Here is a 59,118-nt window from a genome sequence, read left to right on the forward strand (position 1 = left end):
CCTGGCTGAAGAGCAATCAGCCAGCCTGTGGTGAAAAGCATCTAAGTTTGTAAGGGCACTGCTAGTGTTAAGATCCATTTAGAATGCGTTTTTCTTTCATTTCATTTGACCAGATCTGACTTTTTATGCTTTGACTTATAATCACTTAAAATCTATCTTTATAGTTAATAAATCTGTTTGTTTGTTTATTCAACCTGAAGCAGTGTGTTTGGTTTGCAGTGTGTCAGAGACTCCCCTTGGGAAAAAAAGCCTGGTACATATCAATTTCTTTGTTAAATTGACAAACTTATATAAGCTTGGAGAGTCCAGCGGGCATAATGGACACTGCAAGATGGCGGTTCCCAGGATTGTGTCTGGGAATGGGGGTATTGGTTAGTGTCATTCAGTTGCAAGTAGCGGGGAGCAGCTTACATGGCAAAAAGAAAAGGAGGACTTGTGGCACCTTAGACACTAACAAATTTATTTGAGCATAAGCTTTCGTGAGTTACAGCTCACTTCATCGGATGCATTCAGTGGAAAATACAGTGGGGAGATTTATATACACAGAGAACATGAAACAATGGGTATTACCATACACCCTGTAACCAGAATGATCACTTAAGGTGAGCTATTACCAGCAGGAGAGCGGGGGGGAAAAAACCTTTTGTAGTGATAATCAAGATGGGCCATTTCCAGCAGTTGACAAGAACGTCTGAGGAACCGGGTGGGGGGAGAGAGATAAACATGGGGAAATAGTTTTACTTTGTGTAATGACCCATCCACTTCCAGTCTCTATTCAAGCCTAAGTTAATTGTATCCAGTTTGCAAATTAATTCCAGTTCAGCAGTCTCTCGTTGGAGTCTGTTTTTGAAGTTTTTTTGTTGAAGTATTGCCACTTTTAGGTCTGTAATCAAGTGACCAGAGAGATTGAAGTGTTCTCCAACTGCTTTTTGAATGTTATAATTCTTGACATCTGATTTGTGTCCATTTATTCTTTTACGTAGAGACTGTCCAGTTTGGCCAATGTACATGACAGAGGGGCATTGCTGGCACATGATGACATATATCACATGGGTAGATGCACAGGTGAACGAGCCTCTGATAGTGTGGCTGATGAGATTAGGCCCTATGATGGTGTCCCCTGAATAGATATGTGGACAGAGCTGGCAATGGGCTTTGTTGCAAGGATAGGTTCCTGGGTTAGTGGTTCTGTTGTGTGGTGTGTGGTTGCTGGTGAGTATTTGCTTCAGGTTGGGGAGCTGTCTGTAAGCAAAGACTGGCCTATCTCCCAAGATCTGTGAGAGTGATGGGTCGTCCTTCAGGATAGGTTGTAGATCCTTGATGATGCGTTGGAGAGGTTTTAGTTGGGGACTGAAGGTGATGGCTAGTGGCGTTCTGTTATTTTCTTTGTTGGGCCTGTCTTGTAGTAGGTGACTTCTGGTACTCTTCTGGCTGTGTCAATCTGTTTCTTCACTTCAGCAGGTGGGTATTGTAATTGTAAGAATGCATGATAGAGATCTTGTAGGTGTTTGTCTCTGTCTGAGGGGTTGGAGCAAATGCGGTTATATCGTAGAGCTTGGCTGTAGACAATGGATCGTGTGGTGTGATCTGGATGAAAGCTGGAAGCATGTAGGTAGGAATAGCGGTCAGTAGGTTTCCGATATAGGGTGGTGTTTATGTGACCATCGCTTATTAGCACCGTAGTGTCCAGGAAGTGGATCTCTTGTGTGGACTGGTCCAGGCTGAGGTTGATGGTGGGATGGAAATTGTTGAAATCCTGGTGGAATTCCTCAAGGGCTTCTTTTCCATGGGTCCAGATGATGAAGATGTCATCAATGTAGTGCAAATAGAGTAGGGGCATTAGGGGACGAGAGCTGAAGAAGCGTTGTTCTAAGTCAGCCATAAAAATGTTGGCATACTGTGGGGCCATGCGGGTACCCATGGCAGTGCCGCTGATTTGAAGGTATACATTGTCCCCAAATGTGAAATAGTTATGGTGAGGACAAAGTCACAAAATTCAGCCACCAGGGTTGCTGTGACATTATCGAGGATACTGTTCCTGACGGCTTGTAGTCCATCTTTGTGTGGAATACTGGTGTAGAGGGCTTCTACATCCATAGTGGCCAGGATGGTGTTTTTAGGAAGATCACCGATGGATTGTAGTTTCCTCAGGAAGTCAGTAGTGTCTCGAAGATAGCTGGGAATGCTGGTAGCGTAGGGCCTGAGGAGGGAGTCTACATAGCCAGACAATCCTGCTGTCAGGGTGCCAATGCCTGAGATGATGGGGCGTCCAGGATTTCCAGGTTTATGGATCTTGGGTAGCAGATAGAATACCCCAGGTCGGGGTTCTAGGGGTGTTTCTGTGCAAATTTGTTCTTGTGCTTTTTCAGGGAGTTTCTTGAGCAAATGCTGTAGTTTCTTTTGGTAACCCTCAGTGGGATCAGAGGATAATGGCTTGTAGAAAGTGGTGTTGGAGAGCTTCCTAGCAGCCTCTTGTTCATATTCCAACCTGTTCATAATGATGACAGCACCTCCTTTGTCAGCCTTTTTGATTATGATGTCAGAGTTGTTTCTGAGGCTGTGGATGGCATTGTGCTCTGCACGGCTGAGGTTATGGGGCAAGTGATGCTGCTTTTCCACAATTTCAGCCCATGCACGTCGGCGGAAGCACTCTATGTAGAAGTCCAGTCTGTTGTTTCGACCTTCAGTAGGAGTCCACCCAGAATCTTTCTTGCTTACATGGCAGAGGTTGTGTGTGAACAGCCCAGGAGTGGGGGTTCTCACAGCGGAGCAGGGTAAGGCTGGCTCCCAGAGTCAAGGATTGGGGGCCTAGCAGATCAACAGTCTGGATAACACCAGAGAGGAACGTCACAGTGGGGCAGCGAGCAGGGTGTATGTATGACTTGTTATTCCAAGTGGAGTTCACACTTTAAGCACTGATATTTGTGATTTTAAGTGAGTCTGAAGTGCAGTGGCTAAGAACAGTCAGGAGGAGGTCACAATTCTCTTATTTTCTGTTTGTTTATTTCGGGTGAGGGAAATAAGCACAAGCAAGCAGGAAAATGACTACCAGTGAGGCAGTTACAAAACTAGAGCTGGCCAGACTGGAAGCTGCAGAGAAGGCAAAGGACCACAAGTTTCACATATGGCAGGCAGAAATAAGGCTCAAAGAACCAGCTGCAGCCAGGGAAACTATGGAGGCAGAGGCAGTGAGGGAGGTAGCCAGGGAGGAGGCTGCCCACAGAAAGGCCATGGAAGAAAAAGAGCGGGAAGAAAGAGAAAGAGAGAGAGAGTGAAAACACCAGCTGGACCTGCTAGAGAAGCAGAACCAGACCCCCCCAACCTCAATGACTCCCATCACTCCAAAAATCCACAAGTGGGAACACTTATGTCCTGCATAAAGTGAGGACGATGATATTACTGAATATCTGACTACTTTCAAAGGCTGTGTGTACTACATGAAATCCCTGATGATAAGAAAGTTCCTTCCCTGATTGCAAAATTAACTGGTAAAGCTCGAAATGTATTCAGTAGAATGCCTATTGAAGATGCTTTAGACTATTGTACATTTAAAGATACTGTTTTGCAAAGTTTTCAGATTACCCCTGAAACATAGAGTTAAATTTAGGAATCTTAAGGGGGATATTGGTATGAGTAATGGGGAACATGTAAACAATATGAAAGATTTTCTTGGGAAAAGGGATGAGGGGTAAAGAGGTGGCAAGTTTTGAGGGAATGTTGGATCTTGGGCTGTTCACGCACAGCCTCTTCCATGTAAGGGGCTCCCGGGTACTTGCAACTGAATGACACTAACCAATACCCCAAGTCCCAGACACAATCCTGGGAACTGCTGTCTTGCAGTGTCCACTTATGCCTGCTGTACGCTCCAAGCTTATATGAGTTTATCAATTTAACAAAGAAATTGATATGTACCAGGCTTGTTATCCCAAGGGGAGTCTCTGACACGCTTCAAACCAAATGTGCTGCTTCAGGTTGCATAAACAAATAGATGTATTAACTATAAAGATAAATTTTAAGTGATTATAAGGCAAAGCATAAGAAGTCAGATTTGGTCAAATGAAATGAAAGCAAAATGCATTCTAAATGGATCTTAACACTTTCAATGCCCTTATAAACTTAAGTATCAGAGTGGTATCCATGTTAGCCTGTATCCACAAAAACAATGAGGAGCCTGGTGGCACCTTAAAGACAAACAGATTTATTTGGTCATAAGCTTTCATGGGTAAAAAACCCAGAGACAAACACCTATAAGATCTTTATCAAGCATTCTTAAAACTAAAATACTCACCTCAGGAAGTGAGGAAACAGATTGACAGAGTGAGACTAGTACCCAGAAGTCACCTACTACAGGACAGGCCCAATACGGAAAATAACAGAACACCACTGGCCATCACGTACAGCCCCCAGCTAAAAGCTCTCCAGCACATCATCAACGATCTACAACTTATCCTGGAAAATGATCCCTCACTCTCACAGACCTTGGGAGGCAGGCCAGTCCTCTCTTACAGACAGCCTCCCAACCTGAAGCAAATACTCACCAGCAGCTATACACCATAGAAACACTAACCCAGGAACCAATCCCTGTAACAAACCCCTTTGCCTTCTCTGTCCCCATATCGACTCTAGCGACACCATCAGAGGACCCAACCAACCAGCCATACCATCAGAGGCTCATTCACCTGCACATCTATCAATGTGATATCTGCCATCATGTGCCAGCAATGCTCCTCTGCCATGTACATTGGCCAAACTGGACAGTCTCTATGTAAAAGAATAAATGGACACAAATGCAGAAAAGGACCTATGGGTTACAGTGGACAAGAAGCTGAATATGAGTCAACAGTGTGCCCTTGTTGCCAAGAAGGCTAACTGCATTTTGGGCTGTATAAGTAGGAACATTGTCAGCAGATTGAGGGTCGTGAACATTTCCCTCTATTTGACATTGGTGAGGCCTCATCTGGAGTATTGTGTCTAGTTTTTGGCCCCACATTATAAGAAGGATGTGGAAAAATTGGAAAGTTTCCAGTGGAGGGCAACAAAAATGATTAGGGGGCTGGAACACATGACTTATGAGGAAAGGCTGAGGGAATCGGGATTGTTTAGTCTGCAGAAGAAAAGAATGAGGGGGGATTTGATAGCTGCTTTCAACTGCCTGAAAGGGGGTTCCAAAGAGGATGGATCTAGACTGTTCTCAGTGGTAGCAGATGACAGAACAAGGAGTAATGGTCTCAAGTTGCAGTGGGGGAGGTTTAAGTTGGATATTAGGGAAAACTTTTTCATTAGGAGGGTGGTGAAGCACTGGAATGGGTTATCTAGGGAGGTGGTAGAATCCTCTTCCTTAGAGGTTTCTAAGGTCAGGCTTGACAAAGCCCTGGCTGGGTTAATTTAGTTGGGGATTGGTCGTGCTTTGAACAGGGAATTGGACTAGATGACCTCCTGAGGTCCCTTCCAAGCCTGATATTCTATGATTCTATGAAATCAGACATAAGGAATGGTAACATACAAAAGCCAGTAGAACACTTCAATCTCCCTGGACATTCAATAACAGATTTTAAAATAGCCATCCTTCAACAAAAAAACTTCAAAAACAGACTTCAAAGAGAAACTGCAGAATTACAATTCCTTTTGCAAATTTTAGCACCTTGGGCTTGAATAGGGACTGGGATTGGCTGGCTCACTACAAAAGCAATTTTCCCTCTCTTGGTATTGGTACCTCCTCATCCGTTATTGGGAGTGGACCACATCCACCCTGACTGAATTGGCCTTGTCAGCATTGGTTCTCCACTTGTAAGGTAACTCCCCTCTCTTCATGTGCCAGTATAACTATGCCTGTATCTGTAATTTTCACTCCATGCATCTGAAGAAGTGGGGTTTTTACCCACAAAAGATAATGCCCAAATAAATCTGTTAGTCTTTAAGGTGCCACTGGACTCCTCATTGTTCTTGCAAATGTAGGGCTTGGCTACACTTGCAAGTTAGAGTGCATTAAATCAGCCCCAGGCACCCTAACTCCTGAGGTGTCCACACTGGCAAGGCACATAGAGCGCCTGGACTCTGCAGCTGGAGCACCCTTGGTAATCCACCTCCACAAGAAGCATAGAGCTTGCTGCACCCAGGCTGGAGTTCCAGGGTCTCAGTGTGGACGATGTGTTGCATTACTGTGCTGTGATTGGCCTCCGGAAACGTCCCATAATCCCCTGAAGTCAAGTGGCTGCTCTAGTCATTGTTTTGAACTGGCTGCAGGAATGCAGATATCCCCTTTCAAAGCTCCGTTTCTGACAGCGGGCTGCTTATCTGCTCCAGGACAAAGCAACCATCACTGTGGAATGCTGCTGCTGCTGAGGGAGGCATGTGTGTATGTGAGAGAGAGAGAGAGAGAGAGAGAGAGGCAGGGGGGATCTGCTGCTGTCTGAACTTACAAAACAGCATGCTGACACACTCTCTGTCCTCCAAAACACACTGACTCTCCCCCCACATACACACAACACCCTCCCTGTCACACTCCACCTCCACATTTGAAAAGCATGCTGCAGCCACTTGCACACTGGGATAGCTACCACAATGCACTGCGCTCCATGGCATTGCAAGAGCTGCTAATGTGGGCACACCACTGCACTTGCAGTTGACAGTGTAAACACACAGCGGCGCTTTCCCTGCTGCTGTCTCCGAGGGCGAGTTTAACTCCTGGCACTCTACATCTGCAAGTGTAGCCATAGCCTTAGAAGAGGGGTTCTCAAACTCAGGGTCAGGACTCCTCAGGGGGTCATGAGGTTATTACATGGGGGGGTCACAAGCTGTCAGCTTTCACCTCAAGCCCTGCTTTGCCTCCAGCATTTATAATGGTGTTAAATATATAAAAAACTGTTTTTAATTTATGGGGGGGGGCGGGTTGCACTCAGAGGCTAGCTATGTGAAAGGGGTCACCAGTACAAAAGTTTGAGAACCACTGCCTTAGATGCTTCTCACCACAGGCTGGCTGGTTGCTCTTCAGCCAGGCTCTCCCCTTTGATCAGTGCTTCAGTCGCTTGGTGGAGGTGGTCTCTGTAGATGTAGGTGGGAGAGAGAGAGAGAGCATGGCAAACATCTCTCCCTTTTATCATGTTCTTTTTTCCCTCTTGGCTTCCCCCCCAAACCTTTCAGAGTCAGGTGAGCATTACCTCATCGCAGTCCCAGACTGACCAAAGGAAGGGGGTGACTCACTCGAACAGATCCTTTTGTTGCTGTCTAGGCCAGCATCCTTTGTTCCTGTGAGGCTGGGATGGATTTGTGTCATATCTGCCCTGATGAGGTGTGAACTGCCTTTCTGCTCTAGGAGAGTTTTTGCCTCGTCTTATTTTAAGCCAGGAAGATACATTTTCAGTCTCATAACTATATATATGAAATTATATAACATTAGTGTAATACTTACTACAACATCACTATAACATCAATGCTCAGTGCATCATGAGCCTTCTGAAGACACCCATCATGACAATTTTGCATTGGATACCACACAATCATTTTAGAAGGATGAACATGGGGATGCTGGGTGTTCCCCCAAGGTACAGAGTATCACACCAACCCCCTTAGTTCACTTCAAGAGGGTTAGTCACTGACTAGCTTCATCCCTCCAGCCATTCCCAGACATTCCATCCATCCATCTCCAGACAAAACCTCCATCCATCCATCCATCCATCCATCCATCCATCCATCCATCCATCCATCCATCCATCCATCCACAGACACTCCTTCTATCCATCCATTCCCAGACACAACCTCACTCCCTCCCTCCCTCCCTCCCTAGATGCTCCTTCTTTCCATCCATCCATCTAGACACTCCTTCTATCCATCCATCCATCCCAGACATTCCTTCCATCCATCTATCCATCCATCCCCAGACACTTCTTCCATCCATCCATCCATCCATCCATCCATCCATCCATCCGTCCCCAGACACTCCATCCATCCATCCATCCATCCATCCATCCATCCATCCATCCATCCATCCATCCATCCATCCATCCCCAGACACTCCTTCTATTCATCCATCCATCCCCAGACACTTCTTCTATCCATCTGTGATGAAGTGGGGGATTTTCTTGGCTTTTTGAATGGTTTGCATGCTGAGGGGGTGGGACTCAGTTTCCCTGAGTGTTACAGGTTTAACGAGGGGATGGGAGAGGGGGTTTGTGATGACACAGGACCAGCAATGGAACCTGGGACCCCGGCCAATGGCCTGTAGAATGGAGACCCCACTGACTGGTGACCTGGTGACCAGGAGGCCCAGCTCAGGAGTTGCAGCCGGTTCTGGCCAGTGGGAGGACAATGGGCTGCAGAGAGAGGACCCCGGTGACCTGACTAGCTGCTCAACCAGAGGGGCCAGAGGACAGAAGAGGGGAGAGGGGGCCCAGGCGACCCTGTTTACCTGGAGAGAAGACAATGGACAGAGGGGGGACTTGGAGGAGGTGAGATCAGATGCCCAGCAGAGAAGCAGGGGGGGCTATGGGCTGGAGAGAGAGAGCAGGCAGAGCCCACCGGGAGGGATATGCTGTACTGAGGGAGGCCAGGCCTGAGGGTTCTGAGAGTTTCCTGTGCTGTGCTCAAACACTCAATAAACCCTTCTGGTTTATGCTGGCTGAGGGTCGCTCTGCTCTAGAGAACAGGGTTGCATTATTCCCTCTGGGAATGGAGGCCCCAGGGGTCCATAGCGAGTGGATTCCCTGAGGGGGCTCAAGGCGAGAGACAGGCATGCTAAAGCTCAGAGAGGTGCAGTTCCAGGAGGTGGAGGGGCTTAACCCCCAAGAGAGAATGGACTCCCAAGAAGGCCTGTCACACTGAAGGGGTTCCCCCCAGGGTCCGTACGGGCCAAGAGTGGACATGACCTGTGAGTCTGTGACACCATCCATTCATCCATCTGTCCATCCGTCCCCAGACACTCCTTCTGTCCATCCATCCATCCATCCATCCCCAGACACAACCTTCCTTCCTCCATCCATCCCGACACTCCTTCTATCCAGCCCCAAACAGCCCCTTTATCTCTCTATCCATCCCCATAACCCCACTCTCTCTATCCAACCCCATACAAACCTCTCTGTCTATCCTTCCCTCCCCATACACACACCTCTATCCATCCATCCTCATACTCCCAGTCTGTCTAACCCTGTATACAGCCCCTCTATCTATCTCTCCATCCCCATACTCCCAGTCTGTCTATCTAACCCTGTATACAGTCCCTCTATCTTCCTTTCCATTCCCACCCACCTGCCTGTATCTAACCATCTAGTTATCTGGCCCCCATCACCGCGATGTCTGGGCACCTCTTGGTTATTAGTAGTGTTAGCCTCACGCGCTCTATGCAGCAGGGCAGTGCTATTTCCCCCATTGTACAGATGGTAATGAAGCCCCGGGTAAATTAAGTGACTTGTCCAGGGGAGTTGGGGGCAGAGCTGGAACTGAACCCAGGTCTCCTGAGTCCTGGGCCAATGCCCACTTTGTGATGTCGGGGATATCCTGGTGGGCCCCCGAGCACATGGCCAGACATGCCATGGGACACAGCACAACACTTACCAGGGTTCCCAGCACCACCCGCAGCTCAGACACCCAACCCCAGCTGTGATGGGCCATGGACCCAGCCCACTGGCAGCATGTGGCTGGTCATGCAGCACAGGGTACATGCTCTGCAGTGCCCCATGGTGTGCCCTGCATGTGGCCCTGCCTCATGCCAGTGCTGGACTCCAGCTGGCCCTCCGGCATCCAGCGTGGCAGGCAGCCAGCTGAGGGCCAGGACATGCCCTGGGATGGTGCCAGCAGAGCCCCCCAGAATGCAGCTATTCCCCATCCTGCACCGGCACATGCTGCTCTCTCCCCCCACCCCAGCTATTTTGGAAGGGACAGTAACACCAGCGCCTTGCAATGACACCAAAGGGCAGGTGTGATGCCTGTAAGACCCTACAAGCCCTTGGCCTGGTCCTGCCCCATTCACTACCCAGTCTCTACCTCTCTCCCCTGAGACCAAGGAAAGTATCACACTTATCCCTATGCCGAGTGCTCTGTCCATCCTGCCCCCCGCTTCCCAGGGTGCCAGACTTTTCTGTCAGGGCCTTAGTTCCCCTGTATCTCATCAGTTTCCAGGACAGATTGCAAGGCACTTGGGGCAGGGACTTTGGCTTGTCTATGGCTCTGACCTTGGGCCTGAGTGGACAGCCTATTATAGTCAATGCAGGGCCACGCTCCACAGAACAATAAAGGAGGGCTTTGTCATTATCCCCATTCCACAGATGGGGAAACTGAGGCACAGGGCAGTGACTTGCCTCAGGTCACCCAGGAGGCCAGTGGCATAGCTGGGCCTAGCACCTGTGCTGTTCTCCAAGAGTGAGGGACAGCACAAGGCAGGACCCCCGCCCCTCTCTGCATTGTGTTCAGAAAGCGCCTAGGAACACGGAGCCCCTATCTAGAGCTGGGGGTCCCACAGCTACCCAAATTGCTATGATGTATACTGACGGGCCTGGCCCTGCTGAACCAGGGGAATGTTAACATCCTGGGGAATGTTATGGCAGCCATCAAGGGGAGCAGAACTAGCCCACACCAGTGGCAGTGGAGAATCTCACCCAGAACAGCTAATGTTGTATAAACAACCAGACAAAAGCCAGGAGGAAAACTGAACCATGTCTCTGACTGGAGGCAGCATGTCCTAGTGGGCAGAGTGCCAGGGTGGGAATTGGAACTGTTGAGTTCTGTACCCAGCTGTGGCCCTGGCTGGCTGGGTGACTTTGGGCATGTCCCTTCCCTGCTCTGTGAGCATCAACTTCCCAGCAACTGAGACTCAGTGTAGGTGTATTGAAAACAGTATTAATGTTGTGATGTCTCACTTTAAATTCTCAGGTGTTTTCCTGGTCCTTCTTGCAGGTAGGGGGATCTGCAGGGCAAGGTAAGATCAGAGTCAATCTGCAGAGAGCCAGCTTGCTACAGCAAGGTGGGGTGGATTGTGTTTCACTGCCTTCGGGAGCAGCCTGTTTTGTCTCTCTCTTTTTTCTGGTTCTTGTGTGTGCTTGATTGTAAGCGATAAAGTGGTGTGACATTGAGAAGATTTATATTTTACAAAGCTGCTTTCTGGGGTGTGTGCCAGGAACATAACACAGAGGAGACACAGGCAGGGCAAGGAGCATGTGGAAAGAGTGGTGAAATGTTATAAGTAATGACACTGTGCCATTTTCTAGATCATCATCTCCACCCACCCAACCCTCACCATACGTGTGAGAGTGCCCACACACTCATCATACATGTGCATGCACACACACTCATACATATGCACACTCACACACTCACCATACATGTGCATGCACCCACACACTCATCGTACATATGCATGAACATACACTCATCATATATGTGTGCTCGTGCACACATACACACACTCACAGATGTCTCAGGGTAAGTGATGCAGGGTGGAGCAGTTTGATACTGATTCCTCACCTCCTGATCAGGCAAAGCTGCCAGTTTGGAAAGCAGCCTGCGTCACCTGGGGGCTGTCGCTTTCCTGCCATCGCTGCCTGGCACCTGAGTACTGCTGGCATGACAGAAGGGCCCAATCCCACACACACCTGCTCACCCAGGGCTGGTCTTGGCCTTTGCTCCCCGGGCCGGGCCTGCCAGCTGGTTGCACCTCCTGTGGTCTCTCCTCGGGCCCCAACTGCAGGGACAGGCCCCTGGCGCCAGTGGAAGTGACTCTGGACCTTTGCCCAGACAGGAGCCTGCAAGGGGAACAGGCCCCTGGGCTTGAGGGAAGGATGTGTTTGCACCAGACAACCTGGAGCTAACCACTCCAGATCTGCCCAGAGCCCTGGGGAGCCCTCGCCCAGGCGAGGGGAGACAGTGTGAGGGGCTCCCCACTCTCCTCCCTAGTCTACAAACCCCAGCTCCTGTGTCTTTCTTTTTAACTCTTCAAGCCACTCAGCCATGACCCCCCTCCCCCTCCAAAACCCCAGCCAGCCAATCCCGCGCCTCTCCGCTCTGCCGGGCCGCTCTCGGGGGGACCCCGTGGGATAAAACCGGCTGGAAATGACTCTGATTGGAAAAAACTTCCCAAGCAATCAAAAGTCAAACGGAGATTTCTGGTGGTGCGTCCCCCGCCCCTCCCCCCGCCGACTCGGAGACAGGCAGCTGGAGGCGGGTGCTGCAGCCGACCAGGTAACAGCAATGCCCCCCCCCCCATTGATGAGTGCTCGGATCTCTGCTCCCCAGGGGCGGGGGGCGGGGGGAGCCCAGATTTCGGGGTGTGTGTGTGAAATCTCTCTTCCAAGTGGAGGGGGGGACCCTTAGCGGAGGGGCGTTGGGGTGTGACCCCCCCATCTCCCAGAACTGGGTGTATTTTCACCCCTAAGCATTTTCCCTTCTCCCCCTTCCAGGCCTGCAAGACTTTCCTTGGCGGGGGAGCTGGGGCTTGAGATCCAAAGGTGGCCCCCCACCCCTGCTCCTCTGCAGCGCCCAGCTCCTGCTTGGGAAGAAGAGATCTACCGCCGGGAGCACCTGCCCGCCTTCCTCTCGAGGGGCGATCTCCCCTGCCCCGACCGGCCATGCCCCATAACACCATCCGATCAGGTAAGATCTGCCCAGCCTGGGCCCTCCTCCGTCCTCCCGCCGGTCCCTGCGCTGGGTTGGATCGGAGCCTCCCGCTTCTTGGCGATGGACAGACCGGGGGCTGCGGGGTGTGAAATGCGGGCTCCATTGGGGCAGCGGGGGGAGAAGAGAGGAATCCCGCCCGACATGAGCCCCTACACCAGCTCACCTCCCGTCTCCTGTTGATGGGCCATTTCTTCCCCTTTCCTAGCCCCGGGCCAGCCGGACACGGTGTGTGTCTGTGGGCTCGCTGCGCAGGGGTTTCTCCCCACTGGTGCCTTTGCTTTGCGGGGACACTACTTTGGTACCTTGTATTGCTGATTGATCGCTTGCCCCTCGCATTGGGAAAGCCGGCAAAAGGGGGAGAGACCCCGGAGAAGAAAAAAATCTCCCCTTCGGGCGGCCAGATTGAAACAGGGACATTTTAAGTTTAAAGTCAAATTGCAATAAAGTTTAAAGTCAAATTTGCTCGTCCTCTGCTCCCTTCTGGCTGCTGAGTTTCCATTCACTTCACATGGGTCTGGATTAAACCTAGCGCCCATTTCCAAGCGAACCTCCTAAGCAGAAGGGAGGGCTTCTTTGGCGGGGCCTAGTACAGTTTATTAATGTTTAATTCTTTTTAAAAGGGAGAGAATTGTGGGTTGTTTTTTTGTCTTAAAGAAGGAGAAAAAACTCGCCCAGATCTAAATATCCCGCAGTTAATCCCGGGGTAATTATGTGATTAAAATCTGGAAATCAACCCCGCCGGTCTCCCCTAAAGCAGGGGAAACACGGGCAGTAGATCCTGCGATGTGCAAGTTTCCCTTGATTTGTGCAGAGCTGCAGGCGGCGACCCGGGATGAATATTGGCTGGGCAGTTGGCTGGGCTTGTTTTAATACCCCAAATCCGGGCGAATACATGGGGCTTGGGGCAGCGGGGATCTGAGCGTGCCGGGAAATAACCTCTCCCTCGCTAGGTGTGGGAATAAACACGAGCCACCTGCGGGAAGCCGGGTCTCTGGGCGGGGGTGGCAGAGATGGAGAAAAGCCCTTGGCAAACAAAACCAACCCCCGCGTGGGCTGCTAAAAGCCACGCCGGGCTCGGGTGGCCGGGAAGGGGACAAGGCAGGTGGGTGGACATGTGGACCTGAACTGTGGAAGGGGCGAGTTTGCAGAACTTTTCCCGTTGCTTCGGCCGGCTCCGCTTCGGGTCCTGCTGGCCCACGGAGGTCACGGTGGGAACGGGATGGAAGCCGACTGCGCATTATTATTGCGGTGGCTTGGCTCAGGCTGGGACGGGACTGCTTTGGGGACAGGCGGCGGGGGAAGGGGGTTCGGCTTTTCCGGGGGCGTGGGGGGATTCCAAGGAAGATCCACGTGGTTATTTGCCCAACATGATCCTGTGTCTGTCCGAAGCTACTAGCCTGGGATGATGTGCGGGGCTGGGAGGGAGAGAAACGGGGATTTACAGAGAGCGCTTCGCTTGTATTGATCCTGGGGAGACACAATCAATAGTTCCGATTAATTCCGAGCAAATATAAAGTCCAGCTCCGTAAAGGACGCATGAGTTATAATAACACAGGCTCGGAGCGGGGTACGGAGGTATCTATTTATCTCTCTGTTAAGCTTGTTGTGTAACACACCCCAGTGTTTTATAATGTCACTCCGGTTCCTGTGTAAACCCAGCGGTTCCAGGTAACTAGTGTCTGAGCTGCCTGCCCCGAGCAGTGTGTTTCCATGGAGCGGGGGCTCTTTGATCCGGATCGGGGCATGTTTTGGTTGTGTGGTTTCAGCAGCGAACGGGCTCGGGTCCGCTCTGCCCCATGGCACATCAGACCTGAGCCCGGCTTTGTAAGCTGATCCCAGGTCTCGGCTCGCGTCCCGCTTTTTCTGCCGGCAGCCCCTGGCTGAGGGGATCCTGGTTATTTTCTGTTCGTTACATATAAATGCACCGAACGTGTTTCTTCCCCCTTCACATTAAATTCAACATTTCTCTTCGCTTCCCCTTTCCTTCTCCTGCCTCCCGCCTGCCCTGTGTAAACCGACACAGGCCCGGGGGCTGCAGTGTGTAGCCTGAATTCGGACTCACGAGGCCGAATTGGGTTTAGACAAATCAGAGCGATCCAGGGACTTTGTCACGTAACAAAGAAAATCCGAGAGGAAATCTATTTCTCCCATGCTGGCCAATCGATGCGAAATCGGTCCGTAAACTCAAAGCGGGCAGCGATGGGGTCTGTTTCAATTGCTAGACTCCTTTCCTTGCTGCTTCGGGAGCTTCCTTTGGAAGGGAGAAACCAATCTCCCGGCAGGTCCGTGAAATGCAGCGTCCGCTGGCCTTCTCTGCGCCTGGGATTCAACTCTCTCAAGCCAGACACGCTTTAAAATAAAGAAGTGAGCCCCCAGTGACAGCCGCGCTGGCCTCGGCCACCTCCAGACCCAGCCGTGGTGTTTTCTGTCCCCGGGTCCGTTCTCACCCCAGCATTATCCCAAAGGGAGCGACAGCAAGCTCGGGATTTTTACAAAGCGCGGCCTGATTTGATTGTCCTGTTTTTAAAGAAAAATTGATTCCAGGCGATTCTGCTCCCAGCGTGTCCAGCATAGAGACAAACGTGACGTTGTCTTTGGTTTGGGGGTTTGGCCGTTGTATTTTCTCACTCGCTGGCTCCTTCACTCCCTGGCTAGAGGGATTTTGGTCTAGTTGGAAAGGTTTGACCCTGCCCCCTTCAGCTCGCTTTGCCGGGGAAATGGGACCTGCTCGGGGCCTGGAACTCCCCGAGCCGGCCGGTCCTGATTTTTCGGCTGGCTCCGCTGCGTAGTAAACCGACAGGGGAGATGAAAATCCCAGCTAAATAATGAACATTGTCGCCAAAAGACATTTTCAAAGGCCGAAGGGCCATTCGCCAGGCAGGTCCGTGTTGTATGCACTGCCAAAACCAGGGCGCGAGAATCTTTTTTAAAAAAGGAAAATAAATCTAAAATAAAACACACGGTGCTGCCCCTGGACCCCAGGTCGTTTCGGTGGGGAGACACTGGGAAACGCAGCCGTGTAATCCGGGCCCAGGAGGAGCAGCCCCCGACCGTCCAGAGGCCGAGCTCGGTCTTTGTCTTTGTCTTTCCCTTTCGACGGTTCGCGTCCTCTCCCCCGCACCCCAGCCCCGCAAGAAAAAGTCCTCAATGAAAGTTAATTAGGAGATAATGTAGCCACCTCCTGAATGAGTTTCGAGATAAGAATCTTTTCAGGCTTTGTCACTTGAATTGTCCCAGTGATGGACGGGTGTGTGTGTGTGTGTGTGTGTGGGGGGGGGGGGGAATTGGTTTGAACTGACACTTTTTCTGAAGTCACATGCGGGACTTTATTCTGGTTTCTCAGGTTACGCAGGGTTTATTATCTTGTCATAAATCTACGGCTACATTCCGGGGGGCGGGGAGGGGGAAGGTTAATTCATGTTAAAGGGTCACCCTGCCACACGTCCTTCGGATTTCATTTTTTAAACTCAAAAAGAACAGGAGGACTTGTTTCAGAGTAGCAGCCGTGTTACTCTGTATTCGCGAAAAGAAAAGGAGGACTTGTGGCACCTTAGAGACTAACAAATTTATTAGAGCACAAGCTTTCGTGGGCTACAGCTCACTTCGTCGGATGCATTCGGTGAATTCAGATGAAGTGAGCTGTAGCCCACGAAAGCTTGTGCTCAAATAAATGTGTTAGTCTCTAAGGTGCCACGAGTCCTCCTTTTTTCTTGCGGATACAGACTAACACGGCTGCTACCCTGAAACCATTTGTTAAACGGTGGCCCAGGACAATGGGGCAAAGAGGCCGCCAGTGACCGCAGAGGGATTTGGGTGGCTGCTGGGAAGCGGGTAAACAGCGCGGTGGGTCCTTCATGTCTGGGTGCGCATAGCTGTGATTTCTTATCCCTGGCTATGTTTGTATCTAGCTATACAAGATAGTGCCTAGATAGTGTGTTAGTTAGGGCTCTGCTGTGTAGCTTTATGTCTAGATTTCAGAGTAGCAGCCCTGTTAGTCTGTATTCGCAAAAAGAAAAGGAGGACTTGTGGCACCTTAGAGATTAATAAATTTATTTGAGCATAAGCTTTCGTGAGCTACAGCTCACTTCATCGGATGCATCCCATTTATGTCTAGAGGAGACCAGAGCTACTGCCAGGTGCTATATAGACAGGTGTAAGTGTGTTGGGATTCTCTTGTGTGTCTGTGGGGGGTGTCTGTGTATTGCCAGCTGCATTGTGTACTCCTGTGTTTGTATCTGTGTACACTTTATATCGAGCTGTGAAGCTAGGGTGACCAGATATCCTGATTTTATAGGGACAGTTCCAATATTTGGGGCTTTGTCTTATATAGGTGCCTATTTCCCCCCACCCCATCCTGATTTTTCACACTTGCTGTCTGGTCACCCTATGTGTGACAAGCTGCAGCCTAGCAGTGGGTGTGTACCACACACTAACACAAAGGCTTCATCTGAGCAGGAATAAGGAAGGACACCCAGATAGATCATGTAGCCAGAAACCATAGATTGCAGAAGACCCCCCCCCCCCAGTTCTATAAATCTGCCCAGCCGGTACTTTCATATCCCCATCCCAGGCATCAATCGCACACACACGTACAGTGCCGCACAACTGTCATGTCAATCCGTCCCAAGCAACTCCATTAAAAGACAAGAGAGGCCTTGTCTGCTGGACCAGCCTAGCCAGCAGAGCTGCACCGGCCTGGTGATAGCAGCAAATTCTCTCCTGGGCTGGGATCCCCAAGGCAAACAAGCACTACCAGGATAACCAGCTGAGGCTGCTGCTGGCACAGCTCTGAGGCAGGGGTGCTGAAACTAGGGGTGCGGTGGGTGCTGCCGCACAGCCTGGCTGGAAGTGGTTTCCATCATACACAAGGTTTAGTTTGGTTCAGTAGCTCTCAGCCCCCAACCACACAAACTGTTCCAGTGCCCTGTGGGCACTGGGCCCCCCTCCCCAGAGCCAGGCCGGCAAAACTTGGATGTGTCACTCGGCCTGTAGACGCTGTTTCTGCAGTGACTTGGGCACCAGGAGCCCGGATCCGTGAGGCGGGGGCATCTGGCCAGTGATCTCAGGGCCGGAGTCCAAGTGGGATTCATGTTTGAGGCTCTATGGAACGTTTTACTCTGTCCCAAAGCAGGAGCAGTTCAGCACAGGAGCTGATGGGCTGGCGGGGGTGGGGGGGGGGGGGAGATTGTAGCACTCGCCTGTACTCCAAGAGATCCCCAGTCACCTGGCCCTGCTCAGCTCTGGGGGGAGGGAGGGCAGGATAGCAGATGTCCCCATATTAGGGGCTTTGTCTTATACACACAACTCTACCTGACCCCCACCAGAAAAAAGTGTCCTGATTTTTCACACTTGCTCTCTGTTCACCATAGTGCATGGCCAGGGCTGGATCCTTCTCTCCCTTGTAATTTACATCAACCCCAGCAGCTCCACTGCCTTGGAGGGAGCTGGGAAGCAGGGACAAGAACCAGGCCCCTTATCCATGGGCCCAATCCTGTGGTGGCTGCAGGGAGCGCAGGGTTGGTTCTGGTGCGATGGGAGCAGGACTCAGCAGCCCCTCCCTTGCTGTAACTACTAATGGGTGCTGGGATGCAGGTGCAGGGGGAGCATAAGCCCAGGTCCAGGGTCCGATCATTCACGGCCCAGAGCAGGGGTAGGAGTAGAGAAATGAGAGTTGTTTTTTAAAAGGCGTAAAATGCTTTAAAAACCCAGTCTAAGCCCAGGGGAGTGGGGAGCCATGAGGCTTGACTGGGAAAGGTAAAAGCTTCACAACAGAGCACCCTCCACTATGTTCCCTCCACCCATGTGTCACGCATAAACCACTGCACCCTCCCACTTACCACTGCACCCCCCACCCAGTCACCCCCATGCACCACTGTGACCACCCCCCCACTGAACCCCCCACTCCCCACTGTGTCCCCACCCTCACCACTGCACCCCCGACCCAGCCACTCCCATGCATCACTGTGACCCCCACCCCTCCACTGCACCCCCCACTCCCCACTATGCCCCAACCCCACTACTGCACCCCCACCCAGCCATCCCCATGCACCACTGTGACCCCAACCCCCAGCACTGTGATCCCCCACCCAGCCACCACTGTGCCCCCCAGCCACCGCCTCCCCTCCATTGCACCCCCCATGCACCACTCACCCCCCACTGCACCCCCCACTTCCCCACTGCACAGCTGCTCACCCCATGCACCATGCATGCATCACTGCATCAACACACCAATGCATCCACACACACATGCACACGCTCACTCCAGGATACTGACTTGCATCATCACACCAGCATACAGGGTACACTTGTCAACACACCAACAGTCACAGATCCCCACACCAAAGCATGCAATCACAAAGACACATGCATAGACTGGACCAGACACACACAGCCAACCTACACCCACCATCCAGACAGATATGGACAAACCGACACAGCATCCACAACCCACTATATGCACAGGCAACCTACACCCAACATACAGACAGCCGCAGCATCCACAGACCCCCACAATTCTGTATGAACACCTTCCCACACCCACTGTGTCTATACAAACACACCCAGTCAAATACACAGATATGCACGACTCCCAACATATACACAGTCTATCATACACAACATACATGAACACACCCATATGTATAGATGTCCATATTCTCCCTCTGGCCACATAGCCCTGCAGAGAGAGAACAGTAATAAACATGTTTCATATCTGAAAATATATTTGAAAAATGCTGCATGTATTTTTGCCAGCTGGAGCAATGTGAGGGGGCGAGACGCCCAGCGGGTGCAAACTTGCGCACGTGGGATCCAGCAGATGCCCAGTGCCTGATATCAGCTGAGGATCTGGCCCTGGTCTCTGGAACGTCGCGGTGGTATGTTTTCCCTGAGTCAAGGCAGGAATCGGAACGAATCGAGGGAGAAATACAACTGCGTAAATCACCTTGTGGTGCAGCCGGTATTGTACAAACCAGACAGATGGGGCTTTTCGTCACTAGTGCAGCACCTCACCAGGCAGTGATGGAGTAATCGGGTGGCCGTAATGAACTGTCACTTATTATCCAGCTGTAGCAATAGCGCTGAATATGGGGCAGATTTTCAGAGAGGAGCGCAGGCCTGTGGGAAGCCAAAGGGCTCTATGCATTTCACTGCATCCTTGTGCCTTTTGAAAATCACCCCCCTATTTCTTTGAAATCAGGGGTGGAGCCAGGGAGAGTTCCTGATTTACCCCAAGTAAAGATCTGGCCCTCTAATCACAATGCCACACAAATCCCCCCTCCCCACCGCCTATAAAGGGAAAAGAGGGGAATGGAGACACCTGGGCCACCCCTGAAACACCCATCCCTGGGTGATCTGCAGCCTCCAGAGCCAGCGCCCGGTGGGGAGCGGCTGGACTGGGGCGGGGCGGTCCTCTACCAGAAGAGGGTGGCCCTGGGATGCTGTGAGGTGATCTGCAACCAAAAGCAGAGGAGAGGAGTGAACCCTGCAGCCCTTACTCCCCTGAGTAAGGACTGGGCAAGGAGATGAGGATTTGGTGTAAATCAGCAAGACTCCACTCATTAAAGCGAGGGCCCGATCCTGCTGAGTGTGATTCTACTGGCATCAGGGGATGGAGCAGAGTCCCTCCCATGCACAAATGTCAGAAGGATCGAGCCCTGAGGTGGGGACCATGTGTGTGCAGGTCTGGCACAGACATACAATAATCATTAGGCTTCAGACTCGGGGGGGCTAGGTGATGCTGGGATGAAACATGGCCATGCAGTGTGTGTGATGCATGGCAATGCGCATGCTGTCCTGGGGCGGGGTCTTGCTGCACCACGGGGCCGTAATTGTGTGGCACCAAAACTCCTGGGATCAAGAGCAACTGATGAGGGACCAGCCTCTGCTCCTCCTCACATAGCTGCATGGCGAGGCTAGTGGATGGCATGGGGTGGCCCTTGGTGCACTCTGGATCCATGCAGGAAAATGGAGCCAAGCGGCCAAAGGGCCCCGTGTTCGCATGGCTGGGTCGTGGGCTGGGTCGATGCCTAGGGTGGGTCTGGACTCCGCAGACCCCTGGGGGCTTAGACTGAAAACTCACTGAACAGAATCTAATGACAGCCGCAGACAAGAGATTTCCAAAGGGGTCTGCGCCTCCCTTTGAAATTTGTTAGGGGGTCGCAAATGAAAACAGGTTGCAAACCACTTCTCTAGGGGCGGTCTGGGGAGCCCGCGGCCGGGGACATTGGGCTTTGTACCACAGGGCTCTCAGGGGTTGTTCCTGAGTCCTTTTGGGTGGTGTTAAACGTTCTCGGGGAAGGGAAAAGCCAGGCTCCTTCATGGCTGCTGGGCCTGAGAGCTGAGCTCATCAACGTTAATGGTCCCCAGAGACCCGCTGGGGCCGATGCGCGCCGGCCGAGCGTCGAATGGAGCTGTTCAGCGCAACGCTCGTCGCTCCGGGGCTGTGGAATCGCAGGCCAGATTCTGCCTCTAGGGACAGCAGTGTAACAGCTCTGATTTCTATGGGGCTTTGCCTGATTTACACCAGGGCATTGCCAGGGCTTTGCCTGTATCCGTGAGGCAACTGCCATCTTGGGTGGGGGCAACAGGGTTTGTTCAAAACAGCCCAGAGCTCTGCTGGGACCCAGTGGAAACTCCCCCCTCCTGCCCATCCTCCATTGTACAGGGGGCGAAATTGAGGCACAGGGCAGGGCCTGAGCCAGCTGGTCTTTGAGAAAGCTGGGAGTTGGACACAGGTTTTGGCCTTGCTCCTGCTCCCCTTATTCAGCTAAGTCCAGCTGGAGTTTCCAGATCAGATTCTTAGGGGAAAGCTCCCTGCTTCCAAAGCTGAGGCTGCATCCCCGGGCCTCTGCTACCCACCCAGGGAGCCCTACTCTGAGGTCCAGGTGTATGGCTGGGGGAAAGCCAAGGAGCTCCCCGGAAGGCACTGGAGCTGGGTCAGCTTGGCTGGAGGTTGTTGCTGGGAATGGTGGGGGCTGGCCTGGGGTTGGAGGATACTGTTAAAGAGGACACTTGGGGCTGGGGTCAGTATTTGGGGCCTGGTGCTGAGTGTAGGGTTGGGGTGGCCACTGGCTACGGATGGGGAGCCAAGCATCGCAGCGGGGTCTGGAAGCAATTCAGCAATGGGGCTGGAGGAAGGGTTCAGATTTTCACGTTAAAGGCATTTTAATGGTGCATGATGTCTTGCCTCCCCCTCAGGGAGGGGGCCACATGCCTCTCTCCATCTGCCCCAGAGCAGACCCCCTGCACCCCGCTGCTCCCTGTAGGATGGAGGCCTCTCTAGCAGGATAGGCCCTGCCGGGTGACCTTGGGCAAGCCCCATTCCCTCTCCCGTTCCTCAGTTTCCCCTCCCAGCTTTTTGGAGCAGCCTCTCCCTGTGTGTCTGTACAGTGGGAACCCTGATCTCAGTGGAGGTCCATGCGTGCCCCTGCTAAGGCCACGTTCTCCTGGCCATGCCAGCCTGCTGAGCTGTGGCCTACCCCCAACGCCACCATGCAGAGGTTCTGGGCCACTCCTGGCTAGCAGTACGTCCTTACCTCTGGCAGCTGCCTGGCTCTGACCCTGCTCTGTTCTGGGCCTGGGTGCGGTGCTACTGCTTGCAACCAGAACCGCATTGGCTGAGGCACCAGTGGAAGCATGTGCCACCTCCACAGTGCCTGATCCAAAGCCCCCTGAGCTCAGGGGATGGACTTGGAGTCCATGGGCTTGGATCAGGTTCTGCAGGGCAGAAAGCAAGACCCCTGAAGTGTCCCCCATAACTTGACCTCTGCCCCTCCTTCCCCCCAGGGCTAACCCTGGCCCTGACTGGCCCCCAACATAGACTGCGAATGAACCCACCCGCCAGCAACCTTCACTCCTCGTGTGAACACCAGGGTCACTTAGTGTCATGGAAGCAAAGTGCCATGGAGCATTTGGTTGGAGCAAAACCGGGACAAAGATCTTGGTGGCTCAGAGGCCAATGTGGCAAGATAGCTGGACCCGTCCGACAGACTGCGCTCTACAACCAAGATGGCCCACAGCCTGGAAGGATGTCCAGGAATCCCCGAGCCCTATCGTCTGAAAATCAGCCTTTTGCCGTGTCTCACATCTGAGACGGAGGGCTGAGCGGGAGGGGTGTTCTCTTACTGTGTGTCCGTGCAGCAGACTGTTCAATAAATATTTCTGTTCCGTATTTGGAAAAGAGCTGGATGAAGTATTCATATCATAAGATAATGAAATACTTTCCTCTCCAACAGCAGCTCAGGAGGATGTCAAACAGCAATGACTAAAGTCAGACCTCTTTAAATCAGCAGGAGCAGAGGATTTGCATCCAAGAGTTTCAAAAGAGCTGGCAAAAGTGTCTCCTGGCCAATTGGTACTGATTGTTATTGCACTGGGGAAGTTCCAGAAGGCTGGAAGAAAGCTAATGTTGTGCCAATATTTAAAAAGGGGACGACCTAGGAAGTTACAGGCCTGTCAGCCTGACATCAGCAAAATAGTGTCGTGGCCAATCTGATACTCCTTTAATAAAGATTAAAGGAAGGCAATGTAATTAATGCCAATCAATGTGGGTTTATGGAAAACAGATCCTGGCAAATTCAGTTTGTATATTTTAAAAATGAGAATACAAGGTTGATTGGTAAAGTTATTAGCGGTGTTGTAATTAACAGTGTTGGGAGGAGGGATAGCTCAGTGGTTTAGAGCATTAGCCTGCTAAGCCCAGGGTTGTGAGTTCAATCCTTGAGGGGGCCATTTAAGGATCTGGGGAAAAATTAGGGATTGGTTCTGCTTTGAGCAGGGGGTTGGACTACATGACCTCCTGAGGTTCCTTCTAAACCTGATATTCTATGCTTAGACTCCTCTGAGGCATGTGACCTTCTGCTGCCATTTTGATCAAGAATCTAGAACAATATAAAATCAAGGGGGCTCAGATTAAATGGCTTGAGAAGTGGCTAACTGATACATGTTCAGACCAAACCATAAAAGGGAAGAAGGGGAACCTGGGGAACTACAGATTGCTCAGCCTCACCTCAGCTCCTGGAAAAAATCACAGAGCAGGTCCTCAAGGAAACCCTTTTGAAGCACTTGGAGGAGAGGAAGGTGATCAGGAACAGTCAACATGGATTCACCAAGGGCAAGTCATGCCTGGCCAACCTGATTGCCTTCTGTGATGAGATAACTGGCTCTGTGGATATGGGGAAAGTGGTGGACATGATATATCTTGACTTTAGCAAAGCTTTCGATCCAGTCTCCCACAGTATTCTTGCCAGCAAGTTAAAGAAGTATGGATTGGATGAATGGACCATAAGGTGGATAGAAAACTGGCGAGATTGTCGGGCTCAACGGTTAGTGATCAATGGCTCGATGTCTAGTTGGCAGCCGATATCAAGTGGAGTGCCCCAGGGATTGGTCCTGGGGCCGGTTTTGTTCCACATCTTCATTAATGATCTGGATGATGGGATGGATTGCACCCTCAGCAAGTTCACAGATGACACTAAGCTGAGGGGAGAGGTAGATAAGCTAGATGGTAGAATAGGATGCAGAATGACTTAGCCAAATTGGAGGATTGGGCTAAAAGAAATCTGATGAGGTTCAACAAGGACAAGTGCAGAGTCCTGCACTTAGGACAGAAGAATCCCATGCACCGCTACAGACTAGGGACCGAGTGGCTCGGCAACAGTTCTGCAGAAAAGGACCTAGGGATTACAGTGGACGAGAAGCTGGATATGTGTCAGCAGTGTGCCCTTGTTGCCAAGTTTCAGAGTAGCAGCCGTGTTAGTCTGTATTCGCAAAAAGAAAAGGAGTACTTGTGGCACCTTAGAGACTAACAAATTTATTAGAGCATAAGCTTTCGTGAGCTACAGCTCACTTCATTGGATGCATTTGGTGGAAAGAAGGCCAATGGCATATTGGGCTGTATTAGTAGAAGCATTGCCAACGGATCGAGGGAAGTGATTGTTCCCCTCTATTCGGCCCTGATTAGCCCACACCTGGAGTATTGCATCCAGTTTTGGGTCCCCCACTACAGAAGGGATGTGGACAAATTGGAGAGAGTCCAGCAGAGGGCAACAAAAATGATTAGCGGGCTGGGGCCCATGACTTACAAGAAGAGGCTGAGGGAACTGGGATTGTTTAGTCTGCGGAAGAGAAGAATGAGGGGGGATTTGATAGCTGCTTTCAACTACCTGAAAGGGGGTTCCAAAGAGGATGGAGCTCAGCTGTTCTCAGTGGTGGCAGATGACAGAACAAGAAGCAATAGTCTCAAGTTGCAGTGGGGGAGGTCTAGGTTGTATATTAGGAAAAACTATTTCACTAGGAGGGTGGTGAAGCACTGGAATGGGTTACCTAGGGAGGTGGTGGAATCTCCATCCTTAGCGGTTTTTAAGGCCCGGCTTGACAAAGCCCTGGCTGGGATGATTTAGATGGTGTTGGTCCTGCCATGAGCAGGGGGTTGGACTAGATGACCTCCTGAGGTCTCTTCCAACCCTAATCTTCTATGATTCAATTATTATGATGGCTGGACAGATGTGTTAATAGCTCTGTTGGTGTGATTCCCCAGGGGGAGCAACGCTTGTCCATTATTTCAGCAAGTGTGAGCGTCCCTGTTGCTGGTCCTGGACCTGTGGGATGCAGCACCCCCTTCCAGTGAGTGAGGGGAGCTGGCACCTCACAGGATCAGGCCCTAACAGAGCCCCCTTCAGGGACAGATTCTGACATGCCTTTTTGCCTTATGCCCACAGTGCTGTGGAGTGTCCCCTGCTCTGTAGCTGTCCCATATGGCCTGTGGCGGGACTGGGGGTCTCTCGGCCGGCCCAGGAGTGGGGTGGGGAATCATTGAAAGGTGGGGGCTTGGCTAAAAGATGGTGCAGTGAGGTGGCCAGCCGGGCAGTGCACACCAGCCCTGCGCCCTGCACAGAGCCCCCGGCCGGGCAGCGTGCCCCAGCCCTGCGCCACTGCGTGGTGCCCTCCTCTCCATGCACACCCACTGCCTGGCAGCCAGCTGCCCCCCTTTTTCCCCCACCACTCTCCATCTCGCCTCCCCTGCATAATCGTTCTTGCCTGCATGAGCGCTCCAGCTCCGCAGCCCGGTGCCCCTCGGAGGCATTCTCCCCTCGCCTGTTATTCTTGTATTAGCGCCGAGCCCATTATAGCTAATTTGCTCGCCCTAATCTCCATTTATTTCTCCCTCGTTGATATTAGATTTTGCTTTTCTATTGCTCCGGCCTGATTTCCTTTTTGTCTCTCTAATGCCCCCCCCATTTCTCTATTAATCTGGTTTCCTCTCACCATGCGCCCCCTCCTCGCCCTTACCACCCACCCCAAACTGAGTCCCCTTTAAATTAACTCCTCACTGCCCAGGGGCTGGCGGGGCGGGAAAGCAGCCAGGCTTCGCAGAGGAACAGGCCCCTGCTCAGAGCCCCCTATGTGTTGGCTTTCACACCACACTGAGACCCCAGAAACAGGCCACATCCTCCCCCACCCACCAGGGGCCTGCCCTACAGCCTGAACCCCCTAACACCATGGGGAGCCCTCCCTGACCCAGCCAGGCTCACCCTGCACAAGCCTTGCAGCCTCTGGGGTTTGACCCCCACTCTCTTTGGGGTATTTCGTAAAGCCCCAGCTCCTGGAGCCAGGGGAGTTTCTGCTCCAGACTGCCTGTTTGCAGAGGGCAGCTGGTCATGTGGCCCCAGGCCCCGCCACAAAAAAGCAAAGACAAAAAGACCCCACCTTAGGCATTGCAAAAATCCCTTGTGGTTTCTAAGGCCACTTCATCATTTTGGGGGGCCTGATTCATGGGTTTTGACCACTAGGGGCTGTCCAGATGGAAAAAACTCTGCTCTGGAGAGTTAATGGCACTTCTCTGTAACCCAACTCCTCTCTCCCACCCCCTTGGTTGCTGGTATTCTAGCTCCCCTTCCGCACCTCTCTGCCCCCATTCCCTGTATCCTGTCCTCTGCTCCACACCCCTGGACACCCTCCCAGAACCCCCTAGACTCTATCTCCCAATTTCACTTCCCCTCTTCAACACCCTAACCCCGCCTCCCTTCCCAAGCACTGTATCCTGACCTCCCCAGCCCCTGTAACCATCTCAGCCAGCTCCTGTTTGTCACCCCCTTTCACATCCCACACTGAGCCCCTCTAAGCGTTACTGATGTCTCCAGCTCCCTGCTCCCACCCGGCTGACGTTACGTTCCTGGGAGTGGGGCTGGGAGTGGTATATCGAGTCAGAGATTATTAGGCCAGACAGGGCTATGGCAATCATCCAGTCCAACCACCCAATCCCCAACTTAATCCCTCTTTGAACTGGAGCAGACTGTTAGCAAAGCAGCCCACTCGCTTTAGCAATGGGCTGTGCTGGAGAACACACCAGGCCCATGGGAGGTTGTTCCAATGGCTAGTGACACTGGCTTGGACCTGCAGCCAGTAGATCGTGTCAGGCCTTAGACTGAAGACCCCTCTGGTACCAATTTCTGTAGGTTCTGACAGACTGGGATCCGGGTCCCCCTTGACAGTCTCTTTGATGGAGCTCCTGGGGTCGATGGCAGGTTGTCCAAGCCTTTATCCATTCTTCTGGCTCTGCTGCAAACCGTCCCCCATTATCAGCAACCTGCTTAAACTGTGGGCACCAGAACTGGGCAGAGGATCCCATCAGCGATCGCACCAGTGCCAAACACAGAGGTGAAATCACCTCTCTGCTCCTATTTGAGATTCCTGTTTACCCATCCCAGGGTCACATTAGCCCTTTTGGCCCCAGCATCACACAGGGAGCTCATGTTCAGCAGATTCTCCTTGCAATGAGCTTCAAACCTTACACTGGTGCTTATGCAGCAACCCAGGCCTTGGTCCGGCAATGCCTACCATGAGGAGAGGAACATAAGAGCAGCCAGACTGGGTCAGACCAAAGGTCCATCCAGCCCAGTGTCCTGTCTGCCGACAGTGGCCAGTGCCGGGTGCTCCAGAGGGAATGACCAGAACAGGGAATCACCAAGTGATCCATCCCCTGTCACCCATTGCCAGCTTCTGGCAAACCAGGACAATGGAAAGAACTTCCAGTTTTAAACCGTATAAAGGAAAAACCCAGAAATCTGGTGGAATGAGAACAGAAAATAAATAATATCTAGTGTCATCAAATGCTCGGTTAGGAAAATAAACTGTAAACTACTCTGCATAGCTCGAGAGCTGGGCTCTCTCCCTGCCAGGACTTGGTCCAATAAAAGCTCTTTCTCCACCCACCTTAGAATCATAGAATCATAGAATCATAGAATATCAGGGTTGGAAGGGACCCCAGAAGGTCATCTAGTCCAACCCCCTGCTCAAAGCAGGACCAAGTCCCAGTTAAATCATCCTAGCCAGGGCTTTGTCAAGCCTGACCTTAAAAACCTCTAAGGAAGGAGATTCTACCACCTCCCTAGGTAACGCATTCCAGTGTTTCACCACCCTCTTAGTGAAAAAGTTTTCCTAATATCCAATCTAAACCTCCCCCATTGCAACTTGAGACCATTACTCCTCGTTCTGTCATCTGCTACCATTGAGAACAGTCTAGAGCCATCCTCTTTGAAACCCCCTTTCAGGTAGTTGAAAGCAGCTATCAAATCCCCCCTCATTCTTCTCTTCTGCAGACTAAACAATCCCAGCTCCCTCAGCCTCTCCTCGTAAGTCATGTGCTCTAGACCCCTAATCATTTTTGTTGCCCTTCGCTGTACTCTTTCCAATTTATCCACATCCTTCTTGTAGTGTGGGGCCCAAAACTGGACACAGTACTCCAGATGAGGCCTCACCAGTGTCGAATAGAGGGGAACGATCACGTCCCTCGATCTGCTCGCTATGCCCCTACTTATACATCCCAAAATGCCATTGGCCTTCTTGGCAACAAGGGCACACTGCTGACTCATATCCAGCTTCTCGTCCACTGTCACCCCTAGGTCCTTTTCCGCAGAACTGCTGCCGAGCCATTCGGTCCCTAGTCTGTAGCGGTGCATTGGATTCTTCCATCCTAAGTGCAGGACCCTGCACTTATCCTTATTGAACCTCATTAGATTTCTTTTGGCCCAATCTTCCAATTTGTCTAGGTCCTTCTGTATCCTATCCCTCCCCTCCAGCGTATCTACCACTCCTCCCAGTTTAGTATCATCTGCAAATTTGCTGAGAGTGCAATCCACACCATCCTCCAGATCATTTATGAAGATATTGAACAAAACGGGCCCCAGGACCGACCCCTGGGGCACTCCACTTGACACCGGCTGCCAACTAGACATGGAGCCATTGATCACTACCCGTTGAGCCCGACAATCTAGCCAGCTTTCTACCCACCTTATAGTGCATTCATCCAGCCCATACTTCCTTAACTTGCTGACAAGAATGCTGTGGGAGACCGTGTCAAAAGCTTTGCTAAAGTCAAGAAACAATACATCCACTGCTTTCCCTTCATCCACAGAACCAGTAATCTCATCATAAAAGGCGATTAGATTAGTCAGGCATGACCTTCCCTTGGTGAATCCATGCTGACTGTTCCTGATCACTTTCCTCTCCTCTAAGTGCTTCAGGATTGATTCTTTGAGGACCTGCTCCATGATTTTTCCAGGGACTGAGGTGAGGCTGACCGGCCTGTAGTTCCCAGGATCCTCCTTCTTCCCTTTTTTAAAGATGGGCACTACATTAGCCTTTTTCCAGTCATCCGGGACTTCCCCCGTTCGCCACGAGTTTTCAAAGATAATGGCCAAGGGCTCTGCAATCACAGCCGCCAATTCCCTCAGCACTCTCGGATGCAATTCGTCCGGCCCCATGGACTTGTGCACGTCCAGCTTTTCTAAATAGTCCCTAACCACCTCTATCTCTACAGAGGGCTGGCCATCTCTTCCCCATTTTGTGATGCCCAGCACAGCAGTCTGGGAGCTGACCTTGTTAGTGAAAACAGAGGCAAAAAAAGCATTGAGTACATTAGCTTTTTCCACATCCTCTGTCACTAGCTTGCCTCCCTCATTCAGTAAGGGGCCCACACTTTCCTTGGCTTTCTTCTTGTTGCCAACATACCTGAAGAAACCCTTCTTGTTACTCTTGACATCTCTTGCTAGCTGCAGCTCCAGGTGCGATTTGGCCCTCCTGATATCTTTCCTACATGCCCGAGCAATATTTTTATACTCTTCCCTGGTCATATGTCCAACCTTCCACTTCTTGTAAGCTTCTTTTTTATGTTTAAGATAACTGTCTCGTTGCAGTACAAAATGTTTGTCAGCACCACAACCCATCACCCAAGAGGGAATCCACCCTGCTCCCCGGCTGTGAAGTTCGCCTTCGCCCCACCTCTCTCCGGCGTGCATGTCTCCTTTGCTTCCACACCCCTTTCCAACAGCTCCCCCCGCCGGATGGCCATGCCTGGTCCCCAGGCGCCCGAACTGTACCCCTCTGTCAAGGTCCCAATGGTCAACCTGGGTTGTACACTCTGTACCCCTCACCACCTTGCAGGCAGCCTCCTCTCCGGCCCAAGCTAGTCTTACCCTCTTGGTTGAAACTGCAGCTGGCGCCAGGGCCAGGGTTACTACACTTCTCTGCCTACCCATGCAAACCTGCACTGCACCAATAGCTGCCTGTGCATTGGCCTGTAACGACGCCAAGCCAAATGTGGGCCTTCCCACCCATTTCCTTTAGAGCAGTGGGCGGGAACGTGTTCACCTGGCCAAGGGCAAGCCTGACAATCCTGGAGAGAAGGAAGTGGGCACATGGTGGAGCAGGCAGGGAGTGCTGCTGGCAACTAGCGGAGTGTATAGAGGCTGTGAGGGGCAATGGCTGGGGGGGTCAGGTAGCGTGTAGGGCTGGGTGTCTGTGTTGGGGTGTGCAGAGATACGAGTGAATCTAAGCCTGTGTGTAGCTCCCTGCTGGCATGTAGGGGCGGGCACGCATGGGAATGTAAATCCGGGTGCATACATGCCTGCACGTAGATCTGTGTGCATGTAGATCTGTGCATGCATGTAGAGCTGTGTGGATGTGTGTTGGTCAGTGCATGCGTGTAACTCTGTGTGCAGATCCATGTGCATGTGTGTAGATCCTTGCGTGTGCATGTCGGTCTGGGGGTCACTCAGGGAGAATACTGCCACATTGGACACAAACAGTCAAGCCCGGGGCAGAGCACAGAGCTGGGAACCAAGAACTGCTGAGCTCCTCCCAGCTCTGCCCCTGATTCGCTGCATGAAGTTGCATATGTCCCGTCCCCTCTCTGTGCCTCAGTTTCCCCATCTGCAAAATGTCAATCATCAAATTTATCATCCTGGCTATGTACTCGCATTCCCCTCTCCAAACAAGAGCAGTATCTGGGCAAAAGCTCTTAAGGAATTTACCCCACAACAACCCTGCTGGTTTCAGATGGGGAAACTGAGGTCCCAGGATAGGAAGGGACTTGCCCCAGGTCACCCAGTGAGTCAGCGGCAGAGCTAGGATTTATACCCAGGGCTCCTGGCTGTTAGTCCATGCATTAACCACAGCCACACCCTTCTCCTAGTGCATGGGGCAAATACATTACAGCATAACGCTCTTTCCAAATGAACAGGTTGATTCTGATTTATCTCATGTTCCTGTGAACCCAGGGTAGCCCCAGTGACTTCACTGGTGTAAACTGGCTTAGAGAAGATCCGAATCTGCCCAGACACATGCTGCTGAAGGAGCATGGGCTGCAGAATTGTTCCACTCAGCTCCATACGGGCGTATAACATATTTGGCATGGAAATGAGCGACTGATGCTTCTCCCATGTCACTTTAACTGCATGTTAGGTTGGTGACAGCCCAGTCTGGGGGCGGCCTGGTCCAAGGTGTGATGGCTTCCCTATCACGCAGGGCATCATGCGTGCCAGCTCCTCCGCCTCCCTCCCGCTCCAAGCAGCTGGCCGATCGCTGGCACCAGATGGCAGGAGCAAAGAGAGGCCCAAAGACCCGCAGACGTTATGTCCTCATGGCAGAGCCAGCTCCTCTGGAGCTAACCTAGCTCAGGTGACGGCAACCGAGCAGGCTGTGTTGGCAGTGGGGATGGGGAGTTAAAAGCACCACCATGCTCCAGGGACAGGGTTCTGTGTGTGGACAGGCTGGGCCAAAGCCCCAGCTGCAGCTCAGTTAATCCTGCGGTGAGCCCAAGCTGCCAGGCAGCACGAGCCAGTATGTAACTGAAGGGGCACTGCTGAGTACAAAGAACATGAGGAAAACGCAGGCAGTGCTCAGGTCCGGCAGTGAGCCTGGGCAGCCGTGTGCTTCCGGACCTGCAGCGTCGCCCCCTTTGGCCGCCACTCTGCAAGCTGGGGGGGTTCAAATCAATAGCTTCCAACTGGTTCCCCCTGCCCGGCGCCAAGTGGGAAACTGGCTGCAGAAGGAGGTGGGAAGAGGCTCCCTGGTGGTTTTAAGGGTACGTCTACATAGCAAAACCAGCCCCACGGCCACGAGTCTCTGAGCCCCGGTCACCTGACTGGGCTCATGGGCCTTGCCCAATGCAGCTAAAAACTGCAGTGGAGACGTCTGGGCTCAGGCTGGTGCCTGGCTCTGAGACCCAGCGAGGCAGGAGGTCTCAGGCTCCAGGTGCCAGCCCGAGTGGATGCATCTACACGGCTATTTTTAGCCACTAGCGCCTGGGGAGGTGTATGAAGCTTCCTCTGGGGGAGGCAAGCTCCCTGTCCCGCCTCTTCCATCCGTGGACACACCCACACGCCGCCCTCACCCTCTCCCCTGCACGGCCCCCTGCCCACTCTGCCCCCCTGTCGCCACTCACCCCGTCCCTCCTTCCCTCCCTGCCCCTCCACGGGGGGGTCTCGAAGGGGATGGGGTGGAGGAGAGGAGGGACCGGCTCACCGAGCAGTGGCAGGCAATGGGGGCCTCAGGGAAGGGGCGGAGCAGGGAGGGGCAGAGGTGGGGCCACCATGGCCCAGGTGTCGGGCAGCGGGCTTACCCTCCCCTGGCCTATTATACCCACGGCCCATGCCTAGCACGATCCCCGTGATCCTGAGTCAGTTGTCCCGGCCCTGGACTTGCTGTCACGGGGCTTTTGCTGCGTAGACGAACCCTGACTCAAGTGGCAAGCCAGGTTGCTGTGTCTCCACTGCCGTGTTAACCCGGGCTAGCTGACCCACGCACAGCATACAGCATCACCAGAGCCAGGAGAGCACAAGTGTCTCCTGGCCAAGGCATGTGGAAATAAGAGGGCAGGGGAATGGCACCCCTGTGGGATTGGAAGAGCCTGGCCTGGAGTTTGCAGACCAAGAGACGTGGCAAGACGGTGCTGACCAGATCCCCGGCCCGTGTGCCAGTCCGCAGCTTCGCTGTAGTTGCTGGAACTTTCCCTGTCAACGCCAGCAGCAGAGCTGGCCCATCACGTGGACAGGATCAAACATTAGTGGTGCTGATAGTCCTCCCACCTCCACTTGGTCACGTGGGGTAACCCTACAGATTGCCCTGGAGTCGCCACAGAAGGGCCACGCCCACTGTTGCTCCTGGCGGAATTAGCCGGTGGAACTGACTGCTACTGGTTATTGTTGAGGCCATGAACTTAGCAAGGTTCAAAGAGAGACTGGTTGTGTCTATCAAGCATATGCAGAGTTCTATGGACAACAAATCCGCGCTGGAGTTCCGAAAAAGGAAGTGCTGGAATGCAGGGCAGTGGGAAGCCAGGAGGTAGCAGCATGGGGAAGGGAAAGTCAGGGTGTGTGTGTGGGGAATGGGAGGAAAACAGGGCAGTGTGGGAGCTAGAGGAGGAGGGGAGCAGGGGTGATTCCCCACAGAACCTGTCCCATCCCTGCTTCCCCTCTGCTTGTGCTCCCCGTGGGGGGCTCCAATGTTTGGGTGTCCTTGCTGCGTAGCTCCTGACATCTCCCACCTCTGGCGCCCCAGGCCAGTCTGGGCTGCAGTGATTCAAACCACCAGGCGGAGAGGGGGGATCCTGCAAACCATCGATTTTAATCCACTTTTCTGTTTGTTCTCGTTGGCACTATAACCATTAAAACATGCACATTTTACAGTCACATGGAGCCTTTACACTAAATTTGGGACCTGGCAGGGTCCCCACTAACTACATACATTTATTTTTACAATTATATAGTTTAATATGTTCAGATTCTTATCAACTGTACATTTTTAGTCCGTTCAAAAATGGTGACTGATCTGTTTCTTATTTCCTACATAATTAACTTTTTGTTCATGGTTTGTGTCAAGCAGCATTTGGATGCTAACTGGGAATTTAATTAAACACCCAAAACAGCATCTACAATTTATTTTTATTAAAGAAAACAACCTTAGATGTTTTGGATACATCAGTTTCGCTTATCGAACCATATTTCACAGTTCCAACTAAACGATTTGTTAAAGGAACAGAGGGATTAACTGTAGTTAGTGAATTAATCTGATTATTTCAGGTCAGCCTGGGAAAAATTTCAAGTCTACATAAGTGAAAGTGACCGGAGCATAAGTTCTTACTTGCCTAATGTGACGAAGTGGGAATTTTCGATAATATTTTTATGCAGCCTTGGCTTGCCTCAGTTTCCCTTTGCATGTTGCATTTCTACCCAGTGGGTAGACAAGGGTTAACACTGGAGCAGTGTAGGAGTGGGGGGTGAGGGGTGCCACTTTGCTGTCTGGGGCAATGGATACAGCCATTAAAGAACTGGCTCAATCCCACTCAAATCAACAGAGGGTCCAGCAAGACAAAGAGACGCCCCAAGGACAGAACAACTCCAGATGTGGAAGGGAGTTGGAGAACAAGGGGTCAGACGGCTGGAAGAAGGGGGCCTTTTGGAGGGGCGCAGGAGCCTGGACCGGGGGATCCAAGAGAGCGAGCCAGAGGTGGAGTCCATCACTAGTTGGCTGGCTCATCACGGCAATGGTTGGACCAGGGTGGACTATGGCGTAACCCCTGCCCCTCTGTGCTGACCGAAGGATGTCCAGATTCTGTAGCCAGGTGACTAATCAATGGTGACCTTGTTTGGGAAAGGCTACCTGTGGGAATATTCCCTGAGAGGATTATGCCCTGAGGGGCCCGGTCAGCTTGGCTGGATTCACTGCAGAGAGTGTGGGAGCTGTGGAGGCCACGGGCCTGCCCTGGTGGAATTGTGCGGGTCCTTGGGGCCTGGTTCAGAGAAGGGGTCATTCCCAGAAGACTGGGGACAGGCTGGGCAGAGACTAGACCCTGGGACTCCGTGACGCTTGTCTCTTGAAATGAGACAACAGCCTCCTAAGTGACTTAGGCTGTCCTTCAAACTAGTAGATCTCACTGACTTTTTCAACTCCCAGTCGACTTCTCATCTGTGAATCACAGAATATCAGGGTTGGAAGGGACCTCAAGAGGTCATCTAGTCCCACTCCCTGCTCAAAGCAGGACCAATCCCCCATAGTTGCCCCAGATCCCTAAATGGCCCCTCAAGGATTGAACTCACAACCCTGGGTTTAGCAGGCCAATGCTCAAACCACTGAGCTATCCCTCCCCCGCAAACGAAGAACATGTTCTCTCTGCACCTGCAGAAGAGGTAACTGCTGCAAAAACTGGGCTAACACTTCACCAAACTGGTTCCAGGTGCTTCGCCAGTGACTTTCACCCATTCAGTGGTGGGACTTTCCTTTAAAACACCAGCAGCCAACACGTGCTGCTTGCAGGGTTCACCTTCAGCCTGGAATTTATGATGGTTGGGATGATTGATGGATGATTCTTAGGTGCCACATCAGAGCAGCATCTTCTGCAGTTACACATCTCCCTGGGTCCGCTGGGTTGAGAATATTGACAAGAACATGAATTGGAGGAAGTGCTTGATCTAGCCATTTCTCTCCTGCCTGCAATTTACCTCTGTTGGGGGCTATTTCTTTCTTCAGCATCTATTGAAGTTCTTTCCACATTTCCACACCAGCAGCAATACAGCAGCATCCTGCTGCAGTTTGTCCCAGGCAGGTTTCGGGATATCCAACATCTCTTCTCCATTTCTCTTGTTGTTGGTTGGCTACTTTGTCTGGGAGAGTTCCATCTATTTTGTCACGATTTTCCTCACAAATTGCAGTCAGAACAGGCCAGTTCTTAATAAACAGCCATTGAAAGCCCATTGTACACCTAGGAGGAGTCTTTGTTTGAATCCTCCTACTCTCTTCAGTGACGCTGAAGCAGAGTGGTTGTCCTGGAAATATTTTGCAATTTCAACAACATTTTCCTTGATTCCTGGAGTTGTACTTAAGTCTTTGGCTAAAAGATGCATCACATGAGCCCTGCACCCCCAGGTAATAAGTGTCGGGTTCCCTTCGTTATCTTCTTCTAGATTTCTTCTCATCTTTGCTACATTGGCAGCATTGTCTGGGACAAAGCTACACACCTGACACTTGTTTTTTTGTTCATGGTTTGTTATCACTCTTCCTGCTACTTCTTTTAAGTACTTTGCTGAACGGGCATTTCATGATGTATCAGTTGTTTCTATAAGACAGCCATCCCCATCTTCTGTTGTCACGCAAGCACCTATTACTAGATGATTGTGTACATTGCTTCACCCATCAAGACTCAGATTAACAAATTTCCCATCAATGTTTTTTACAAACTGTTCAATACCCTTCTCATGCGCTGTATCCAGCAACTGTTCAGCAGCGGCTGCTCTGCCGGGCGGAGTGCAGCCTGCTCAGAGATTGAACCATGTCAATCAGATGTTTGTCCTGAACAAGATGAAAGGGAGAATTTGTTGCACAAACGAATCGAGCAATCTTTGCATCTATGGAGTCTTGATGCAATTTGCTGCTCCTGATTACAAATTCATCCATAGTCTTACTGGACAATGAAGGAAAGTTTGGTTTGTTGTTTTTTTTAATCCAAGTAATTTACTGCCTGACATTTGTTTACTTGCAGCACTGCTGGTGGCACCAGCAGATGGCTCTGAAGTTGTAGACATTGCAGATGATGGACCATTTATGTCTATGCTGGACCCTGAAACAAAGTGGTAAAAAAGTCACTCTTGCTCACGGACTATTGTGCCTTGCACTGCTTTGTAAAAAATGAGATTGTATGATGGATTCCTCCTACTCCAGCTGTTTGTACCACTGTTTAAAAGATATTTATTCTAAATCCAGTGTTATAGGGAAAATAAGAAATCATAAGGAATATCTCAATCTATTTAAACCCTTATCTCTAGCAACACACCAAACAGTTTGGAAAAAATTGTTAACGTTTCTAGATGCCAAATAACCCTTTACTTTTAAATGGGAAATCGTCACCCAGGGTGTTTGATTAGATTGAGCAATAAAAAAAATAACCCTCAGAAGTCCAGCAGTAATTGATAAATCCTCCCACAACAAACTAACGTGACAGTTCTATTCGGAACACCAACATTTTGTACGTAAGTAATGTAAGTAATACCCACAAAACTCAACCGTATGACAATAATCTAAGGTGCAACTTGCTAGCGCGGTAAGGCATGGTAGCTAGTATTTGAGAATGATGCAAAAATAAGTTTAATAACCAACTGATCCAGATCAGATCCAGACCAGACATGTTCACAAAGTTGTTCCCTTCTGAGGAGCATTTTTCATGGTGGTTCATTCTGACAAGCAGGCCTCGCATCTCTTTGTGGCACTGTTCACATTTGGTGCGTGTTCCCTTTTTACAGGGATTTCTTGACAATATTCCCAAACAGGGTCTCTTTGACAACCTGCAGCCATTGCAGATTTTTTTCTTCAGCTCCCAGGTGTTGAAATCGATCCTGTCTTGACAGCAGCATTGCACATTCTGCTCCTTCTCCCTTGCTACCTAACCCCTCCCACTCCCGCCCCCAGAAATGCACATCACTCCAAGACTTCTGCTGGTGTGATCCACGTGCCAGTCGCACTGCAGTTTCTGGAGTCAGAGAGGGAGGCTGGCGCGGAAATGGATGGATTTCGGTGTGTTTGTGTCTCTGTCTGTGTACACTCACAAGGAGACAGAGCGAGGCTTTTTACGTGAAGGGCATCGATCCAACCAGAAGCAAGGGCTGGCAGTTACCGGCATTCCGAGTTTTTCCATGAGCTGGAGAGTGCGTTTCCATGGCTGTCATAATGTGAGAACGGAGCTAGTCCGACCAGAAGCTATAAACCAGGAGTATGAGGTGGCCCAGGTGGACTCAGAGGATGATCCCAGTGAGATACCTGATGGTATCTGCTGGCATTAGAGGCCAGGTCTCAACGCCTGGCTCTTGCACCCCCTAGCACAGCCCCAGGTCACCTTAATACAGAACAGGACCTAGTGGGCCACATTTACAAAGCCTGGCTTCCAAACTTAGATGTCTTGCCCCTGATTCTTCCTTTCCAGAGACAAGCAGCTGTTGGTGCAAAGGTTTTGCTGGAGGCTCATGGATTCAGCCAATTTATTTGTATTGAAATGTTTGAAGAAATTATAACAAGTGTTAGCCCTGAACATATTTCGTATGACATTCAGATTGCCTTTGAAACAGGTGTATTTTTAAAAAGAAAAACTTATTGTCATTTCAATAAAATCCAAAAATGTATTTAAATAAAAAAATCCGATTTCTGCCCCCACCCCAATCATCATTTTTTTCCAGGGGGCTTCACGGCTATTTCCTAGACAGCAGAGAAACAAGGGAGACTCAGGACTCCTGGGTTCCATTCTGGGCTCTGGTGGGGAGTGCGTCTAGTGGGGACAGAGTCTTCTGCCCCCATCCAGTTCTAATCTCTCCCTGTCCTCTTCCGCTGCTGTTCCCCACCACCCTACATCGCCTGTTCACCCTCCCGCATTCCTCCCCCTTGGCATTAGCCTGGAGGCCTGCAGGGGGAATCGCTGAATGCACGGGACAGACAATCTCCCTGATCCCAGCACCACAGCAGCCCCAGCCCCTAGGAGGATCAGTTGCAGGTAGGGTGACCTGACAGCAAATGTGAAAAATTGGGACAAGGGGTGGGGGGTAATAGGAGCCTATATAAGAAAAAGACCCAAAAATTGGGACTGTCCCTATAAAATCAGGACATCTGGTCACCCTAGTTGCAGGGAAAGTCCTGCTCTGCCCCTGCAGCCCTGGGATGGAGCATGCTCATTCGCACTGTGGGGCTGGAGCATGCAACATCGTCACATGTGAGGGGATAGAGTGCACTTAGGGGTTGGCAGCTAAATTCTCCAAAGATTCCATCTGCACTAACAAGTATCCATTGAGCATGTGTGAACTGAGATTTTAGGGGCTCATCAAATGGCCAACTTTAAGTGAATTTTCATGGGGATGGCAAAAGGCACCTCACTGATCCGAGGGCAACCTCCCCCTGCCAAATTTCAAGTTCTTCCTCCAAAGCATGGAGGTGTTAGAGCTTCTCGACATTTTTAACATGTGCAAAGCCATGTATTTCCCCTCCAGTCTCAGTCTTGGAAATAGCAGAATCATTTTGGCTGAAACTTTCCAAATCAGTTCAGCCTGTGGCAGACCCTGGCCTGGAAAATTTCAACCCTGAAAGTTTAAGTTTGCAAAGTTATACACAACTGAAAACAGGGGTTCGTAATGGGAAGTATCAGACCACCTTAATGATAGGTGTCGCTGCTTGTTCCACCTAAAATAGCTCCAGTGGGAATTCCTACACATCACCCATTTAACGCACACCCTTATCCCTTAGATCTGCTCTGTCCAACAATCTCAGAACTAATCTGTGTTTGTTTTATTTGTTTGTGCAGCACCTAATCTCAGACCAGGGCTCCTAGGTGCTACCAAAATATATATTTGGGCGAGGCTGGTGCCAGGAAAGCCAGTGCCTGTGCCATCCCTGGGGACAAACAGAGGATGTTAGCAGTGCCGCCAATACCAAGGGAGCACAAATCCTGAGCCAGGCTAAACAAATCATGAGTTTTTTTAAATTTGCTTTCCGGGGTTCAAGCCGTTGGGCTCATGTTGGGGGTCACATTTTCTCCCCAACCACTAGAGACAGAAACGTACTTACTTTTTAATAAAATGCCAGCGGAGATTCTCTTGTCATCCTGTGACTCTAGGAGCTGGGGCTTGAAGGAAACCAGCCAATATCGTGAGCCCCGTAATGGAATCACAGGTGTTGGTGACCCTGGTTGGGCTCCAGGAATCTCACTTCTTAGCAGCCCAAAGTTTGCTAAAAATCTCATTGATCCCTGGAGTCTAAGGTCGGGAAACAGTGCGATTCATCTGGTGCCGGCAGGACCCCGGCCAAAGAACATCCTTCAGGGCTCCTGCACACAGCCTGATCTCTCAGGGCTGAGCCAGTGCGTGTAACCAGCTGCGGTACATGGCCCCTAAGTAATACCAGGCCTCCCCTGGCCTGCCCGGGGCTGGCTTTGTCTCTCGGCAGGGCACGGCGGGTTGAACCAGCTGGGCGGGGCCTTTGTGAATGGCCGTCCCCTGCCAGAAGTGGTCAGGCAGCGCATCGTGGACCTGGCCCACCAGGGCGTGCGGCCCTGCGACATCTCCCGCCAGCTACGGGTCAGCCACGGCTGCGTCAGCAAAATCCTGGGCAGGTAAGCGCAGAAGCGGGAGATGTTTGCTGGCTGGCGGTGGAGCTGGGATGGGGCCTCACAGTCTCCCAGCCAGTCACACCCGGCTTCCCAGCAGATCCCAGCAGAGTCCCCCCAGCTTGCCCTCCATGGGAGGAGCCAGGCCAGGGGCTGTTACAGGCTGGCACAGCTTGCCATCCAGTCTGGGAATGGTCCTGCTGCAAAGAGCCCAGCCAGTGTAACTAGAATCTGTCTGGGCAGAGCTAAGTGGACACAAAGGTTGGTCTAGTGGCTAGGGCACTGTCTGATGATCAAGAGCCTAGGGTTCAGTTCCTGGCTCTGCCCCCGATCCCATGTGACCTTGGGCCTGTCCCTGTATTTCTGCATGCCTCAGTTTCCTGTCTGTCAATGAAAACAATGATCTCGGGGCCTACGCTTGGCTGGGGTCCTCTTGGGCAGGCAGCTCTCGGCATGGAGGGACAGGACTCTCTGCTCAAACAGCTCCAGAAACTACAGTCTCCGGTGTCTCAGTGCCATCCCTGCACCTGGCTCCCAGCAAGGCTAGTTGGCTGGTGCAGAGTGGTTGGGAAACCCCCACCTCCACACAGGCGCCAGCGGTTGCTGCCATCGGTGGTGGGCTCAGGGTGGATGGTGCCAGGAGTTTGGTAGAGTAGCATGAATGGGTTCTTCACCCCAGTATTCAGTACATCCCCTGCCACTGGTTAGTCTCCGAAGTGCATGTGAGTTACCATGCAGCATGCCCTAGGCTGCGGACAGTCCTGCCGGCAGGTGGGTGGCTTGGGAGGGACTGTATGGGGAGGGTCATTTGTTTGCAATAAGTAATTCAACCAGCCCCAGCCCAGGGTCCCAGAGTAGCACCAGACACCACTCTGGTGGGCATAGTAGGAACGGATGGCTGGAGGAAGTGGGACATGCCTGACCAGGTAACAACTTGATATAGTTCCCCGAGGCTGGACACCCTCTGACTATTTACAAAGACCCCATCTGAGACTGGGGTGATGCCCTGTTACCGCTCTGTGCCTCAGTTTCCCCATCTGGGGCTAAAGTACTTTGTGATGCCCCAGAGGCAACTCAGTGAGCTGGGAGGAACTAGCTGTTCATTTCACTCTGAGCGATTGCAGTACTGTCCTGAAAAACAAGCCCCTGGCTCAGTCCATAGGGAGGGAGGGTATCGCAGTATAGACCCCCCAAGCACTCATACCCCAGCAATGCCCGCCCTCCGCTTCCCTCGGTTTACCCGGTAACCCTCTTGCTTTCTCTATTGGAGTAGGTACTACGAGACTGGCAGCATCCGGCCCGGCGTGATCGGGGGCTCCAAGCCTAAGGTGGCCACCCCCAAGGTGGTGGAGAAGATTGGGGACTATAAGCGGCAGAACCCCACCATGTTTGCCTGGGAGATCCGCGACCGCCTGTTGGCCGAGGGCGTCTGTGACAACGACACCGTGCCCAGTGTCAGCTCCATTAACAGGTCGGAGGTGGCAAGGGTCCGGCCCTGGGGGATCCCCAACCATCTCCCCTAGATGTAGCCAGTCCTGTCCCCTCCCATCTCCCAGGAACCCCTCCTGTCCGTCAGGGATCCCCCCACTCTCATTTAGTTGGGACCCCACTGGACATAGTGTATTTCGATTTCCAGAAAGCCTTTGACAAGGTCCCTCACCAAAGGCTCTTACGTAAATTAAGTTGTCATGGGATAAGAGGGAAGATCCTTTCATGGATTGAGAACTAGGAACAAAGACAGGGAACAAAGCATAGGAATAAATGGTAAATTTTCAGAATGGAGAGGGGTAACTAGTGGTGTTCCCCAAGGGTCAGTCCTATTCAACTTATTCATACATGATCTGGAGAAAGGGGTAAACAGTGAGGTGACAAAGTTTGCAGATGATATTAAACTGCTCAAGATAGTTAAGACCAAAGCAGACTGTGAAGAACTTCAAAAAGATCTCACAAAACTAAGTGATTGGGCAACAAAATGGCAAATGACATTTAATGTGGATAAATGCACAGTAATGCACATTGGAAAAAATAACCCCAACTATACATACGATATGATGGGGGCTAATTTAGCTATAACTAATCAGGAGAAAGATCTTGGAGTCATCGTGGATAGTTCTCTGAAGACGTCCACGCAGTGTGCAGCAGCAGTCAAAAAAGCAAACGAGATGTTAGGAATCATTAAAAAAGGGATAGAGAATAAGGCGGAGAGTATCTTATTGCCCTTATATAAATTCATGGAACGCCCACATCTTGAATACTGCATATAGATGTGGTCCCCTCATCTCAAAAAAGACATACTGGCATTAGAAAAGGTTCAGAGAAGGGCAACTAAAATGATTAGGGGTTTGGAACGGGTCCCGTATGAGGAGAGATTAAAGAGGCTAGGAGTTTTCAGCTTGGAAAAGAGGAGACTAAAGGGGTATAAGGTAGAGGTCTATAAAACTATAAGTGGTGTGGAGAAAGTGAATAAGGAAAAGTTATTTACTTGTTCCCATAATATAAGAACTAGGGGCCACCAAATGAAATTAATGGGCAGCAGGTTTAAAACAAATAAAAGGAAGTTCTTCACTCAGCGCACAGTCAACCTGTGGAACTCCTTGCCTGAAGAGGTTGTGAAGGCTATGACTATAACAGGGTTTAAAAGAGAAAACTGGATAAATTCATGGAGGTTGTTCATTAATGGCTATTAGCCAGGATGGGTAAGGAATGGTGTCCCTAGCCTCTGTTTGTCAGAGGGTGGAGATGGATGGCAGGAGAGAGATCACTAGATCATTACCTGTTAGGTTCATTCCCTCTGGGGCACCTGGCATTGGCCAGTGTCGGTAGACAGGATACTGGGCTGGATGGACCTTTGGTCTGACCCAGTCTGGCCGTTCTTATATTCTTATGTTCTTATGACCCCCATCCCCTGAGAAGGGCAAGGAGGTGCCCGACACGGGTCCGGTGGAGTTATTAGGCCTTGGTACCACTTAAATCCCGCAAAGCCTGGACACCATTTCAGTCCTGCTCCCTTTCCCCTCTCTGTGCCTCAGTTTCCCCATCTGGAACATGGGGCTAAAATAATTTGCAATGCCCCACAGGCAAAGTGGGACTGAAGTGGTACCTAGGACTTTGCCCAGGGATGAATCTCTCCCCAATCTGTGCTAGGAACCACTCTCCGAAGTCCAGGGGACCTGCCTCCAGCTTCCTTCTGGACAGGAGTCAGTCCAGCCAGTCTGTGCCGGAGCAGCCCTGGCTCTCACACTGGGCATGCCCACGCCCAGGGCCTGCCATTTAATTTCTCTGATACCCTTTCTCCCCGTCAGAATCATCCGGACCAAAGTCCAGCAGCCATTCAACCTCCCGATGGACAACTGTGTAGCTTCCAAAGCTCTGAGCCCCGGGCACAGCCTGAGTGAGTTCTGGGGCGGGGTCTCAAAACTTGAGTTTTCAACAAAATGGAATTTTTCATGAAAAGGGTCAGTTTCCTGCAGAAAAATCTTGGTTTTTTTTAATAAAAAACCCCAAATGCTCCCAAACTGAAATGTTTCAATTCAGAAATGTGCCATGGTGCCTCATGGGAGTTGTAGTTCATTGCCCCATATCACTGTTTTCCTTTATGGGTTGGGCTCCTTGGCTGGGGGCAACTCCCATGATGCACCATAGCCAGGGACTCCCAGCTGCCATGCTTCTGTGGTGCATCATGGGAGATGTAATCTCACAGGGATCCTGGTTTATAGAGGAGAACAGGGACACAAGGCACCCAAACTATAACTCCCAGAAGGCACTGCAGCAGCATTGCCAAATAGAACATTTTCTGTTTTTTCCTGAAATTTTTCAGTATTTGCATTTCCACAAAAAATGGAAATTTTCTGTGGAAAACGCCCTCCATTTTTGACCACCCTGTGCCATTGCCCCCAGACAGGGAAATGGGTACAGAGAAGGGACGGCTCACAGAGCCAGCTGGCGTCAGACTTGGAGCTCCCAGAGCCCCCGATGCACCAGGCACATCCGCAAGGGATGATTCCCCTGGGTGGCGACCCAGCCTTGTCCCTGTCCTCGGGGCAGGTGGCACGACCCAGCGCCATGGGGCGAGGTGTCCTGGCATCATGCCCGCCCCCTCTCCTGGCACTCGCTCCAGGACTTACTAACCTGGCGGGGGTTGTTTTCAGTCCCCAGCTCGGCCGTGACCCCCCCAGAGTCACCCCAGTCGGACTCGCTGGGCTCCACCTACTCCATCAGTGGGCTCCTGGGCATCGCCCAGGCCAGCAGCGACAACAAGAGGAAGATGGACGACAGTGAGTGGGGGTGGGACGGTGATGGGGGGGCTTCTCTGGGGTGGGCTGGCAGCAGATGGGGACAGAGGGATCCGGTGTCTGATGCCCCGGGGTGGGTGCAAATACCCCTTGAGGGCGACAGAGACCTAGCCAGGGCTGCTCCTACCAGCCCCCCTGGGGGAGGCGGTGCTGAGACCGGCAAGGCCCAGGGCAGATCCCATGCGGCGGGTCTCAGTCTTCCATGCCCGGCCCAGGGGCGCAGCAGGCAGCGATGCCCTTTGTGGTGTCATCACACTGCTGTGTGGTGCCCGGGCATCCCTGGGGCAGCTGGGCCAGGCCTGGAGGAGCTATGGGCTGGCTGGGGGGCAGGGCCGTGCCCGTGGTCGGGGGGCCAGTCTGGGATCGGGCCGTGCCCGTGGCTGGTTGTGGGGGGGCAGTCGGGGATCGGGCCATGCCCGTGGCTGGTTGTGGGGGGGCCAGTTAGGGATCGGGCCACGCCCGTGGCTGGTTGTGGGGGGGGCCGGTTAGGGATCAGGCCGTGCCCGTGGCTGGTTGTGGGGGGGCCAGTCGGGGATCGGGCCGTGCACGTGGCTGGTTGTGGGGGGGCCGGTTAGGGATTGGACTGCGCCCATGGCTGGTTGTTGGGGGTGCAGTCGGGGATGGGGCCATGCTCGTGGCTGGTTGTGGGATCAGGTCATGCCCACGCCTTGGAATGGGGTCTCATGGCTGCTCTGCCCAGCAGGCGACCTGGAAAGCTGCCGGCTCAGGATGGACACCCAGAGCAGCGCCAGTGCTGCCCGCAAGCACCTGCGCTCCGAGGCCTTCGGCCAGCCCCCCCTGGAGCCACTGGAGTGCCCCTTTGAGCGGCAGCACTACCCCGAGGCCTATGTCTCTCCCAGCCATGCCAAGGGCGAGCAGGTCTGGGTCATGCCCACCGCTCTGGGGAATGAGCAGTATTGGGAGGTCCCAGTGCCGGGGGGAGTAGTATTGGGGGCTTCCCCAGTGGGGGGGAAGCAGTATTGGGGGTGCCAGTGGGGGTGAGCAGTATTGGGGAGTCCCATTGGGTTCTGAGCAGTATTGGGGGTCCTAGTGGGGGGGATGAGCAGTATTGGGGGCTTTCCCATTGTCGGGTGAGCATATTGGGGAGTCCCAGTGGGAGGTGAGCAGTATTGGAAGTGTCCCAGCAGAGAGGGCGTGTTGAGCAGTATTGCAGGGTTTCCCAACAGGGGCAAGCAGTACTGGGGGTTCTAGTGGTGGGGAGCAGTACTGGAGGGTTCCAGCGGGGGGGTGTGATCAGTATGGGAGGCCCTCTGAGGTGAGTGGTACTGGGAGCCCCAGTGGGGGTGAGCGGTATCGGGGAGGGTCCTCGCAGGAGGTGAGTAGTACTGGGGGGTCCCAGTGGTGGGTGAGCAGCATTGGCAGGGTTCCCAGTGGGGGGGATGAACAGTACTGGGGGTCTCAGCTGGGGGGTGAGAAGTATTGGAGGTTCTCAGGGGGGCTGAGCAGTACTGGAGGTCCCAGCAGGGGGGGGATGACCAGTATTGGGGTCTCCCCTGGGGGTGAGCTGTCTGAGGGTCTTAGGAGGACTCGGGGGGCTGAGCCTTACTAGAGGGGTCATTGACCTTTCTGTTGCCCCCTCGCCCAGGGTCTCTACCCGCTGCCCCTGCTGAGCAGTGCACTGGATGACGGCAAATCTGCGCTGACCCCCTCCAACACGCCACTCGGCCGCGGCCTGGCCGCCCCCCAGCCATATGCGACCGTGACAGGTAAGGGTTGCCCCTCGAGGCTTGCCCCCCACAGCCGAGGGAGTCTAGGGCAGGCTGGGGCTGGCGTGGGTGTGAAGAGATGCCAGGGCCAGGAGCTACAGGACAAGCACCCACCGGGACCCTGCTGTCTGGGGGACCCTGTGGGAGGTACTCCCAACTCCCCCCGCCCTGCATCCCCCAGGGAAACGAACCTCTGGGAAAGGCAAATAGGGAGATGGGATTTCTGTTGGGACCTTACTCCTACCCTGGACAGCACAACCCTGCCCCCACTGCACAGCCCTGCCCCCACCACGCACACAGTGACCCCCAACCCACAGCCCTGCCCCACTGCACAGCTCTGCCCTCACTGCACACACGCAGTGACCCCCCACTGCACAGCCCTGGCCCCACCGCACACACAGTGACCCCCAACCCACAGCCCTGCCCCACTGCACAGCCCTGCCCCCACCAGGCACACACAGTGACCCCCCAATTCACAGCCCTGCCTGCGCTGCACAGCCCTGCCCCAACTGCACACACACAGTGACCCCCACTGCACAGCCCTCCCCGCACCGCACACACACAGTGACCCCCACTGCACAGCCCTGCCCCTATTGCACAGCCCTGCCCCCATCGTGCACATACAGTGACCCCCACTGCACAGCCCTACCCCCACCGTGCACACACACAGTGACCCCCAATCCACAGCCCTGCCCCACTGCACAGCCCTGGCCCCACTGCGCACACACTGACCCCCAATCCACAGCCCTGCCCCCACCACCCAAACAGTGACCCCCCAATCCACAGCCCTGCCCGCACCATGCACACACAGTGACCCCCACTGCACAGCCCTGCCCCCACCGCACACACACAGTGACCCCCACTGCACAGCCCTGCCCCCACCGCACACACACAGTGACCCCCACTGCACAGCCCTGGCCCCACTGTACACACACAATGACCCCCACTGCACAGCCCTGCTCCCACCGCACACACACAGTGACCCCTACTGCACAGCCCTGCTCCCACCGCACACACACAGTGACCCCCACTGTACAGCCCTGGCCCCACTGCACACACACAGTGACCCCCACTGCACAGCCCTGCCCGCACCATGCACACACAGTGACCCCCACTGCACAGCCCTGCCCCCACCGCACACACACAGTGACCCCCACTGCACAGCCCTGCTCCCACCGCACACACACAGTGACCCCCACTGCACAGCCCTGGCCCCACCGCACACACACAGTGACCCCCACTGCACAGCCCTGCCCACACCACACACACACATTGACCCCCACTGCACAGCCCTGGCCCCACCGCACACACACAGTGACCCGCACTGCACAGCCCTGCCCCCACCGCACACACACAGTGACCCCCACTGCACAGCCCTGGCCTCACCGCGCACACACAGTGACCCCCACTGCACAGCCCTGCCCCCACCGCGCACACACAGTGACCCCCACTGCACAGCCCTGGCCCCACCGCGCACACACAGTGACCCCCACTGCACAGCCCTGGCCTCACCGCGCACACACAGTGACCCCCACTGCACAGCCCTGGCCTCACCGCGCACACACAGTGACCCCCCACTGCACAGCCCTGGCCTCACCGCGCACACACAGTGACCCCCCACTGCACAGCCCTGGCCTCACCGCGCACACACAGTGACCCCCCACTGCACAGCCCTGGCCCCACCGCACACACAGTGACCCCCAACCCACAGCCCTGCCCCACTGCACAGCCCTGCCCCCACCAGGCACACACAGTGACCCCCCAATTCACAGCCCTGCCTGCGCTGCACAGCCCTGCCCCAACTGCACACACACAGTGACCTCCACTGCACAGCCCTCCCCGCACCGCACACACACAGTGACCCCCACTGCACAGCCCTGCCCCTATTGCACAGCCCTGCCCCCACCGTGCACACACAGTGACCCCCACTGCACAGCCCTGCCCCCACCGTGCACACACACAGTGACCCCCAATCCACAGCCCTGCCCCACTGCACAGCCCTGGCCCCACCGCACACACACTGACCCCCAATCCACAGCCCTGCCCCCACCACCCACACAGTGACCCCCCAATCCACAGCCCTGCCCGCACCATGCACACACAGTGACCCCCACTGCACAGCCCTGCCCCCACCGCACACACACAATGACCCCCACTGCACAGCCCTGCTCCCACCGCACACACACAGTGACCCCCACTGCACAGCCCTGCTCCCACCGCACACACACAGTGACCCCCACTGCACAGCCCTGCTCCCACCGCACACACACAGTGACCCCCACTGTACAGCCCTGGCCCCACTGCACACACACAGTGACCCCCACTGCACAGCCCTGCCCCCACCGCACACACACAGTGACCCCCACTGCACAGCCCTGCTCCCACCGCACACACACAGTGACCCCCACTGCACAGCCCTGCTCCCACCGCACACACACAGTGACCCCCACTGTACAGCCCTGGCCCCACTGCACACACACAGTGACCCCCACTGCACAGCCCTGCCCCCACCGCACACACACAGTGACCCCCACTGCACAGCCCTGTCTGCTCTATGCACACACAGTGACCCCCACTGCACAGCCCTGCTCCCACCGCACACACACAGTGACCCCCACTGCACAGCCCTGGCCCCACCGCACACACACAGTGACCCCCACTGCACAGCCCTGGCCCCACCGCGCACACACAGTGACCCCCACTGCACAGCCCTGGCCCCACCGCGCACACACAGTGACCCCCACTGCACAGCCCTGGCCCCACCGCGCACACACAGTGACCCCCACTGCACAGCCCTGGCCCCACCGTGCGCACACAGTGATCCCCACTGCATGGCACTATGCACCCACCCGCCACTACATAGCACTGACACCTCCTCCTGCCCCACCCTGATACAACCCCACCAGCGCCAGTACATGACCCTGCCCCTCCCAATGTGCAGCACTACGATCCCCACTTCCCCTTCACCTCCACTCTCTTTAGCCAGCCCTCTGCTGCCAGTCCCTCCTCCTCTGCCCCACCAGTGGGCCGGGGTGAGGTGGGGAGTGTGGGGAAGGGCAGGGGATCCAGTGCCCCCTTTTTGATCCCACCCCCTGGCTCCAGATCCCCGGCGCCGGCCCTGTGATCATTTCAGCCCATTTTCATTTCATCTCCTGTCTCTTTTTTTTTTCACCATCCCCCTTCCCGCAGACCCTCCCTCCCCCTTGCTTGTAAAGCAGGAGACCCCCGGGGCCTCCAGCCCAAGCGCCACCCCTTCCTCTTTATCTAGCACCGCCTTTTCGGACCTGCAGCCCGGGCCACCCTTCAGCGCCTTCCCCCACTGCTCCGCCATCTACGGCCAGTTTCCTGGCCAGGGCCTCGTCCCAGGTATGGCTGCGGTGCAGCAGGGGCTGTTGGCAGCGGCTGGCATCTTGCAATGCAGGGGCAATCCCTGGGGTTCTAGACTGACAGCCCTTCCTCTGACCTGAGCTGCAAGACCTCATTCTAGACTCACTCGAGAGTCCAGCTGGCAAATCAGGTTCTGGACCCCCCCCCCTCCAGACCCCAGTTTATAGGAGGACATTTCCTTCCAGCCGCTGGTTAGAGATTTGGCAGGCTCCTCCTGGCAGCTGTCTGTGGGCATGGGTTCTAGACTCACTTGGGGGTCATGTGGGAGTTTGGGTCTGTGGACTCTCCTCAGAGAAGGCAGCTCAAGTGTGGGTTCTGGAGTGTTTTAGACCTGGGCAGAATTTATGCGAAGCCAGGTTCTAGCCTCCCTCCAGAACCCAGCAGGCCAGTGTGGTTCCCTCGAGAGCCCAGGCCGGGGTAGGTTCTGGAGACTGGCTCGCGCTGGGGTTTGGACCCAGGGACAACTGGGTTCTGGGCTCCCTGCTGGAGCTGGACAGCAGTTCTGGACCGTGCCCCCCACAGAACCATTGAGGTTCTACCTTAGCCCAGCCCACTGGTGTCCTGTTCATAGACCAGGAACCCCTTAGCTGCAGGATCTGAACACGGGCGGGCCCTTCCCCCCTCCACCTTGGCTTGAGACCAAAGGTGCATTTCCTGTCCCCGCCCTCCTCAATTGTCCTTTTGTTGGATTGAGGGCTCTGGCTGGGGGCCAGATGGGCTGGAGTTCAAACACTGCTGCCGTGCCCTTCCCAGCCAGACCCTGGGGGAGCCTTGCCCAGGCTCTCAAACACCTCCCCCCTCTATCTGCTCTCCCTCAGCTTGCCTCCTCAGCCCCCGGCTGGCTAACAGGGCTCACTGCTCTGCTGTGTGTCCCTGGCCCCACACTGCTCTTGGAGAACGGGGATTCTCCAGAGACAGGGATTTGAGTGGCCCAGCAGAGGGGCAGCTGCCCGGCCCCAGGGTTAGGCCCCCTCCTGGGATTAGAACACCAGCCTCTGAGGCCTCCCAAGATTTGGGGCAGTTTGAGCCTTTAGCTGGGAGCAGAGGCTGCATCACTGGAGCAGAACTGGACCCACCCTGCTGTGGTTTTGTTTCGCCTGGGGCCAGCCCCAGCTGCTCCAGAGGAAGGTTCCAGGGCTCTCCCCGGCACCCCAAGTGGGCAGTGGGTAGTTCAGGAATCACCTGCTCCCAGGGGATGTTTCTCCCTGACACCATCAGGCCTAGGCTGGTTCGTGCCCTGGGGCAGAAGGGGTTAGATCCCAGCTAATGGAGGTGGGCCTGTGCCCATTTATCCATTAGTGTCTCCTCTGCTTTGGAACCCTCCTGGCCCCAGTGCTCCCCAGTGGCAAGGAGTTCCACAGGCTAATTGCATTTGCCACTGGCATTTTCAGGCTATGGACTGGGATTGTGATACCCCCCTTCTCATTCCCCCACCATGGGGGCTCGGTTCTGGGGTTCTGATCTAGTCCGCAGGGTGGAGGGCAGGGTCGGAGAAGGCCCCTAGAGAGCAGGGGGACCTGCAGAGCTGACTCCAGCCCAGGAGGCCTGCCCCCTCGGCCACAGGAGAGGAAATTGCTGGGTCTCAGCTCTGGAGGGTGGTGGGAAGAAGCTCAGGCTGCAGGCCACCTGCCAGCTGTGCTGATAACAGGGGGAGGGGCATTATGGACAGGAGAGCACCCCAGGGATCCAGGAAATGGGGCGGGCAGAGGGTTACAGGCCTTGGCTAGCGACAGAGCTACAGTCTGAGGACTAGATCTCCTGGCCCTCCCATGGTAGCTACGTCGCCATCTCAGAGCTGGCCCCCTCTGTGCGCCAGCCTGCCCTGACCGCCCCACCTGCTCAGCAGCCTGGTCCCAGAGGGTAGCAACACTAGCTGGTGGAGGCCAGGGCAGGTTGGGCACCCAAACCCTTAGGACTTCTGCACTGGTAGGACGGGCGGCTGGTGGGGCGGGCACAGACACAGAGAGCACCTGAGCAACACAGCTGGGCAGGGCTGCCCAGAGCCCTCCAGGCACACTCCTCAGCCTGGTGCTTAGAGCACTGAGCTTGGCCACAGGACACCTGGGTTCAAGGCCTGGCTCTGCCACCGACGCCCTGAGAGACCTTGGGTAAATCCCTGCCACGCTCTGTGCCTCAGTTTCCCCAGCTATAGAAGGGGGATAATCATCCTCTGAAATTTGTTTAGACTGTTGGCTCTAGCACCAGGTCAGTGTGGCAACGGGGCCCTGATCTCGGTCGGGGTCTAGGCAGCGCCTGGCACAACGGGGCCTGATCTTGGTTGAGGCTTCCAGGTGCTACCATAATACAAATCATGATGTAAAAACGTGGCCCTCGAGCTCTGGGCCCGGAGCATTTTGGCTGTGCTCATTAGCCCCTTGTGTCCATGCCCATCCCAGCCATCTTCCACTGCTGCTGCGGGTCACCGTGCACTCCATGTTTCTCATGCATTCTTCACCAACGCTCAGGCTGATGGGGTCATCGCCAGAGCGCAGGGCTGGGACGGGGGGCGCAGGGGGCTCAGACAGGGATTTAGGCTCCTGCTAGTGCCAAAGAAGAAGAGGGTTAGAAAGACAAGGGAGGGTCGCTCAGTATGGGGGGCGGGGGTGTAGCGCTGTCCAGTTAAATCCTTAGAGTCCGTCTGGGGAATGTGGTGGGTTCAGCGGGGCTGCCACCTGTTCGATGAGCTCCTGCCAGAGCTGCCTGGATCCGTAAGGGAGGGGCGAGAGGAGCAGGGGGTCTGCCCGGTGATCAGACCAGCAGCTCCTGGGGCTGGAGAACAGCATCAGCACCCTGGACCCTAGAGACCCCTGAGGGATGGGAATGGGATGACCCACAGTCACCAACAGGGATCTGAGGCTGCAGGAAATGGAGAAGAGACAGAGAGGGAGAGCTCCCCAGGGAGATGCCCAGGTCAGTACAGTACTAGATCCCCAGGGAGATCCCCAGGTCAGTATGGTACTAGATCTTCAGACAGATCCCCCAGGTCAGTAAGGTGCTAGATCCCCAGGCAGATCCCTCAGGGAGATCCCTTAGATGGGTAGAGCCCCAGATATAGCAATCCCCCAGATAGATAGAGAGATCCCCAGGGAGATCCCTCCAGTAGGTAGAAGGATCACACCTGCAGATCCCTAGGCAGATCTTCAGCTAGATAGCTGCATTCTGCCTAGCTCCCTGGCAGGCTAATCCCAGGATCAGCCCCCCGGGCCAGGGTCCAGCTGGGCTGGGGGCTGCTTTCGGGGCTGCCTCCTACCTCCATGTCCCACCTTATACCTCCTATCCCTTCTCCCTTGCAGGGCGCGAGATGGTTGGTTCCACCCTGCCTGGCTACCCCCCACACATCCCCACCGGTGGGCAGGGCAGCTATACCTCTTCCGCCATTGCCGGCATGGTGGCAGGTAGGGCCGCGAGGAGCTCGGGGGCGCTGCAGGACCTGGGCAGCAGGTGGAGGGGGCAGCAGGCGCTGTGCCACAGGGCAGCTGTGCTGGGGAAGCCCCGATAGTTGGCAGGCAGCCCCTCAGGTGCCATTCAGGGCCCAGCGGGAGGGCAGGCCTGCGGGTCGAGATTGAGGAGCAAAGCTGGGGTGGGAGAGCCTGGGCTCAGGGATACAGTGTATTAGAACAGGTGGGGTGATTAGAAGGCAGGACTCCTGGCTTCTGTCCCTAGCTCTGGGAGGGGAGTGGGGTCTAGTGGTTAGAGCAGGGGAGCTGGGAGCCTGGACTCCTGGGATCTTTTCCAGATCAGTTTTGCAGCTGACCTTGCCTGTAATCGGCTGAACCAAAACTCAGGATCCACCCCAGCATCAGATCTAGCTGTGAGTTTTGGCTCTGGGGACCCGGGAAGAGTTGTGGCTGGGGGGGGGGCTGTCTGTGTGAGCAGAGCAGGTGGACTCCCCCGCCCTGTACCCCCTGATGCTAAGAAATGGGGTGAGGGGGACAGGCTCTGGGAACCAGCCACACCCTAATCCCCCTGCCACCTTCCACACCCACTCCCCAGTGCTGCAGCCGGCTGTTCCCTGCGAAGGGTTAATCTCTGTAGGCCATGGGCCAGGTAACTGCATGGCTCCCCTGGGCCGGGAACATGCTGAACTGGCTTGTTGCCCGTTACCCTGGAGATGTGCTTAATGCAGCGTTGAGAATCCAGCGCTGCACCCGGGCCTCCCCGGTCCCTCTCCTGGAGCGTGAAATGAGATTGGAGAGCACAGGGCGGGGGGACTCGGGACTGGGTTAGACAGTGTGTGCTGGGGGCTCCGCCAACCACCCGCAGCCCGCCTGGCCTCTGGCCTGCTGAGCAAGGCAAGAAACTCCACTGCCTCGCTCGCTTTCTCGCAGCTACCTCTGTCCCCAGCTGGTGCCAGCTGGGCCTGCATGCCAGCGAAATACTGCACATAGACCGACTGGCCACAGCGTTTGGCAGGGCCGATCTATATGTCCATCTGCATCTATCTATCCCCATCCACCCCGTCTATCTGTCTGTCTATCCTCATCCACCCCGTCTATCTATCTATCGCCATCCACCCCGTCTATCTATCCCCATCCACCCCTTCTATCTATCCCCATCCACCCTATCTATCTATCTATCTATCTATCTATCTCCATACACCCCCACATCTATTCCCACACACCCCATTTATCCATCCATGTATCCCCATACACCCCCTCTATCTATCTATCTATCTATCTATCTATCATTGGCTCCTCACTATGGTAACTGCACTATCTGCAGCACTCATGGCTTAGCTACATCCTACCCAGCCTCCACATCGTGCCCTGTGCCCCGGTGCTCATGCCCACCCTCTGCCTGTCCTGAGGGGCGTGCCCTGGAATGGCTTGTGAAGGGGCTTTCTTGTCCTCCTGAACCCTTGGCCATGCAGGCTGCCCAACACCAGGAGCAGCTGCCCAGGGGTGTGCTGAGTCATGATACCAGCCCTCGGTACACCACGCCCCCAGCCCGCTCTCTGGCTGAGCCCCCTGGGGACGTGGGTGCTGCCCGCTGTCTGGCTGGCCCTCTGGGGACATGGCATTAACTCCTCTTTCTGTCCCCAGCAGGCAGTGATTACTCTGCGAACGCCTACAGCCATTCCCCCTATTCCACCTACGGTGAGGCCTGGCGCTTCCCCAACTCCAGTCTGCTGAGTGAGTGCCTGGCATGGGATGGGGATGAGGGAGCTCCACTGAATGGGGGGTGGAGGGAAGGGGCCTGCCCAGATCCTGACCGAGATGAGGGTCCCCTCGCACCGGGTGCTGCCCAGACCCTGCCCAAGATCAGGGCCCCATCATGCCAGGTGCCACACACACACAACGGACGGCTCCTGCTCCAGAGCTCCCAAGGTCCCACAGTGGTAGAGGCAGGACTAAAACCCAGGTCCCCAGGATCCTCTCCCAATGCCCCACCCATTGGGCTGCATGGCTTTGCTGCAGGGACACCGGCCACTGGCCACTTCCTGCTCTTTGTAGCCACAAGGCCTGGGAGCTGGGAGGGGGTGGGAGATGGCTGCGGGCAGTGGGAACCGAGCAGGGGGCAGAGCTCCCGGTGTGGGTTAACCTGTGATGCTCAGTGTGAATGGTTAATTCTGGCAGTGGGAGGAGTGGAGGCTGGCGCTCCCCTCTAACAGGCACTGTTGGTCCTGCCCAGGTTCCCCGTATTATTACAGCTCTGCCTCGAGGGCCCCTGCACCCCCCACCGCTGCCTACGACCACCTGTAGCTGCCGTGGGAGCCGTGGCACAGGACCCCCGGACGGGCCCGGCGCAGCCAGCCAAAGGCGTTGTTATTATTACCCAGCGAGAGAGCGGAGCCAGCCCCAGCCCCCACAGGGACCGGGAGACACAGCTGCCCCTGGCACCCACAAAACAGCTTTGTGGGAACGTGGGGTGGAGGCATCTGGGTGACGTGGCTCCACCGGGGGGGATGGGCAGGGGGCACTTACCATGAAGATGCCTCCTTAGCACCAGTGATTTAGGGAAGAACAATGGGGTGCCCAGGATACCCAACAATGGGCAGCATTGGCCAGAGCCCCCCCAGACAAAGGGGGCTGGACAAGGACTTTTGATCATCACATGGCCTCTAGAGACCCAGATCGGATCGATCTATCTGTCCCCACACACCGCCTGTCTGTCAGTCTGTCCCCACACACCCCGTCTGTCCATCCGTCCCCACATAATCTCCCCCAGTCTGTCTGTTCCCACACACACACCCCGTCTGTCTGTCCCCATACAACCCTCTATGGATCTATCCATCCCCATACACTCCCTGTCTGTCTGTCTCCATACACCCCCACTCTGTCTGTCTGTCCCCATATATGTCTGTCCCCATACACTCCTCCTCTATCTGTCTGTCTATCCACACCCCTTTCTGTCTATCCCCACACCCCATCTATCTATCTATCAATCTATCTATCCCCACCCCGCCATCTAGCCATCTCTATCTGGAGCTCGCTCTCCCCGACATCCCCATGACCTGAGGACTGGCTCTGGGACCCTGCTGAGCTGCTCTGCTGTCTTTCTCACCAGCCCCTTTCCCACCACAGGCTTTATTCTCCGCTCCCCTCTTGCTGGCCGTCCAGCCATGCTGGGCTGGTGGCAGGACCTTCGACGCCCAGCTGGGCCCTGTTGGGATCCAAGCCCTGGAAAGCACTGTTTGCCGAGGATCGCCCTGCTGGGCTGGTGTTTGCCAGCGGCTGGGGAGGGGCAATGCACCCAGAGGAAGCCCAGCTCCCTCCTGCCAGCCTGGCCCCTCCTCCATGGGCAGCACCAGCTGCCCCTATGGCACTGTAGGACGGGCATTCCAGCCCCCCAGGGACCACGCACATTGCTAGGTCTCCATCCCAGCCTCACTTTGCTTGTGTATAGACTGTACATCAGCCCCCTCCCCTGGTGGGGCATGGGGCAGCCCCCTCTAATTCTCCTCTTTCGCTCTCTCCCCTTTGGATGCTCCTGCTTTTTATTAAAGGTTCAATAAACCCGTTGTCCTGGCGTGCCAGGCATGCCAGCGTGAGCCGGCAGTGGTGTGTGTGGTGTCCTACCTGTCCGGCCCCTGCAGGGATGGGGGAGATCGGCCCCTGCAGGGGGCTGTGTGGGGCGATGTCTTGGGAGGGTGTGGGGCTGAGGCAGCGCACTTGGCAAGGCATGGTACGGTACCCCCAGAGGAAGGGCAGGTGCAGGGACAGGATGGGATTCACATGCCTCCTGGCTGAACTTCAGCTGAGGAACTCCCTGCTCAAGCCAAATTTGCACTGTGGGCTCCAGCTCCTGCGTTACAGCAGTGGGGGTGATCCCCCCACATCTGCGCTAGCCCTGACTCATTGTGGCTGCAGCGAGAGCTGCGTGACTGGCTATGTATAGCATGTGACAGCATTTAGCGGCCAAACTGCATTGGGTGGGCCCCATTGTGTCAGGTGCTTTACCAACCCCAGGGCTGTAAATCCCCAGCCGCAAGGAACTGGCAGTCCTGCCCTGCCTCCCCCTGCTTTGCCCCTCCTGCCCTGCTCCCCACAGCACCCCCTGCTGAGAGATGCTGGGACTGGAGTAGCTGGGAGCCCCACCCCACCCAGTGATCAGAAACCAGGGCTTTTGATTGAGCTATGGTTGTGCATACTCTGCGCAGCAGAAGGATCCACAGTCACCCCGGCTGTCCTAGGGTCACTACGCTGTGCCCTGAGACCTCTCAGAGCCACACGGCAGCAGGAAAGAGCCAGATCTGTCTCCTGCTTCAGAAACCCAGGGATTGAGACCCTGAGGTAACAGAATCCCCCTCCGCTGTCAGCAGGACAGGGCCAATGACACACAGGTGTGAAGTTCTGGGGCCATCCTGCAGAGGGCAGTGGTGTTCACACACATCCAGTGCAGGACAATATTAACCATTTATTGCCTGAGGACAGTGCAGGCTGCCAGGGGCACGATGGCGGGGGCCCACAACACAGGAAGTTTGCCATGGCCAGCTGCAGACGCCCACAGTCCAGGCCAGAGAGAGCTCCCGAGGGGTGACACTGAGCAGCACCAGCTGGGACCTGGGGAGCCCAAAGAAACTCCAGGGTCTGGCTGAGTCCAGCAGCCTTGACAGAGACACCTGCACCCCCCTTTGCTTCACCAGTGCCCAGCCCCGAAACTGCCACCCCTGTTGAACTGGGACTGGGATCCCATGTACCCTGTGCTGCATCCAGCCCCTGACCTCCTGCAGGCAGTGAGAGACACGGGGTGGCCACGGTCAGCAGCTCCCAGCACTGAGCGAGGCAGCCGCATTGTGCAGAGGTTGGTGGGGCAGAGATTCCGGCCTCTGGTCCGGGGAGACGCCAGGGCAGCATTTTCCCAAGTGCTCAACCCCAATGTAACATTTCGTTAGTGGTTTGATTCTGGCCTTTGACCAAACCCAGGGTTTAATGGCCCCCCTCTCCCACCCCTGCAGACTCCACCCCGCAGGCTTTGGGCTCCAGTCCACTGGGTCTGGGCCAGCCCAGGGCAGTATGGAGCAGATGCTGGCCCTGGCCACAGGTCACAGCCTGTGGCCCCAAGGCAAAGCCATGGTCCCAGGTGGAGCCCTCCACGATGGACGCAGATCCCCAGTTAGGGGGGAATCCCAAGAGCACACAGCTGGGGCACAGGGGGTGAAGGTTGGGGGCAGTGGGTGGGGGAAGGGGCTCACCCCACACCTATTCTGCAGAGAGAGGCTTTGGTGTCCAGGACCAAACAATGCTCCGCCTTTGACTAGCACCAAATTTATGCAATAATGGAAAGCGAGGAGCAGCCGCCTGGTCTGAGCAGCAGGGAACTCATCCGGGCAGCCCAGGAGCCAGGTCCTGCTGATGCTGGCAATGCGCCCAGGGACAGCACATGGAGCACTGGCTCTGTTAAGGGCGAAGTAAAACCCGGAGGCTGCCCTCGAATTTCAAGGCTCTCTGATGTAGAGCCCCTGGGCCCTGTTCATATTAACAAGAGGCCAAAAATACGCCACCAGGAGAGTGATTTTTTTATAAGTTGACACTGTCCCTTTAAAAGTCAATTTATTGCTACAGCTGCCCTGGGTGCGCCCTGGCTGAGATCAGGGTGCCAGGGCATCGGGTGCTGTACAAACATACACCAGCATTCAAAAATCATGTCAGATGCTCAAACTCCCCCCCCCCAAAAAAACAAAACAAAACAGGAGATTGGCTTAAAAAATCACAGGATTTTAAAACAATAATAAATGTGGGGCTGGAACCTTTTTGGGGCGACCACCAGAGTGAGAAACCTATGTACCGCCGTGATTTGAAATCACATGAATCTGAGGCAAATCCCAAGTGGCATGAGACAAGGGATAAAATTGCCAGAGTTGAGGAGCCTCCATGGGGCAAGAGACAGTCCCTTCCTCCAAGCACGGACAACTGAAATAGGCAAGACAAAGGCAAGAATATTATTCCCATTGTACACATGGGAAACTGAAGCCCAGACAGACCAAGGTCCAGATCCTCACAGGAATTTAGCCACCTAACAGCCATTGAAATCAGTGGAAGTTTGGCTGGGGTGTCCATGGCAGTGCCGGGAACCGAACAAAGAGAAGGTTAAGGGGGGACTTGATCAGTCTGTCACCTACACGGGGATTTCATAAGGGGCCCTTCAATCATGTCCCACAATCCAACAGCTGGGAGTTGAAATGAGACAAAGTCAGATGGGAACTAAGATGTAAATGTTTAACAGGGAGGGGAATTAACCGCGGGGGCAACAATGAGTC

At 54.1% G+C, this 59,118-nt stretch overlaps 1 protein-coding gene and 1 long non-coding RNA gene across 11 annotated transcripts in view; one reads left to right on the top strand and one right to left on the bottom strand.

The window, feature by feature from the left end:
- LOC122457549 overlaps positions 1-7,541 on the bottom strand; it is a 19,215-nt gene extending 11,674 nt beyond the window's left edge. The window contains exons 1-2 of the long non-coding RNA XR_006277121.1: positions 7,392-7,541; positions 2,228-2,234 (exon numbers count right to left, since the gene is read on the bottom strand). This is a non-coding gene — a long non-coding RNA (uncharacterized LOC122457549). The remainder of the gene's footprint in view (positions 1-2,227; positions 2,235-7,391) is intronic.
- Positions 7,542-12,048: 4,507 nt separating this feature from the next.
- Positions 12,049-56,409, top strand: PAX8 (paired box 8). Of its 10 annotated transcripts, none has more exons than XM_043503052.1 (12): positions 12,049-12,165; positions 12,384-12,576; positions 39,853-40,018; positions 41,283-41,483; positions 43,315-43,403; positions 44,161-44,286; positions 45,008-45,183; positions 45,911-46,031; positions 49,221-49,397; positions 52,712-52,813; positions 54,461-54,550; positions 55,050-56,409. In XM_043503052.1, exons 2-12 carry the CDS (start codon positions 12,552-12,554, stop codon positions 55,118-55,120), a joined length of 1,344 nt encoding a protein of 447 aa, XP_043358987.1. In that variant the 5' UTR covers positions 12,049-12,165; positions 12,384-12,551; the 3' UTR covers positions 55,121-56,409. The 10 variants fall into 10 exon arrangements, with proteins under 10 accessions (XP_043358987.1, XP_043358988.1, XP_043358991.1 ...); XM_043503053.1 differs by having other exon boundaries at positions 12,068-12,165; positions 12,460-12,576; XM_043503056.1 differs by lacking the exon at positions 12,049-12,165 and having other exon boundaries at positions 12,386-12,576; positions 54,461-54,514.
- Positions 56,410-59,118: the final 2,709 nt, after the last annotated feature.

This window comes from Dermochelys coriacea, chromosome 26 (genome assembly GCF_009764565.3).
Source record: "Dermochelys coriacea isolate rDerCor1 chromosome 26, rDerCor1.pri.v4, whole genome shotgun sequence".
Classification (NCBI taxonomy): domain Eukaryota; kingdom Metazoa; phylum Chordata; order Testudines; family Dermochelyidae; genus Dermochelys; species Dermochelys coriacea.

What these genes read in the sequence shown, in the direction of transcription:
- PAX8 (XM_043503052.1), top strand. Translation starts at nt 12,552, where the DNA reads ATGCCCCATAACACCATCCGATCAG. An exon ending in AGTGTCAGCTCCATTAACAG is followed by an intron (nt 41,484 to 43,314) that starts GTCGGAGGTGGC and finishes TCTCCCCGTCAG; the next exon opens with AATCATCCGGACCAAAGTCC. An exon ending in GAGCCCCGGGCACAGCCTGA is followed by an intron (nt 43,404 to 44,160) that starts GTGAGTTCTGGG and finishes GGTTGTTTTCAG; the next exon opens with TCCCCAGCTCGGCCGTGACC.